Below are 72,089 nucleotides of genomic sequence, written 5' to 3' on the forward strand. Positions count from 1 at the left end.
CTACATGGGACCTTACAGTCATTCTTACTCTAAAATAATCTTTAAGATGGAGACCTACTTTTCCAGTAATCTTCGAATAGGGTGAGATTGATGTCTCTCCAACACTGATGCATTCTCTTTCATTTATCGAAGTCCATCCGTTTATCTGCGGTCTGTGCAGAGTTTTTGAAAGTGCCAGGCTATTATGCAAATCTATGCAAAAAGGACTAGCATACTCATTGTTGGCACTTAAGGGGTTAAGCTATTGGCTCTGATGAGCTCCTGTCCACCTTAGTTTTGAACCACTCCATGACTTTGCGGCGGGGTGTGGGGTTGGAGGGGCTGGTGATTAGGATGAAATAATATTGATGGCATTTAACATGTTCAGAATCCACTGGCAAGCGTAAACGTTTGTTTGAGTGAGAACAAACCTAGGGCCAGATTTACAAAAATAATTTCAATGGGACTTTCCCATGTTAAAACATTTAGGTAAATCTCCTCAATCTCCTCATCCATGATGTACAAAACCACAGTGCTATTGGACGATTGTGTTCAAAGGGACTTTATGGCTCTGAAGTGTTTTGCTTCACTTGGGATTTCATGTTGTTCTGAGTATATAAAATAAATAAAGTTTTTTATTGCATGCTGCTTTGAGTGAGTCGCTGCATAATGTATCGGCCAGATGTTGAATATATATATACATTACATGGCACTCAGTAGCAGCCGTGTTGCTATGGTTAAGTTGCACACCTCACAGAAAGACCAGTTTTTGGGCGGCGTATAAACTTGGCGCCATTTGACGAATCCCCACCAAACTTTGCAAAAAAGGTATACAGCCACGTCAGAAAGATTGGTTTGGAAGAAGTTAGGTGCAGTTTCGTCAAGGGAGGCAAAGTTATAGGGTGGTCCCAAAACGTTTGAAATCCTCACATACATAATGGAAAAAATGTTTTGCCTATAGCTCAACCCGCTGGACGGATTTGCACCCAACTTGCGCGAGGTGAGATGGTTTGGTCCCAAAAGCATGTTTTTGAAAATTTGGTGTAAATCCATTCCAGTAGTTCTTTTAAAAATGCCCAAAAGGTAGGTCCCAAGAAATGTGTGATATCTGCGCCCAGTCCGCTGACTCATTTCCTGGTTCAGTTTCCGGGGATGCCTCTGGACCAATCAAGCCATGTGACGTCTGCAGACTTCGTACTCATTTGTTGATTGGTCAATTAAAAATGTGAGGTGCGTCAAAAATATATATATATATATATATATATATATATATATATATATATATATATATATATATATATATATGGACTGTATTCTGAATAACCTAAAGGATCACATTCCAAGCAGACAATTCAGGAATATATTCTGAATAACCTAGAGCAACCCATATTGCCTAATGAGGACTTTATCCTGATTTACCCATGGGATTAAATCCTGAGTAACCCAAACAGTTGAAGACAAACAATTGTAAATCAGTAAACTCTGAAATGCTATTGAATGACAAGCAATTATCTATTTGCAATACTTCATTCCTACTACAAATGTGATATTCAACACTTGGTTGAATCAAGTTGAATATATTAGAGACCCTTGTGATGTTAATGAATGGCAACAGGAAGACTCGAACCTTCATAATCAATAATAAATACTGGATATTATAACATGAGTTTAACCATCAGTGCAATGAGACTTTTTTATTTTTTTGAATATTTTAGTTGTATACTGACCTGCAAAACATTCTCCGAGCGCAGAAGTATCACTCCTCTCATTCATTATCATTTATATTTCCAATATTGGACAGACACAATTTTTGGCGTCACAATTTAGCGACGGACAGCATAGAAATGAGGATTTTCTTTCGCCTCAGTATCTGACATATATCTGCAAACCATTATCTCATTATCTGTTCAGCTAACAGGGACGAAAGACACAAACCATGGGAAAGGAAGAACACTAATAAAAAGCAACAATTGACAAAGCTAATCGCTACAGCTTTTGTATTAGGTCATTTTTTGTTGTGACGCATAGGTATTCATTTTTGTTTGGAGTTGCAGTCTGACAGACTACATGGCATAGAAAGTCTAACATTTCACTTCAATGGCAGACACTGCCAGTCGTGCCACATCTACATTTGTATTTGTATTTGTATTCTATTGAATATATATAGCGGTTTAACCCAACACGCTTTACAAGAGGAACAAGCAAGATACAACAAGCATTACATAACAATTGAATCAAACCAGAAAACAGTGCAAGAAACAATTTACATTATTGATGAGGATTAGTGAGAGTAAAGAGGGAACAGGGTGTGAGAGGTAATAGGAGGTATGAGTGGTGGAAAAAGCAGAAGTAAGAGAGGAAGCAAAAGGTGTAAGGGAGAAGAATGGAAGAGATAAGAATTAGAGAAGTGCAGGAAGTAGGGTACGAGGGAGTAGAGTGGAAGGAGAGGGTGAGGTGGTACAGAAGTAGGAAAGAAACATGGTATGTTGATGGCATCCAATGCTGGCAAATATATAATGTAGTCACCAGTGTTGCTGGCAAAGATGCTTTCAAATAAATGAAATGGCAATCATGTTCTAAAAATGACTGTGATTTACTGCAACCCCTTGGAAAATTGTTTAGTTTTTTTCAATCCAATTGTGTTTTGTCTGATCTTGATGGCCCAAAATGCATCCGGCAAAACAGAAAGGTGATGACTGGAAGGTTTTGAATTTATCATAACCACGGGCAAAGCTCTGGACAACCCTCCAGACCATCGTTTTTCGGCCTGCCACGCCATTACAGAAGGGGAAAAACCATATGCAAATCAGGCTTGGTCCTACCCCAATAGGGGCTGTCCAGCCCGAACTGCTAGGTCACATCCCTTCTGCACGAGACCACAAGCATCCCCAGACATGTTTCAGCCTTGTTGGGCGTCATCAGTGAGGAGTAGCTTGGGTCTCTAGGCCCGGCAGACTCGGGACCCACGTCTGGGCATACCCGTCCCACTCGGGGTGACTTTAGCAAAACAGAAAGGTGATGACTGGAAGGTTTTGAATTAATCATAACCACGGGCAAAGCTCTGGGCAACCCTCCAGACCATTGTTTTTCAGCCTGCCAAGCCATTGCAGAAGGGGAAAGTAGAGTACGAGGGAGTAGAGTGGAAGGAGGGGGTGGGGTGGTACAGAAGTAGGAAAGAAACATGGTAAACATGGTAAACATGGCATCCAATGCTGGTAAATATATACAGGGTAATTCATAGAATTTCGCAGAAAAGTGTCGCAAGCGGCTGGCGCAGAGTGTCCGCGTGCGATTGTCTGCGCCAGGCACGTGCGCTAAAACCGATTTCCGCGCACAGCGTATTCATGGATTTTAGGCTCCCAAACCAGCCGCGGCGCAGAGTATCGCAGCGACCCTGCAGCAGCGCCAGTAACGCCCCCAAGAACGCCCTCGCGCAAGGAAAAGCCATCAAAATCGCTAAATCATCGCAAAGGGCTGCGCTAACCCTGGACCAGTTTACAGGGCTGCCAAACAAGGAACGCAAAGCGGGTAACGTGCATATCAGGGGTACGCGTGAAGTTATACACGCGATTAGCCAGGCTGCCAGGGTACGTGTATTTCAGGGGTGCGAGGGAAGTTCAACACGCGATAGTCCAGGGAACGTGTATTACAGGGGTACGCGGGAAGTTCAACACGCGATTGTCCAGGGAACGTGTATTACAGGGGTACGCGGTAAGTTCAACACGCGATTGTCCAGGGAACGTCTATTACAGGGGTACGCGGGAAGTCTTACATGCGATTAGCCAGGGCACGTGTAATACAGGGGTACGCGTGAAGTTATACACGCGATTAGCCAGGGTACGTGTATTACAGGGGTACGTGGGAATTATCACACGCGAATTGGCTGGGTACGTGTATTACAGGGGTACGCGGTAAGTTCAACACGCGATTGTCCAGGGAACGTCTATTACAGGGGTACGCGGGAAGTCTTACATGCGATTAGCCAGGGCACGTGTAATACAGGGGTACACGTGAAGTTATACACGCGATTAGCCAGGGTACGTGTATTACAGGGGTACGTGGGAATTATCACACGCGATTTGGCTGGGTACGTGTATTACAGGGGTACACGGGAAGTTCTACACGCGATTCGGCTGGGTACGTGTATTACAGGGGTGCGCGGGAATTCTCACATGCGATTTGGCCAGGTACGTGTATAACAGGGGTGTGCGGGAATTATCACACGCAATTAGGCTGGGTGGGTCCTCACAGGTGTTCCCTGTACACCCTCCACGGCCCCAGCAGGCAGCCCACAAAACAGGGGACTACCCTGCACACCTGCTCATGTCCCCCTGCACCCCCACCCCCCAGCACTGCAGGGTCACCCTCCACCAGGCCCCCACTCATGTCTCCCACCACCCCCACCCCCCAGCAGTGCAGGGGCACCCTCCACCAGGCCCCCACTCATGTCTCCCACCACCCCCACCCCCCTGCCACCATGGGCAGCCCCCACCAGGCCCCCACTCATGTCTCCCACCACCCCCACCCCCCAGCAGTGCAGGGGCACCCTCCACCAGGCCCCCACTCATGTCTCCCACCACCCCCACCCCCCAGCAGTGCAGGGTCACCCTCCACCAGGCCCCCACTCATGTCTCCCACCACCCCCACCCCCCAGCAGTGCAGGGTCACCCTCCACCAGGCCCCCACTCATGTCCCCCTGCACCCCCACCCCCCAGCAGTGCAGGGTCACCCTCCACCAGGCCCCCACTCATGTCTCCCACCACCCCCACCCCCCAGCAGTGCAGGGTCACCCTCCACCAGGCCCCCACTCATGTCTCCCACCACCCCCACCCCCCTGCCACCATGGGCAGCCCCCACCAGGCCCCCACTCATGTCTCCCACCACCCCCACTCCCCAGCAGTGCAGGGTCAACCACCACCAGGCCCCCACTCATGTCCCCCTGCACCCCCACCCCCCAGCAGTGCAGGGGCACCCTCCACCAGGCCCCCACTCATGTCTCCCACCACCCCCACCCCCCTGCCACCATGGGCAGCCCCCACCAGGCCCCCACTCATGTCTCCCACCACCCCCACCCCCCAGCAGTGCAGGGTCAACCACCACCAGGCCCCCACTCATGTCCCCCTGCACCCCCATCCCCCAGCAGTGCAGGGGCACCCTCCACCAGGCCCCCACTCATGTCTCCCACCACCCCCACCCCCCAGCAGTGCAGGGTCACCCTCCACAAGGCCCCCACTCATGTCTCCCACCACCCCCACCCCCCTGCCACCATGGGCAGCCCCCACCAGGCCCCCACTCATGTCTCCCACCACCCCCACCCCCCAGCAGTGCAGGGTCAACCACCACCAGGCCCCCACTCATGTCCCCCTGCACCCCCACCCCCCAGCAGTGCAGGGGCACCCTCCACCAGGCCCCCACTCATGTCTCCCACCACCCCCACCCCCCAGCAGTGCAGGGTCACCCTCCACCAGGCCCCCACTCATGCTCCCACCACCCCCACCCCCCTGCCACCATGGGCAGCCCCCACCAGGCCCCCACTCATGTCTCCCACCACCCCCACCCCCCAGCAGTGCAGGGGCACCCTCCACCAGGCCCCCGCTCATGTCTCCCACCACCCCCACCCCCCAGCAGTGCAGGGTCACCCTCCACCAGGCCCCCACTCATGTCTCCCACCACCCCCACCCCCCAGCAGTGCAGGGTCACCCTCCACCAGGCCCCCACTCATGTCCCCCTGCACCCCCACCCCCCAGCAGTGCAGGGTCACCCTCCACCAGGCCCCCACTCATGTCTCCCACCACCCCCACCCCCCAGCAGTGCAGGGTCACCCTCCACCAGGCCCCCACTCATGTCTCCCACCACCCCCACCCCCCTGCCACCATGGGCAGCCCCCACTCATGTTTCCCACCACCCCCACCCCCCAGCAGTGCAGGGTCACCCTCCACCAGGCCCCCACTCATGTCTCCCACCACCCCCACCCCCCTGCCACCATGTGCAGCCCCCACCAGGTCCTCACAATCCCCAATCATGTGCGTAATGGTCAGCCTCCACAGCCAAAAAGCCCTAACAAGTAACCCATTCACCCACATGGAAATGAAAACACATGTTACACCCCCAATGTTCATGAAGCAAATGAACCCATGTGCGTCACACACAGATTTCCAAATTGAATGGGAAAACACACAACATGACATGCATGAAACCAATGAGATGAAACCACACAGTGAACAATGGAAAAAAAAATGTATTGGACAAAAATACAAATGGTAAAGAAAGAAAAATAACTACAATGTAAATGTGAAAAAATAAGCTGCATGTCCGCATAAAAACACAAAAGCAGAAAATCAAATCCATAAAATTTTGTCCAAAGTAAAATGTAAAAACTCTCCATGCAACAAAGAACTATGTACAAAAATAACAAGGGTCCATCATCACAACTGAACTAAGGAAACCTCCTAAAAAACCTACCTAAATATCAACTATATACAAAAAGTGGAGCAGTGTCCGTCGACTCCAAATCATAAGAAAAAACAAAGGAAACCTAAAACTAAAGAACTATATACAAAGGCGGCGGGCAAGTCCAGCGGCTCACTCCGTGGTGTTCCGGGCCAGGGCATCATCGAACTCCTGTTCGATGTCCCGGAGGCGGTCCAGTTCCATGGCCCCGAGGGTCCGCAGGGATGACGCCGTGTCCTCTTCCAACCCCCTGCGGATTGCCTCGAGGCACTCGGCCCGCCTCAGGGCCCTCCGCATGGAGTTCTCCGCCCTGACCATTGTGAGCCGCGCCTCTTCCGCCCGCCGCCGCTCCGCACCTATGGCGTGGCCCAACCGCTGCCACACGGAAGACACTCTCTGTCCTGGGTCCTCCTGCCCTCCGGCCGATGCCTGCCCCTCCGATGTCGAAGGCCCCGAGCCTTCATGGCTCCCACCATGTTGCTGCTGCTGCTGCTCTGCCTCTGCCCGTGCACTGCCTCCTGCTGCCTGCACATCCTCCGCCGGCTGGGGTGCAGTTGTTGATGTGGCCACCCCTGCTGGACGTCCGACTCCCGACTGTGGCAGGGATGCCTCCTCCACCAGCCTGGCCGCACTGTCAGAGGCAGCTCCACAGGGCACCCAGGTGACTGATGGGTGGGAAGATGGCACAGAGGACGACTGGCGCGTAGGGGGTCCAGTTGAGGAGGGGGTCGGAACAAGCCCCATCAGACGGAGGAATCCGGTCTGGGTGACCTGTCCCAGCAGGCTGACGTGGTCAACGAGCCATTCGAGATGACGTGCAGTCTCTCCATGAAAAGACTGCAGGTCACCTCGCATGGCCCGTTGACGCAACGCCACACCAGCCAGGACAGGCTCAACCCGGACCTGGATAGCCACGTCCGCAGGCAGAGGAAGGCCAGTTGACGTCATCTCATCCCCTGCCTGGAAATGGGTCTGGACGTAGGCATCCCTGCTGGTGCAAGATGATGCAGGGACAGGATCGGGGACAGGATTGCACACAGGCACCTCCGCGGCTGCCTGTGCTGCCTCCTGTCCCTGGTCCTGGACTGCACCACTAGCACCAGTGGGATCCCCACCTCCAGACCCCGTCTCTGGTGCTTGCACGGCCTCCTCCTCCACCAGACCCCCCACCAACCTGGATGACTCCGTGCCATCTTCCCCTGTTGGGCCCTGTGGGGTCCCAGCTGCCCCTTCTGCTGCCGAGGAGTCCAACTCCAACCTCTGCCTCTTGGACCTCCCCCCGGCAGCTGCGGCCTGGGACGCGGCACCGGACTCCTCACTCCCCGACGAGATGACAACACGGGAGGGGAGCCGGGCCTTGCGTCTCCGGCTGGCGGTCGGATCCCCGCCGCTGTGCTCCACAGCACCTTCTCCGCCCTCTTCATCAGTTGACGCTGCAGACAGGGAGAAACAAAACACAGGCATCAGGGCACTGTACAATGGACACATACACACATGACAGTTGCACATGAGTGGCATTGGCAAACCTCAGACATGTCATCACAATCCCCAACACACATGTCATTGCAACTCGCACACATGAGCCATACCACAGCCATATCGCAACTGCCACCACCATCCATAAACATACAACAGCATGAGCAGCCAAAGGTGACCCAGACATCACATGCAACACAGGAAGTGCACCACACATGTACACACACCAACACACTTGCATGCATGTGTACACCTCTGCCAAGTGTCGCACTGTTCAGACGGGCATCCATGTCACATCTGCCAATCAGGCTTACACATACCGCAGTCACATGCATCCATGTTGCATCACTGTTGCACCCTTGTCAAATACACACACATGCACATGTACACAGTGCTCATACATGCAGCCCAATACAAAATACATGCGTGACATCACGGACATGTCTACTTACATACACATACATACAAACATGTGTGCACGCACAACTGCATTTGCCATGCAAGCCTACACACACAAGCACCATCCATGTCTCACACATTACAGCCCTCGCATGTGTCAGCCCCACGGCCATGTACACCCCCACCCATACTCGACCCCATACAAACAGATGTGCAACCGGCACAATACCGAATAATCACCACACGCACTGCTCACAATCAGGATGCATGTACACTCACCGCTCGACTCCAGACGGGTCTGCTTCTCCAGGACCTGGACGTGGAGCGCTGGGGATATGCGTTCCAGGACCCCCATCTGTTCTTCCGACAAGTGGCCCCGGCGCCCCTTGGCATCCGGTGCCTTGAAGAGGCGCCGGGCCTTGTTCAGGGTCCTGGACCTGAAGTCCTCCCAGCGCTTCCTGACATGTTGTAAGTCCCGGACTGCCACCCCCTCCGCGTTGATGGCAGTCACGATGTCAGTCCAGATCCGAGTCCGTCCTTCCTTGTCGGCGCGGGAACTTCCGAAGAGGGCATCATACTGCCCCAGGACTTGCTTCACCAGGACACCAACTTCGGTGGCACTGAAGCTGGTGCCCCTCTGCCTCTCTGGCCGGGGGTTGTCAGTGGTCACAGATGGTGTTTGCCCCGACATGACAACCCTAGAGGCAGGAGTGGGTGGGCAACTGGGTCCTGGGGCTGGGCTGTGGAGCGATGGAATTCCAGTCGGGAGTCTTCGGTACCAGCAGGGGTGGTCACAGCAACAGCACCCCTGGCTGATGTGCAGGCAGCAAATGGCAGTGCACGTGGGCAGCATGCAGTCAGGCAGCAGCAGATGGTAGGTGGGAGCGTGCTCGGGGCTCTGGGGGGCAGTAGTTCGGCCTTCTGGGCAGGAGCGTGGTCTTCCGTGTGCTTACGCGTGGCCAGCTTGGTACGGAGTGATTTGGCACGTGAAAATCTTGCACGTCAGCGTGAAAATCGAGGAAAGGCCCTTAGCGCGTAAGCGCGTCAGCACGCATACGCGATTCTATTGGACCAAAGGCCCTCAGCGCTTAAGCGCGTCTGTGACGTGACCCGCACGGGTGTTTCCCACACAGCACGTGATGACAGAGCACACGTGGAAAGACTGCACGTCAGAGTCTCATCGCGTGTGATTGGTGGAAATGGCCCTACACGCAGAAGTGACAAAGCGTGTAATTTGTGGAAATGGCCCTAGCGCGTACACGCCGCGTAAGTGACGCTGGACGTGTGTGCCTGTATAAAAGGTACGCGTAGAACACCACTTCCTTGTACGTGCTTTTCGTGGAGAGCGAGTGGGTGAATTCTGTACTTCTTGTCGTTTCACACGCGATTTACTTCACGGCGTTTCAAGTTCGTATTCCCTGTTACCTCTGACAGCTTTTTCTCTTCTTTCGCTTTTACTGGTTTACCTGGGCCTGTTCCCTCAAACAGTGTTCCCTTCTACTGTTGTCCTGTCTCCTCAGACAGCGTACAAATCTTCTTTTGGCGGGGGTGTTGCCAACCAAACGTGCTCCTTTTACACGCTCGTTTACCAGGCAGACGGTGAGTCACGCACGTATCTAACATCTGTGCTTGCCCCGTGTGTAGCCTACCCCTTCAGAGGTCATTCTAGGCTGCGTGTGACACGCATACGTTCATTCTTGTGTTTCTGGGTGCCACAGCGTAGTGCAGGTTTTTCTTTCTGCACACGTGGTCTAGGAGGGGTTGCGTGCACGTCATCTCCCTTTTTTGGGCCTCCTGTGCGTTGCGTGACCCGTCATCTTTCCCCAGGGGTTACATTCAGCCTTGCTAGAGCACTAGGGTACAATTACCATCTGGTACCCAACCCCTTTGACCCCCAATTGCCCAGGACAATAGTCTACATCCACTCCCATACGCACATTAACATCAGTGCCATGGCTGGGAGGCGAGGATTCCGTAAGGGTGGCAAAGGTGGAAGAGCCACAAGTGGTGGCCGTGGTGGATCCGGTAGGGGACGTGGTCGTAACTTGCAGGGTGAGCCTGTCCCCCCATGTGTGGAGGACCAGTCACGGGCACCCATAATCCCCCCCTCCCCCCTCCCATTGAGGCTGATGTGGCTGACACCATCCATGCTCAGCCCTTGTTGGACCAGCCCATTGTGGCACCAGACCTGGCTGACTCCATGGCTGACTTCCAGGTCAGCAGGGCTACGACACGTGCGCTGGTGCACGTTGATGCCATCATGCCACGTGGATCTGGGGCAGCAAGGTCATCTGCTGCACCAAGGAGGCAGGGCGGAGAGGCTGCAGGGGCAGCTGCGGCTCCATCCACCCCAGCCCTCACACACCCAGCCAGGACAGTGTCGGTCCTAGTCCATGCTGCTGACATTCCCCCTGACACCATCACACTAGAGCCAATGCCTGCACCAACTCCCATGCTGAGTATGCAATCCCACACTCCTGATACAGAGTCCACCAGGGCTCCTGCCCCTAGTGTCCAGAGCGGCGCAGGACACTCAGGATCACCACCACCTTCCAAGCGGAAGAGGAAGAGTGCTCGTCCGGCACAGGCTGATGCCCCAGACACGGCTACACAGTCCGGCCCGTCCAGGAAGCCCAGCTTCACAGATGACGAACTGAATGCACTTGTCGAGTATGTGTCCGGACATGACAACGAGATGGTCATTGTTGCAGGATCCAAGACCACACCTGCACAACGCCAGGCACACTGGCAGACCGTTGCGGACATCGTAAGTGCCCTTGGAATCGTGAGGCGCACAGCCAATGATTGCTATAAGCGCTGGAATGACCTAAAGCGCAGGGCAAAGAGTAAGCTGGCCTCAAGTCATGCCGCAACTCTAGTGACTGGAGGTGGGTCTCCAGTAGTAGACATGGAACTCACTCCACATGAGTCAGTCGCTGGGACCTACGTCACGGAGGAACAGATCCAAGGCGTGGGAGATCTGGCTGATTACGAGGCATTGTCCGGGAGTGCACATGCATGTGTGTGTCATACATGTGCATGGTGTGTGTGTGAGGGCTTCTGTTTGTGTGCCAGGTGAGAGTGTGTGCGCCTGAGTCGTATGGGTCAGCCATGTGCTTCATGCAATACTTCCTGCGCAGCTGCATTTGGCCATAGCAGTATCCCTTCTGCCAACAGTAGACATCTAGCCCAACTGCACGCCAGTTGCCCTTGAAGTGTCACCTTGCCACAACATTGTTGCTTATTTTTCACTGTTCATTCAGTCAGTTTGTTTGCATTCCACCACTTTCACTAGGCATGTCGCTGTCCACTAGTCACATGTCTGACATGGGTATGGTAAAGTGGAGTGACTTTGTTACCTGGATATCATTTGTACACACATGTCCCTGTGCAATTGGACCATTTCAGACTGGCAGCTCCAGGTGTAAAATCTGACCTGTTAGGATTAGAAAAGCAATTACATGCGGGAACTGGACTGAATGAATAGGTGCTGCCCTCCTCTCCATCTTCACTCAATAGCAATGGTACATGCCATCTGTGTGATGGCATGTGTGTTTCACCTGGCAATCACAGGCCAATGTGTGATGCCACTGCCAGGCAGCATGCAGAAAATGTGTTCATCTTCCATCTTGGTGTCATCAGTGTGTGCCATTTGCCTGCACTTCATACGCAGTGAGGGTGCATGCATGGGAGGGTTTTAGTCATGTGGGACATGTGTCAATCAAGTACTGGTTCTCTTGCTTCTCAGCCCTCATTGTGTGCCATGGTGCTAATGCCTGTTTCCATTTCTTTGTTTTCATGTCTTTGCAGGGGAAGACGCACCTGATACTGCTGGGGTTGTGGAGATGGTGCAGACCCAGGAGGGGTCCGAGGGCGGACCAACCACCAGTGAGGGACGTGGTGTGGTGGTGGGGGAGAACCCACAAGTGCTGTAGGTCGTGCTCTCAAGGGGTGTCTCTGGCTGCACCTCCCCCGAGCTGTACTCAGGTGTTGATTCGGATGAGACCTACGTGCCGTCACAGGTGAGTGTTCCAGGGAGGGATTCTGTTCTGTCTCACCCACCTGCACCAGGGTCAGAACCCTCCATGGGGATGTCAGTGTTGGCAGCTACGCCTTTGGTGGTTACGGATGCAGGGTCACACTCCGCGACATCTGATCCTGTTCCTGGGCCAGCAGATCAGAGGGGGAATGCAGTCCTGCAGCCTCAGGCAGTGCCGGCACAGCAAGGCGCAGTTCGCCTTGCCCCAGACAGGTGTGGTGCCCGCCAACGTGGTGGCCGTACGCCACCCGGCAATACCACATGGGAGCAATCCATTTACGGTATGGCAACCCAACAGGCTGCATCATCCGAGATGATGGCTCAGGCCATGGATAGGGTGGCCACTTCTATTGTCCCCCCAGAAAGGCTGATGGAGCGACTAGAGCAGGCAACCGACTCCATCTGCCAGTCACACAGGGAGGACATGTTGGGGTCCAACAGGGACAGGCGGGCGGCACTGGCGACTCTGCAGGAGGCCATCTCCATTGAGTCCCAGGGCCACAGGGAAGCCCTGAGGCAGGAGCTCCTTCACCTCAGGACGACTCTTGTTGAGCTTGAGGCTTCAACACACCAAAGGACAGAACAGCAGCTGGAGCGTCTCACCCGTACGCTCTCAGCTGAGATGCAGGCAACGAGGGCGGAGGTCCGGGCATCCCGTGAGTTGTTGCATGGGGACCTCCGCACACTCATCCTCCAGAACCAGACCTACCACACCCGCATGCTTGCAGCCATGGAGGAGCAGACTAGGGCCTTGCGTGGGCTGCCTCCCATAGTGCAACCACCTCCGGATGCAGCTGCACAGGGTGATAATAGCGACAGCAGTGATACTCCCACAATAGGGTAGCCGTGTGGGCCATGAGCCCATGGAGGTGTTTTATCTTCCCAGGATCCACGCAGGTGGGTTCTGGTGTGCATCCTGTCCTCGGACCTCCTGGGTGGCCTCCCCAACCCCCCCGGGCCCATCAATGGCCATTTTTGATTGTTTCTTATTTTTATTTTTATTTTGATTTCTTTTATTCCCAATTTTTTTGGGACGATCTGTTGGCTTCCGTGGTTCCTGTGGGCATACGCTGCATTGTGGCTGGGCACATGCAGGCTTGTAATGTATTTGGTTCAGATGCTTGGGTTTGAGTCACACACACCCCTCCTGCTTCCCGTTTCCATGGGCTTGCAAAGGGTGTGCCCAAGTGACAGTGAATTACACAGTGACGTTGGACTCCCATGAGCTGTGTGGGCAGTCTGTAGTCAATACTGTGTATACATTCCTAGTGCATATTGCTGTTGTGTTGTACACTGCATGTTGCATTGATGTGTAACTCTTCTTCTGTGTCTACCTCCCAATTTGCAGGTCCCTTCCTCATGTCCACACAAGGACCTCTAGTCTGGAGATGGGGTCCATGTTGGCAGCAGTGCACCTACAACTCTACATGGCGACAACACTGCACAGTTGGTAGTGGTGGGAGTGCAGGCATTTCCAGGTGGTGAGACTACTAATATGTAACATTTGTGATGTCATGTTAATGGTAGTACGTGCTCAAGTATGTTGTTGGTCCGGCATTGCTGTGAGCATTTCAGGTGTTGCAGGTTTCTAATAGTGCCACTGTACATAGTGAGACTGATGTCATGTTGTGGGGATTACTTTGTTTACCTGCAATTAGCATGACATGGCACGGTGTGTCGTGTGGCGGTGCTGGGGTTGGGTTGGCTGACATGGCACTGTCCTCTTGTTGCATTTTGCAAGTGGGTATTCATTTTAGCTGCTTCAATGTGTAACTTCACAAAACTGCATTGGTGGTGTCTGTGTGGGTAGGGATGCACACATTGTGACACTTCCAGGTGAAAAATCTCAGGCTGACATGGTATTCCCGGTTCATTCTCCAGACATTCAGGATCAGTGTCAGGTTGAGTCATCATTGATTGTCAGATGGAATGTGCCAGGGCAGTGTGCACTCCACAGGGGTGTGATTTCTATGTGAAGTAATTAGCCACTAGCTGTGTACGGGCTGCCTCCCCCCGTGCCCTTTCCCCTCCCATGCGCAGCGGCTGTGCATGTGGTTGGGGATGTGGGGCCACCACCATGTCCACGGCCAGGCCCCGGCGTGTTGCAACGTTGTGCAGGACACATGCTGCCACTATGATCCTGCACACTACTGGGGGAGCGTATAACAGCTGCCCGCCAGAACGGTCAAGGGAGCAAAAGCGTGACTTTAGCACTCCGAATGTGCGCTCCACTATGCCCCTGGTTGTAATGTGGGCTGTGTTATATCTTACCTGGGGTGGCGTGGTGGGGTTCCAAATTGGCGTCATCATGTGTGGGCTGAGAGGGTAGGCACTGTCCCCTGTGGAGGTGGTGATTGGTATCATTGGTGGGGTTGTGACCTTGCTCAGTATCCAACATGCATGCATGTGCAGTGGCATACATACTCACCAAGCAGCCATGTATCGCCATGCCGCCCAGCTTCTAGGTCCCGGCTTAGGGTGGACATTCGGTAAATGAAGCTGTCGTGGGTGGAGCCGGGATAGTTGGCATATACTGAGGTGATGATTCCCTTGGCATTACATGCTACCTGCACGTTGATGGAATGCCAGTGCTTGCGGTTCCTATAGATGTGCTCAGATGCCCTGGGGGGACGTAGAGCCACATGGGTGCAGTCGATGGCACCTAGCACTTTGGGGAATCGTGCCACAGCGTAAAAATCCAGGGCGGCAGCATGCCTTTCTGCAGGTGTTCTGGGCAGGTATATGTGCCTGCGGACTGATGGGCGTGCAGTGATGATGTTCAAGACCTGGTGTAGGCAGCGTGACTGGGTGGCCTGGGACACCCCACCCACTATGGCACTTGTCCGCTGAAATGATCCAGTGGCTAAGAAGTGCAGTACATTGAGGACCTTCTCCAGGGGGCTGAGTGCTTGGGAGCACAGGGTGGGTGATGTGAGGTCATCCTCCCATTCACTCACCAGGTCCAGTATAATGTGTGGTGGAAACCTGTACCTCCCATACACCTGGTCATCAGGCATCCCGAAAAGGCTGGTTCTGGGTGTGAATATTCTGGCCCTGACTATCCTCCTCCTCCTCCTTTGGTAGCCCACTGCCACTGCTGCTAGGAACGGTATGTTCATCCTGGCGTCTGAGCTTGTTATTGTTAAAGTCTGGAAATGTATGCTTTGCGCGTGTTCTAGGCGAGCGTGTGACCCGCGCACCCCTGGAATCCAGTTCCCAGTCCAATAGCGTGTGGAAATTCACACGCACCACGGGATACAGCGTGTGACCCGCGCACCCCTGGAATCCAGTTCCCAGTCCAATAGCGTGTGGAAATTCACACGCACCACGGGATACAGCGTGTGACCCGCGCACCCCTGGAATCCAGTTCCCAGTCCAATAGCATGTGTAAATTCACACGCACCACGGGATACAGGTTCGCTGACGTACTTGCGTGTGTAAGTGCCCGCGCACCCATTAAATACACGTACATAGGCCAATCGCGTGTACGCGCACTTTTGTCCAATTACACGCGATGACACTCTGACGTGCAGTATTTCCACGTGTGCCCCGTCATCACGTGCTGAGTGGGGAACACCCGTGCGGGTCACGTCACAGACGCGCTTACGCGCTGAGGGACTCTGGTCCAATAGAAACGCGTATGCGTGCTGACCGCTTACGCGCTAAGGGCCTTTCCTCGGATTTCACGCTGACGTGCAGGATTTTCACGTGCCAAATCACTCCGTATCAAGCTGGCCACGCGAAAACACACGGAAGACCACGCTCCTGCCCAGAAGGCCGAGTTACTGCCCCCCAGTGCCCCGAGCAGCCTCCCACGTGCCATCTGCTGCTGCCTGCCTGCCTGCCTGCCTGCTGCCACCGTGCCCTGCCATTTGGTGCCTGCACATCAGCCATCTGCAGGGGTCCAGTTGCTGTGTCCACCCCTGCTGGAACTGAAGACTCCCGACTGGGATTACATCGCTCCACAGCCCAGCCCCAGGACCCAGTTGCCCACCCACACCTGCCTCTGGGGTTGCCATGTCGGGCACTTCCACATCTGGCACCAGTGGCAACCCCAGGCCAGAGGGGCAGAGGGGCACCAGCTTCACTGTCACCGAAGTTGGTGTCCTGGTGGAGCATGTCCTGGGGCAGTATGATGCCCTCTTTGGATCGTCCCGCGCCAGCAAGGAAGGACGGCAGAGGATCTGGGCCGACTGTGTGGTTGCCATCAACGCGGAGGGGGTGGCAACCCGCGATGTCCTGAAGATCAAGAAGCGCTGGGAGGACTTGAGGTCCAGGACCCTTGTGAAGGCCCGGCGCCTCGTGGAGGGGGGCCGGGGCCGCATGAGTTCCATCCAGATGAGGGTCCTGGAACGCGTACGCCCAGCGCTCCACGCCCAGATCCTTGAGAGGGAGGCCCGTCTGGAGTTGAGCGGTAAGTGTCCAAGCATTACTGTGTGAGACAGGGCATGTTGCGGTGTGCTGGTTCTATGATACTTGCCTGTATGTGTGCCATAGGCCATGTATGCATGTATGTGTGCAGGGACATCATGGTAATGCATGTGCGACCAGTGATGTGTGATCCACATGGTTGTTGCATGTGTTGAAATGCCGCATGGGGAGCCCTATGCAGATTTTGAACATGAGAGCATGCCAGTCTCTGTACCTGGACATGGGTGGGGGTGAGGGATGGGTGCTGATGCCAGGTACATATATGGTAGCCATGTCTGTGTGCCTGACCTGCGTGTCTGTGACTTGTGCATGCCATGGATGCATGACACATGTGTGTGACAATGCACAGATTCAGTGAAGCAGCCAAATTACCCTTGTATCCGCTGTGTTTGGTGTGTTAGGGGCCAGATGGATGTGACTGAGGTGAAGTGTGTGCATGTGATAGGCATGAGCCATGATGCATGTGAGTTACATATCATTGAATGTTTCAAGAGTCCATTGGACATGCATGGAAATGTCCATGGCATGCACCATGCCTGTTACTGTGTGTGTTTTGCCTGGACTGACCCATGTGTTGTGGAGGGACATGATGGAAGTGTACTTTGACAGTGGTGCTCATCTGCTATTGCTTCCTGTCTAGGGGACCATTGTACAGTGCCCTGATGCTTGTGTTCTTTGTCTCCCTCTACGCAGCGGCTAGTGAAGAAGAGGGCGGAGACGGCGCTGTGGAGCAAGGCGGCGGGGATGCCCCCACGGCTGCAGCGGAAGGGGTGGGTGAGCCCCCACAGGGGCCTGCTACGGTGGGAGACGGTGAGGAGCCAGCCAGGTTGGTGGTTTGCACAGAGGAGGAGGCCGCCACTGAGGCACACATGGGGCCTGGTGGGGGCATCCCTGCTGGTGCAAGTGGTGCAGTCCAGGGCCAGGGGCAGGAGGCAGCACAGGTCACCGTGGAGGGGCCTGTGCATGTCGCTGTCCCTGACCCTGTGAGTGCACCACCATGCACCAGCAGGGATGCCCCGTCCCAGGCCTGTCTGCAGGTAGAGGGGATGTCCATGTCACCTGACTCCCCTCCACCTGCGGACGTGGGAACCCCTGGCCGTGCGGAGAAGGTCCTGATTGGGGTCGCGATGCGCACGGCTGTGATTCGTGATGCCGTGCGTGCTTCCCGGGAGGAGCACGCACGTCATCACGAAGTGCACCGTGCTGACGTGGCCCAATTGGGATCGGCCATGTTCGGGGGTTTCCTGCATGTGTTGGCCAATGTGGCGGCCCTCTCCTCCTCTGTGCATGCTATCCACCAGTCGTTCCCCTTGCCGTCTTCCAGCCCAGATGCCACCAGGGCCCCCTGTGGACCTGCCCCGACCAATGCAGCCAGCTCGGTGGGGATCCCATCCCTGCCACAGTTGGGAGTCGGAGGTCCAGCAGGGGTGGACAACACAGCAACTGGACCCCAGCAGATGGAAGATGTGACAGCATCATCGGGCAAGGCACGTGCACGACGGCGTCGGTGGTTTCCATCAGCCTGGATGCCGTCGTGCTGGCAGAGGCAGTGGCGTCGGAGGCAGCAGCGGGCTCGACGTGGGAGGCATCATGGCTCGGGGCCATCAAGATCAGAGGGGCAGGCATCGGCCGGAGGGCAGGGCAACCCTGGGATGGTGGTGTCTTCCGTGTGGGAGCAGTTGGTCCAGCGGATAGGTGCGGAGCGGCAGCGGGCGGAAGAGGAGCGGCTCGCCATGGTCAGGGCGGAGTTCTCCATGCGTCGGGCGTTGAGGCGGGCTGAGTGCCTCGAGGAAGCTCGCAGGGAGTTTGAGCTGAACATTGGGTTATCCCTGCGAGACCTCGGGGCCAGGACAGAGTCCCGCCTCCAGGACATCGACATGGAGTTCGATGATGCCCTAGCCAGCAACATCAACAAGTGAGCCGCAGGACTTGCCCGCTGCCTTTGTTTATAGTTATATAGTTAGTTAGTGTTAGGTTTCCTTTATTTGTTTTTATTATTTTGGACCGCTCGGACAATGGCCACTTTTTTGTATATATTTTTTTCATTAGGTAGTAGTAGGTTTCCTTTATGGTGTTGGGCTCATGGACCCTGGTAAATTCCTGTATTTAGTTTGTTTTTTGAAGGAACATTTTCTTTTTTTCATTATTGTGTTCACCATGTGCAAATGGTTTTTCATTCTTTTGCTTCTACTTGATATTGCTTTGGTCAACATTTGTTTTTGTATTCCTTTTTTGATTTTTACTTTTGTTCTCCAACATGGACCATTTATTTTATTATCCACATAGTTGTATGTTTGATTTGTTTACTTATTTTTAATCTTTAATACATTTTTTATTTTTACTTCCACTTGTCTTATTTTGTCTTTGGTTTCATACATGTCATGATATGGGTTTTGACATTCACTTGCAGCCATTGTGTATGTGTGTGTGACGGACATGTGTTAATTTACATACTTGCCATTGGGGTTGTGTCATGTAATTGCATTCACTATGTGGGTGGATGCAATCCTTGCCTGGGTGTTTGTGCTGGGTATGCTGCCCATCACTGCCATGATTGTGTATCGCCAGGACCTGGGGGCAGGGGGACATGGGTGGGGGCCTGGTGGAGGGTGACCCTGCACTGCTGCGGTGTGGGGGTGGTGGGAGACATGAGTTGGACATGGGTGGGGGCCTGCTGGCAGGTGCCCCACAGTGCTGGGGGGTGGGGGTGGTGGGTGACATGAGTGGGGGCCTGGTGGAGGCTGCCCCTGCACTGCTGGGGTGTGGGGGTGGTGGGAGACATGAGTGGGGGCCTGGTGGACGGTGCCCCTGCACTGCTGGGGTGTGGGGGTGGTGGGAGACATGAGTGGGGGCCTGGTGGAGGGTGCCCCTGGTGGCTGGGGGGTGGGGGTGGTGGGTGACATGAGTGGGGGCCTGGTGGAGGCTGCCCCTGCACAGCTGGGGTGTGGGGGTGGTGGGAGACATGAGTTGGACATGGGTGGGGGCCTGCTGGCAGGTGCCCCACAGAGCTGGGGGGTGGGGGTGGTGGGTGACATGAGTGGGGGCCTGGTGGAGGCTGCCCCTGCACTGCTGGGGTGTGGGGGTGGTGGGAGACATGAGTGGGGGCCTGGTGGAGGCTGCCCCTGCACTGCTGGGGTGTGGGGGTGGTGGGAGACATGAGTGGGGGCCTGGTGGAGGCTGCCCCTACACTGCTGGGGTGTGGGGGTGGTGGGAGACATGAGTGGGGGCCTGGTGGAGGGTGCCCCTGGTGGCTGGGGGGTGGGGGTGGTGGGTGACATGAGTGGGGGCCTGGTGGAGGCTGCCCCTGCACTGCTGGGGTGTGGGGGTGGTGGGAGACATGAGTAGGGGCCTGGTGGAGGGTGCCCCTGGTGGCTGGGGTGTGGGGGTGGTCGGAGACATGAGTGGGGGCCTGGTGGAGGGTGCCCCTGGTGGCTGGGGGGTGGGGGTGGTGGGTGACATGAGTGGGGGCCTGGTGGAGGCTGCCCCTGCACTGCTGGGGTGTGGGGGTGGTGGGATACATGAGTAGGGGCCTGGTGGAGGGTGCCCCTGGTGGCTGGGGTGTGGGGGTGGTGGGAGACATGAGTGGGGGCCTGGTGGAGGGTGCCCCTGGTGGCTGGGGGGTGGGGTGGTGGGAGACATGAGTGGGGGCCTGGTGGAGGGTGCCCCTGGTGGCTGGGGGGTGGGGGTGGTGGGAGACATGAGTGGGGGCCTGGTGGAGGGTGCCCCTGGTGGCTGGGGTGTGGGGGTGGTGGGAGACATGAGTGGGGGCCTGGTGGAGGGTGCCCCTGGTGGCTGGGGGGTGGGGGTGGTGGGTGACATGAGTGGGGGCCTGGTGGAGGCTGCCCCTGCACTGCTGGGGTGTGGGGGAGGTGGGAGACATGAGTAGGGGCCTGGTGGAGGGTGCCCCTGGTGGCTGGGGTGTGAGGGTGGTGGGAGACATGAGTGGGGGCCTGGTGGAGGGTGCCCCTGGTGGCTGGGGGGTGGGGGTGGTGGGTGACATGAGTGGGGGCCTGGTGGAGGCTGCCCCTACACTGCTGGGGTGTGGGGGTGGTGGGAGACATGAGTGGGGGCCTGGTGGAGGGTGCCCCTGGTGGCTGGGGGGTGGGGGTGGTGGGTGACATGAGTGGGGGCCTGGTGGAGGCTGCCCCTGCACTGCTGGGGTGTGGGGGTGGTGGGAGACATGAGTAGGGGCCTGGTGGAGGGTGCCCCTGGTGGCTGGGGGGTGGGGGTGGTGGGTGACATGAGTGGGGGCCTGGTGGAGGGTGCCCCTGCACTGCTGGGGTGTGGGGGTGGTGGGAGACATGAGTGGGGGCCTGGTGGAGGGTGCCCCTGGTGGCTGGGGTGTGGGGGTGGTGGGAGACATGAGTTGGACAAGGGTGGGGGCCTGCTGGCAGGTGCCCCACAGTGCTGGGGGGTGGGGGTGGTGGGTGACATGAGTGGGGGCCTGGTGGAGGCTGCCCCTGCACTGCTGGGGTGTGGGGGTGGTGGGAGACATGAGTTGGACAAGGGTGGGGGCCTGCTGGCAGGTGCCCCACAGTGCTGGGGGGTGGGGGTGGTGGGTGACATGAGTGGGGGCCTGGTGGAGGGTGCCCCTGGTGGCTGGGGTGTGGGGGTGGTGGGAGACATGAGTGGGGGCCTGGTGGAGGGTGCCCCTGGTGGCTGGGGTGTGGGGGTGGTGGGAGACATGAGTGGGGGCCTGGTGGAGGGTGCCCCTGGTGGCTGGGGGGTGGGGGTGGTGGGTGACATGAGTGGGGGCCTGGTGGAGGCTGCCCCTGCACTGCTGGGGTGTGGGGGTGGTGGGAGACATGAGTAGGGGCCTGGTGGAGGGTGCCCCCGGTTGCTGGGGTGTGGGGGTGGTGGGAGACATGAGTGGGGGCCTGGTGGAGGGTGCCCCTGGTGGCTGGGGTGTGGGGGTGGTGGGAGACATGAGTGGGGGCCTGGTGGAGGGTGCCCCTGGTGGCTGGGGTGTGGGGGTGGTGGGAGACATGAGTGGGGGCCTGGTGGAGGGTGCCCCTGGTGGCTGGGGGTGGGGGTGGTGGGTGACATGCGTGGGGGCCTGGTGGAGGCTGCCCCTACACTGCTGGGGTGTGGGGGTGGTGGGAGACATGAGTGGGGGCCTGGTGGAGGGTGCCCCTGGTGGCTGGGGGGTGGGGGTGGTGGGTGACATGAGTGGGGGCCTGGTGGAGGCTGCCCCTGCACTGCTGGGGTGTGGGGGTGGTGGGAGACATGAGTAGGGGCCTGGTGGAGGGTGCCCCTGGTGGCTGGGGTGTGGGGGTGGTGGGAGACATGAGTGGGGGCCTGGTGGAGGGTGCCCCTGGTGGCTGGGGGGTGGGGGTGGTGGGTGACATGAGTGGGGGCCTGGTGGAGGCTGCCCCTGCACTGCTGGGGTGTGGGGGTGGTGGGAGACATGAGTGGGGGCCTGGTGGAGGGTGCCCCTGGTGGCTGGGGTGTGGGGGTGGTGGGAGACATGAGTTGGACATGGGTGGGGGCCTGCTGGCAGGTGCCCCACAGTGCTGGGGGGTGGGGGTGCAAGGGGACATGAGTTGGTGTTCATTAGTTCAAGGAGACATGTGCCTTTGCTGGGGGGCATGCCCATGTTGGGTGGGCTGCCTGTGGGACATGACCAGGGATGCAGGGTAGTCCCCTGTGGTGTGGGCTGCCTGCAGGGGCCGTGGAGGGTGTACAGGGTACACCTGGGAGAACCCACACTGTAAAATCACATGTGGAACTTCCCGCGCACCCCTGAAATACACGCGCCCAGGCTATTCACGTGTGGAACTTCCCACGCACCCCTGAAATACACGCGCCCAGGCTATTCGCGTGTGGAACTCCCCGCGCACCCCTGAAATACACGCGCACCCAGGCTATTTGCGTGTGGAACTTCCCGCGCACCCCTGAAATACACGCGCCCAGGCTATTCGCGTGTGGAACTTCCCGCGCACCCCTGAAATACACGCGCCCAGGCTATTCGCGTGTGGAACTTCCCGCGCACCCCTGAAATACACGCACCCAGGCTATTCGCGTGTGGAACTCCCCACGCACCCCTGAAATACACGCGCCCCCAGGCTATTCGCGTGTGGAACTTCCCGCGCACCCCTGGAATACACGTAGCCCGCTCCCCCAGGCCCGATCGCGTGAGTGACTTCACTCGAACCCCTGTAAGACACGTAGCCCGCTCCCCCAGACCCGATCGCGTGTGAAACTTCACGCGAACCCCTGAAATACACGTAGCACGCTCCCCCAGGCCCGATCGCGTGAGAAACTTCACGCGAACCCCTGAAATACACGTAGCCCGCTCCCCCAGGCCCGATCGCGTGAGTAACTTCACGCGAACCCCTGTGATGCACGTACCCTGCTGAAATCGAGTGTTAGACTTCCCGCGCACCCCGGTATACACGCACACGTATTTTTTGTCAGCTGGTGTCCGTGTTTGTGGGTACCCCTTTGCACGTCATTTTTCCTGGAGGGCCACAGTATGGGACATTCATCATGGCAGTATATAGGTGCTATTTGTTGGCGCACCTTTTGGCGCACATTTCTTACAGTCGCAGAGACGCTACTGCCTGCTTTCTTGTGGCGGTCGTGTTTGTGCCTGTGCGCTGGTTTGAGCGTGCGCTTTTTTCCCCTATTCTATTTCATGAATACGTGTTGTAGGCGAGCGTGTGGGCGTTCCGCGCACTTGTGCCCTGTACTTCCCCCGTGACGCCCACGTTTTGGCAAGTTGTTCCCCATTCCGAGTGTTACGCCCGTGTTCCGCCTACTTTTGTTGCGTGCGCCGCGCTATGTGCGAATTTCGCTGTGGCCTGTGCGATTTTCGCTGTGACCTGGCGCACGCTGTTAGATGGCCTGTGCGCCAACGTGCGCCGCGCACTTTTTTATCGCACATCCGCTGGTTTTCTCGCGCACGGCCTTCCATGAATCGACGTGCGCTGCTTTTCGTGCGATTTTTGCAATTGCACTGCGATTTTCGCTATTCCACTGCGATTCGCACGTTTTTGCCCACTTGCGCCGCGCTAATTATTCCATGAATCGGCCTGATAATGTAGTCACCAGTGTTGCTGGCATAGATGCTTTCAAATAAATGAAATGGCAATCATGTTCTAAAAATGACTGTGATTTACTGCAACCCCTTGGAAAATTGTTTAGTTTTTTTCAATCCAATTTTGTTTTGTCTGATCTTAATGGCCCAAAATGCATCCGCTCACAGTTTTTGTTTTTCACAAATGTACCTTGAGGAGAAGCCAATGACCTCTCTAGAAATGGCTTTTTGGCTCCTTTAGTACAATGATCCAATGCACCATTTGGCACTTGCTTCAACAAAATCTTTTGGATTTGGGGACAACTGTCAAACGGCTACTGAGGTGGTCTTTAAATCCTTTCATGTTCTGTCAATATTGCTTGCAGAATGTGCTTTTCAGAACAAATTATTTTTCGTTACTTGGAAAACCCGCCGTCATTAAATAGAGGCGGAGAGCTATACAGGTTTAGCCCCGGACAGTGATCAATGCAGCTTCTGGAAAAAGACCTAATCAAGCTTTTTGTCCATCTAGAAAATGTTTCTGAGTACCTCAGGTGTGAGGGGAGAATAGATAAATAGTGAGAATACAAAAACGAGGTAGGGAGGTAGTGAGCTGCTCATACATACACAAATAGGTATATGTTAGGTGTAAAGGATAGGTGTAAGGCTAGATTTGGGATATGCCTAGCGCTCCAATTCAACACAGCCGCACCATTGGTTTGTGTGCAAACAGTGGCCTTTTTCCAGCGCTAGTACGGAAAATGTTCTCTTAGCATTGTGGAAGGAGTTAGGGTTGTAGGGCTGCAAAGCCAATTCCATGTACATACAATACTTCATTAAAACCTGATCAATTATAGATTACTGTGCATTTTCGAAACAGGTTTTTTCCATTTGGTGTAAGTACAATGCTAGAGTAAAAGTGGAAAACTACTGAGTCAGTGCGCATAGCAAGCTGTGCTGTCCGGAACATGGCAGATGTCGCGTTGAAAGACAAAATGAGCATGGTGGTTCCCATCGGCACATTTATATCCCCCCAGTGGATATGCTACTGCTCAGTTTTAACAAGTCATAGTATTTGCAGAATGGAACAGCATACCTGAATATAGTAAAAACATACACTAGGATTAAGAAGGGACTTTCCAGTCACTACATTAATCAGGAATCTCACCACCCCCAGCCCCTCCTGGTCAATGGTGAGGAATCGTGAAAGTTTGAGTTCAAAACAATGGATAATCACAGCTTAAAGAACCCAACTCTTAAGACGACAGTGTTTGGTTACTCTATAGTCCATTCACCAAGTACAGTGTACAGTGTACACGACTTGCATCCCTAGTCTTGGTCATCAGGCATCCATTTTAGGATACTCGGGCTTAGATGCCCAAAATACAAAGGTATGTACACAGGGTTTCTACACTCCAAAATAGTGCTGTGTAGACTCTAAAAAAATACATTCTTGTTTCTATATATGATCAAGTGTGCTGAAAGTCATGTGTCCATGTCAAATACAAACTCATAAGAGTGCAGCTTCTGTACATTAGACATAACCGTCTCTGTCATTAGTTACCTGGAAGGTGCACCTTTCCTTCATCAGGTGGGGAGGCCACATTGCAATGCAATCCACCCTCCCTGATATTAGACAGGAACAGAACAGAAGAGATAATAATAAACCGCTACTGATTTCCATTGCCATGGCACAGACCCATGTATTCCCCACCAAACAAAAGATAATGAAGGGGTCCAACAATCTCTTAATATGAGGAAAGTATGCATTTATGGACCTATTGTTTCATACAGTTAAATTGATTCAGGAAACAGATTAGCAGAATTAAAATGACATCACAGGAATTCCTCACTTTGGGCCAACACTTATACTTATATCCCCCATATACTAGCACCACACTTTTGGCTTTGCCTGTGGGGGATGCAATAATTAACATACACATGTCTCTGTACCATGGACAATAGCCGATGTGTGCTTAAAATCCCCGGGATTATTCTGACGTGCCACGTGATATATTGTCCAACCAGTAAACTCTCTCCCTTCTATCCATAACTTAGTGTAATTTGTCCTGCATTCATTTTTCTATGTTATGTCTATCACTTTGGTGGAGTCTTTGTCATCTCTCTCTCTGCTGTATATCTCTATGCCCTCTGTACTATTTGTCTCTATGTCTCAATCTCTCGGGTTTCTCTGTATCCCTCCCCTGTGAAAGAACAGAGCCCTGAGTCAATGAAATAAAATAAATAATAAATCACATGTCAATCAGATGGGAAGGAAAAAACACAAATCAAGGCGAGGGACTGAAGGTATTTTCTTTGCAGTAAATAAGAGAAGCAATATTTTTGACCCCATCATGATTCCATCTCGTGTTCCCAGTGAAAGTGTTTATTACTGTCCTTTGAACTTCTAGCAGACTTTGGTTAGGGTGTCCATTTACTTAAACACAATGCTTGGCTGTCATAAATTGGACAGCACATGGGCACCTACTCTGCAGTGTATAAACGTTATGGTTTGTCCAGGTTATTGGGATTAGGCCATTGAACTGGGGCCAATGGATCACAATGTTTACGCTTGCAAAAACAGTCAACCTCTCATTAATGATGGAAGCTGTCACAGGGGTGCAGGCCTATGCCCCTCGACTAGGGAGGACGGGACCGGGAGAGTGATTGAGCAGCCATCTTATACCCAGAATTACTACATCATGTGGTATCTATTGCCATGAACAAAAATGATGCACCATTGTTTCTTAGCAATGAGGGACCTTGTTTTAGGCAGGAGGCAGGAATATTGTGCCGGAAGGCCCAGCAAGTGTTCCTAGAAAGTTCGATGGTCATGTGCCCAGAACAGGATAAAAGTAGTCGATCTTAGTTGGTTGGGAATGGGTTGATGCTAGGATGCTGTCCATTTGCCTTGCAAGCAAGCCAATAAACAGTGTTGCTTAATTATCTGAAATTTAAAACAATTCTTTCTGACGTTCACACCCTTTCTCCTGCGACTTACTATAATGTGTACTGCTCTGGTGTGAGGTACTGAAAGAATTATAGCATCATTATATAATATAATGTTTCTTAACAGGAGCATGCTGATCATCCCACTGCAGAAGCAAGACATCATCTGCACCATTCTGCTTGGTGGTATTGCACATGGAACATTCTGTGTGCAATATATTATGTCATGTTATTGGGATTTAATCCATGCATCTCTCTCTCTCTCTCCCTCTACTCACTCTCAGTATGGTGTAGTGTATCATCTCTCTCTAATGCATGTCTCTGTGTCTCTCTCCCTCTATTGTGCCTCTCCCGCCCTTTCTTCTGTAACGTACTACAATGTTTTCTGCTGTGTGGCCATGTGATAAAATATTATAATATACTATTATAACATATATTTTCTTCACAGATCCCCTCAAGAAGACCTGCAGTTTTGTTGGGAGGAAATTGACAGCACCATTGAGTTGGAGTCCTCCCCACCCTAGTAGCGCGGCATCCCCTGCACCATTGCACCCACAGGCATTGAAAACAGTAAATTCATCATTTTGTATGTTATGTTATGATATCTCTTCCTCTGTGTCAGTGTGGTCTTGGTCATCTCACTCTCTCTTGCTTTCTCTCTCGCTCTCTCTGTCACTCCCTCACTCTCTTTCTCTAGTCTCTCTTTCTATAAGGCACTGATATCTACACACTTGCATGTTGAGCCCCCGACCCCCAGATGCCAGAACTGCTTATATTTTCTAATAAAAGCAGTCAATGGACTCCCATTTAAAAGAGCTTCAAACCTTCATGGCCAACAGTTGGGCCTCCATTGAGGGGTCCAGACCTTCAGTTTGAAGACCACTGGACCACTATTTTCCTCTATGTCTCTCTCTCTCTACTATATCTCCATATGTCTGTCACTCAATCTATGTATGCTGTCTGTCTCTATGTCTCTATGTCTCTCTTACTATCTCTCTTACTATCTCTCTACTCTGTGTCGCTATTGTTCGATTTGTCACTTTTTTTCTATCTGCCACTTGCCCTTTCTTCTATAACTCTCGACAATGTGTCCTGCCGTGGGGTAATGTGCTAAAATATTATAATATACTATTATAATATAATTTTCCTTAACAGAAGCCACCCACACAATTCCTGCAGTTTGGGAACAATGGGCTGGGATGTACCATAGAGTGGGAGGGCACCCCTTACTGATGGACTAAAGCTGTACCTTTGCCACCAATTGCCTGAAACCCAGCACCTGGTATGCAGCTGATGTTCTTCAAACTGGCAATTTACAAGAGGCTTTTGTAAAAGCTCATCTGTTGAGTACAGCAACTCAGTGACACTTGGCCATGCTAGTGGAGAGCAAGGTCATGACTGCCCCACCTTTTAACCCGAATTTGTAGAGGACACCTTCTTCTCACCCACCCCCATGATTTTTCTCCACCTTCTCCTCATGTACCCTCACCCATTTACCCCCACCTTTTCCCCACTTGCATCAACCATTGTACCCACACTTCTCTCTAACTGCTCCCACCCTTTCACCCCCAACTTCCCCTGAAACTCACCCTGGCACTCCTGCCTTCCCGTCACTGACACCCATGCAGGTTCCACTGTCTTCTTTGGCCCCATGGACCACACACACCTTCCCTCACCCGTGGCTCCATGGAAGAAGAGTATAGTCATCTCGAACATGTATATGGGTTCATGACCTGCCATAATAACCCTGAGATGCCCTCCAAGCCTAGTCGATGGGCTTTTGCACACTCTTGAGGAACCCCTTTTTTTGTACCAAGATCAACACAATTGGTGTTCATCTGGGTACAGGATAGTCTGGGCAATTGGAAACCCCCTACATGCTGCTTCAGTGGAGTGCGTGTGGTCATTGTCCTGTACAATGTGTGATTGTGGATGTCCTCTGGGTAATGTTGCCTCACATACGGCAACAGCCCCTGCTTAATTTTTTTTTTTTTAATAAGGCTATTTCCATTATGTCCTCAAATGTTTTGGGGGATTCTGCCCTTGACATACATATTTATTGGATGCTTGTGGTGGATTTGCTAAAACATGTATCCTTTCCTCCCGAGTGCTACCCTGTTGAACCTTTGGAAGCTGATGGTAGTGCTAACTGTGAACAGAGAAGACATTCATACAGTCTTCCATCATCTTCATTCAGATCTTCATGTGGGCCACCCTCTTTCCACATAGATGTATGTCGTGTAGGAGATAGTACAAAGAGCATGAACACGACATGGTTATAATACAAGAAATTAACTCTCCTTGGCACATACATCTAAAGTGAAGGACAACCAATGTGAGTGTTACAAAATCCTGCCTAAGGCATACATACAGAGATGGTTGGCATGTATGTGCAGCCCCTCCTCCTGCTCTCCACATTTACAAAGACAGAAATATATATGACTGTGTTTGTCAATACCTGGCTGTATAGATTTATAACTATTCAAGTTGTACAGTGTGTCTAAAGGAAGCAGCATTTGCCAAGGCAACGGGAGTACTAAGAACCAGCATCATTATACTTAATTACTAGGTGGGCAGTTGACTCTTGTTAAATCTGAACAACACAACAACACGTTTCTGAATAAGGCATAATACAAAATAAAACAATTATCACTGTCTTGCACAGACATCTAAAGTGAAGCACCAAACCCAAAAGAGAGTGGTACTGTAACCTGAGTCAGCTAAACATACATATAATGATTAATATTCTGAAAATAGCAAACGGAGAAGAGAGTGGGCACCACAAAATATTAAAAATATTCCAAATATTCAAGTCAGTATAAAATAAGTATTGAATGTTCAAAAAATACACACAATTTAGAAGGAGCTTGCTGTGACAAGTCTGGAGACACCCGGACTCAAAATTGCAACAAAAGCTAGAGACCAAGTAACAGTACTGGGTCACACAGCCGCTCACATTTGGGCCCAACCTGGGCACGTAATTATTTAAAGTTCAAAGCAGTCTACTCAGGTATCCAAAATGTATAATACTTGTTCAAAAATAGAGAGATGAGTCTGTTTGGTAGTTTATATCAAAATAATGATTTATCCAAAGAAATATAAAAATAAAGCTATCACTAATGAATCCTTAGTGAGGGAGCAATTGAGACAATCCATACGTAATTCAGACTAAATATGCCAATGCATTTCGGAAATAATTTCCTTCTTCAGGGCAAGTCTAGTAATTTAAGCAATTATGCAGATATGTAACGTAATACATTCACATCATGAAAATAAATCAAACAAAGCACACATTGATGAAAAAATAAGGGTAGAACATACCAATCAGTAGTGGTTTCAAAGTTGATAAATGTAAAAGACAAAAACAAGAAGGCACAATAAGTGGTTTGCAATATAAGTCAATGGGACAAAAAGGATATGAAACTAGGTTTTACCTTATAGATGTGGCCAATGGTGCAAAACAGAACGTTCAGCATTCATGCCCACTTTAAAATGGGTCAGCAAAAATGTCATAGATAACGTGGATAGAATGTAAAAAACACTCGTGTTCATAGAAGAACGAATCTGGTGATCATAAAGGATCTAGTTAGATGCCGTGTCATTGGAGGCATAACCGTGTATAGAGAAAGGTAAGAGGGGTGTATTGTGAGCGAATTCCTTACCTTGCAGCACACGGGGCGAACAAATCCTCCTGTGTGCAGCTGCAGGGCAGTGTCTCAAACTGCCGTGTTGAGACGTTGCCAAGACAACGGCTCTTTTGTTAGACACGTGACCGCCTCGCATCTGTGAGATGCAGGTGGTCACGAAATAAAGATGTATAGCCATCAATAGCCTGCATAAATAAACACAATACATATTTATGGGGCATAACCTGTTAATGCCTGCAATTGTGATACCATAATTTCAATAAATTAAGAAAAATGAAAATAATGGAAACAGAAGAAATACTGCTGCGGGCCAAATGGCAAACGAGGCAGGTAAAGGTAATGTTACTAAATTACGTGTTGATGATGTTGGTAAAAAACATGAATGTATGAACCGCTGTGTTAACAACATAAAATACATCATGTGAACAAATATAAACCAATCAGTTGTAAATTGTAAAAAAAGGAAAATGCACAAGAATAAACCAGTTTAGATGGGGCTATTCAAAGGTCACAGAAGAATCGAGGTTCAGCCTTAGTGCGGGAGGTGTCACCCTAGGGCGGCACCTTGGGTCCCAGACATCATCAGGGACTTGCGGCAAGGCTGATATTCGGTGGTACAAAACATCCTTTCAAACTGAAACTGAAAATGGTGCGGATTAGCAGATACAATATCGAATGCGTAATAGAGGCACATGAAGTGCGTCAGGGCATAGAGTATCATATGTTAGAAAACATGTTCTTGAATAAAACTGTATCTCAGACATAACAGTGGTAATTAATTTCAGACATAACAGTGGTAATTAATTTCTTCATTCAGACCACTCGGAACCAGACTGCAGAGTTTGTCAATCCAAAATGTCTCCCTGCGATTAAGGCACAGGCCTAAATCTTCATGGGGGTTATTCCTGGTAAAAACCTCCAGGATCAGAAACTTGATTTGTGAAAGGTTATGGTTATTCAAGGCCCAATGGCGAGCCACAGCTGAATTTAGGTTGGAATTGCGGATGCAGGACCGGTGTTCATTCCACCTTATTTTGGCTGCTCTGGTTGACTGGCCCATGTAGTATTTCCCACAATGATTAATATTCATAAAATATCAGTCAATTAGAGCTATCCAGTCGGCCGGTCTGTCTTGTGTTATGTGATTGGTTAACAGTTGTCTGCATAGGTTATACCAGTATTGTGACTGTCCAATATCTTTAATGATCTTTATTTGCAATTGGTATATGCCCGATTGCGCCAACTGTGTTAATGATTTTCTTATCAGATCAAGCCTTGTGAGACTAAAATACACACATTATTACATCAAGGTGAACTCATTTATTTCAACAGCATCACAGTATTATAAGTTCCTTTTATAAAGTCTCTTTCATTTCTCCTGGGTTATACAAAATCTTTTTCTTTTTCCTTTTAATTTTTTCAAAGTATAACACCGTTTTCTCATCGTTTTTTCTCTTCTCTCTTTATAAATGTTCTGTCATATATATTCTCTCAACACGTGTTTCTCTACTAGTCTATAGTGAGTCATCAGGAGAGAATCTAAAATTGTTAAACAAACACACTGATTCACAATATTAACGAACATAAAACCAACCATACAAACCCTCCTTTCCCTCCTCACCCCCACCCATGCCCCAACCAGAGATCCTACAATACCCTCGGAGAGTCAAAACCATAAATTCTCCATCCTGATCCAGTGGGTCCGCCCTTGGCCTGTGCAGACTGCCCTTTCAATTGCACCCCCCTACCCTCGGGCCACATGTCACCCTAGTCAATTCCCATTGTCTGCTCCTCCCATCGGAGAATGCCTAGGCTGTATTGCTGGCCCATCAGCTTCAACCTCCAGGTGCAGTAAGGCCTGCCCCTCAGCACAGGTAGTGATGCAGTGTTGTGTCCCATCGAGCGTGAAGAGTAGTCCAAATGTGAAAGCCCATTTATACCTGTAGCATTAAGGATGAGGCATAAATCATATATATATATATATTGGGGTTTATTCATATATTAAAGTATTGTAACTATATATATTTAAAGGGATATAGCAGGAGTCTCTGAAGGAGGATGCTTCAGTCTCTCTAACTGCTCCTTCAGTGACCCTCAGCTTCCTCCACATTCTCCTTCTAGAATCCCTTCAGGTTCCACACCAATGCAGCAGCAGGTGTTACCATGCTACATGCTACACATCCCTCAAGTCTTTACTCTCCATAGTCTTTTAAGTACATCGGTCTCTGGTACTTCCTCCCAAACCTTGATGCTGACATTTTCATCACAGTTGGTACATATATGGAATTTACTGGTAAGGAACATTTCTGGTTCTCTCTATTTACACCAACATCACTTTTTCCCATACTCTCACTAGTAGCTTTACTAATCATTCTCATAACTCTTCCATTATTCCATACTCTTCCATCACTTGTTCGTACAGCATGTTTAAACACTTCTATGACTTGGATAGGATCAGACCACTTAATGCCTTTCACTCTCAGTGCCTTCGGCAGCTTTACTCTCACAAAACACCCTACCTCCATTGTTTCATCACACTTAAATCTTTTCTTGTCATGCCCTGCTTTATTCCTATTTTGCCTCTGCCTAATCATATCTACAGCATTACTAGTTACTACTCCCATATTTATCACTTCACCCAACCGACCAGGACATAACTTGGTAGTTGCTTTTCTGCCTCTGCTCAATTCAAATGGTGATACAGCTGTAGAACTGTGTGGAGTAAACCTGTGTGCCATAATGAAATTTCTGACTGCTTCCTTCCAGCTCATTCCATTTGCCCATGCCCATCTAATGGCATCTTTAAGAATCCTGTTGTACCTTTCCACCACACCATTAGTCTGTGGGTGATACACTGCACTCGTCACTTGCTTAATCAATTTCTTTTCTAAATAATCTTCCATTTCTTTCGAGACAAATTGAGGAGCATTATCAGATAGGATAACTCCAGGATATCCTTCCCTACCACATACCTCCTCCATGAAATTGATAATATATTTGGTTGCGACACTAGACATCATTTTCACTTCTGCCCATCTTGTTAAAATATCAATCATTACCACACAAAATGTTTGGATACCTTCACTCCATATCGGACCCATTATATCAATCCCAACTTTCATCCATGGTCTACTTGGCACATCCGTCATAACCATCGGATACTCACTACTCACGCAACTCTTATCAGACTTATTACAAAGGATACCGTTTCTTATGATCCTCTCGATTTCTGCATCACATCCTGGCCACCAATATGTATTCCTTATTCTGCACTTGGTTTTGGATATGCCTTGGTGGCCTTCATGTCCCAGATCAATTATTTTCTCCCTGACATCTTCAGGTGGAATTAATCTGTCTCCTCTAAACAAATATCCATCTTGTACACTCAATTCATCTCTGACGCTCCAAAGACCTTGCACATCTGCCTCCTTGATCTTATTGAGAGGAACATGTCTTTTATTTATATTTTCCATCATAAACTGTATTTTTACATCTTTACTCATGGTTTCCAACCATTCTTCCTTGGCAATGGCTGTGTCCTGTAACATACATATCATCTCTTGTTGATTTTCTTCATCTTCGCTACCACTTTCCTCTTGGGAATTCGTAAGTCTAGATAAATAGTCTGCAGCATAATCCCTCACTCCTAGAATATACTTAACCACTACATTGAACTCCTGCATTCTATGAACCCACCTTCGTATCCTTGCCGACACTTTGTCCAATCCCTTTGTCGGGGGGAAATTCTGCCGGGGTCGGCCGGGCCGTCCGCAGACCTCCGGGCAGGGAGGCCCCAACTCCTCCCGTATATCCCAGACGAGATTGAGTATGAGACACACACAAGGAGCAAGGTGACTCTGCTGTTTATTTAGACAAAACGGCAGGGATGGGTCAAGGAGCGTACGCGTTCGTCCTGACACACACACAATCGTGGGGCTCGCAGGCCCTTTTTACTGCATTATGACGCGCTACTTGCGTCACTTCAGAAAGTTAACAAAAAACCTATCGCCACTCTTAATTGGTTGCTCGAGTGGTAGGGTTAGTATAGTACACATATAGAGAATGATATTAGTGGACAAGGTGTAGTCAGGTGGTATATCTGGGTTGTCCCTACAATTAGATACATAAGAATTGTTACATGAAGACTCCTGAGGATTGGCTAGTATTACTGACGTCTGAGATAAGAGCCCCATGTTCTGATTGGTGCATCCGTGAGCTTCCCAGCCTGGGACCACCGTTGTTCCCAGCTCTCGGTGTACCTGTGTTTGCAACAATGTTTCAATATGGGTACGTGCAGACAATATGAGGATTTATTCATAGGTGGAAGGCTGACCGCTCCCACTGTAGCAGATGTCCATTGAGCCTTTCAAGTGTATCGGCCTGTGTCTCGTAGTGAGGGATCCAGACGCCTTTTCTCTCCTGGGTTTTGGCATCTCGTCAGGTTCGGCTTGGTCACGTGGGGAGGGACCGTGAAAGAGGCAGAATTCTGCACAATTAATATTGTTTTTTCTACTGCGCGTCTGGTTTAATTTGTCGGCGTGCCTTTATCGTTGAGGCGCGGAGTGCGAGGTTGCAACATCGTGCCTTTGATGATTTGTTCTTGGATGTGGGTTTGCAACATTGCGACCTTGGCTGGTTGCTCCACCGGGTTCTTTCTGCAGGATCAGCAACCTGACTCTTGCTTTGTTAATGTCCACGGGAGCTCTTGTTTGAGGCCTACTCGGGCCTGGTGCTTAAGTAGTCTGTTTGGTGCATAGGTGCTTTTAGGTTATAATAGCATATATTTCCATGACCAGTATCGTGTTTCCATTATACCTCTCATGGTGGTAACGGGTTTCAAGAGAAGCGTGAGCAAGCGTTATAGATGAGTTCATGATGCGTCTTGCGTTTCTGCGTTCTGAAAGCCTATGTAAAAATAATAAAGATGCACGTCCGTGAATATGCCTGTCGCCTACGTCAGAGCACTGAGTATGTTCTTCGTGTAGATTGGTGTGGAAATGTTAAGTGTGTGTATTTGTACAGATGTGCTTCCCGTTGTCTAGGTCGTCATGGCATCTCTAACGGCGTGTGGTTTTTAGTCTAGCTGATCCGAGCCACAGGTGTCGGCATGTCCAGTGCGGGCTGCTGGGCAGGCAGGTGGACACATCCGTATGTTCCTGTACCAGGGTACCTGGTCGTCTGGTAAATGGACAAACTCTTCTCGCGGCGGGTGTCTGGGCCGTGACCCTCTAGGCCAAGCGCGAGAGGTGAAGGACGGGAGCCTGGTCTTCCATTCTCCCACTTCAGTCCCCCCTCTGGTCGACTTGTCGACCACAAACATATCCTTCTTGTTATCTCCTCTTACCCTCCATATCTTAGTTATCCCTCCGAGATGTCCATAATGGTTTACATGATCTTCAAATGACCAATACATGTATTCACATGTTCCTCCAGGAGTACAGTATACCCATCTTCCTATGTAGCTCCTGGGGTTCCTTGGGTTCTCGATCTTCACTGATGGTGGGTCTAGATGATTGGTGATGATTTGGGTGCGCAACTTCTCCCTTTCTTGTATTATCACACCTGTATGCTGGCCGTCATCTGCTAGCATTAAGGGGTGCATTCCCACCATTTCCAGCAACTCGTCAGTCGTGCGTGCCTTCCGGGCCTTCCAAAATCTAATTATGATCAGGGTAGATCCAGCCAAAATAGTACACCCCACTATTATTTTCAGTCCATCTGACAGCCAAGATGGCATCCATGACCATAATAGTGAAAACCAGCTCTTATCCTTGTCTACACCGTTACTTTCATCCATCATTTTGGAGTGCATCTGGGCCAATTGTGAAACTGCTTCTGTCAGTGTACCATTGTCAGCATCGTTGGCAGGTATGAACGTGCAGCAAGATTGTCCTATCTTTGCACAAACTCCTCCTTCCATTGCTGTGAGAAGGTCCAATACATATCTGTTCTGGAGTGCTACCATCCTTACAGCTCGCAGCTCCTCTTTAATTGCGTTGAACCCATTTACTGTTGAATTGATGGTCATCATTAGTTCCCATCTGGTTATTTGGAGCCATTTTGCGTTTGCGTATGCCTGCAGTCCCGGATGTATTATTGAGGAGAAGAACATTGCTGCTCTGCTGAATAGTCTGTGTTCTGGCGGTATTGATGTTAGTTCCGTTTCCGACCTTCCCCACAGGTAATTTACTGTCAGTGGCTCTCCTTGTCTTTTTCTCCTATTTAGGACAGTATCATTGCTGTTGGTCCTGTTCTCTTGCTCCTTCTGAAGTGGTGCAGATCTCTTTCTTCTCCTATCCCCTTCATCCATTTTAGGAAATTTCGCCACATCGACATGCTTCTTAGGTACCACTAGTGATGGTACATTGACGTGTACCATTGTGCACACACCATTCCACAGGGGAGGCAGTGTATGATATGCCTTTTCTCCGCAGGCCCAATAATGGTCCATTATTACTGCTGTTCCCGCTCCCCCCTCAGGTAACTCCATCACGCTTGCACAATTGGTGTTATATCCTACGTCCACCTCTCCTTTATGCTGGTAGCATACTTTGGGCGCAGTCAATGGTAGTATAGTTATTGGGTCTTCATCTTCTTCTACCCACGTGAGCATTGGTACATACTTGATCCACGTCGTCCAACATCGATGATTGTGTGTCTCGATAGTTGAGATAGTTTCTTTTGTTACCATGTTGCTGCCAATCACTCCTATCTCCCAGCTGTTGCCCAGATACACCTTTCCTGTTATCGTCAGTAGTGGCCTCTCCCAGCATCCTTGTTTACCCGGAACTTCAGTGGCGTACCAATCACATGGTAGATACTGCAGTGTTACCTTCTTTGTTTCTCCTTTTGCAGGGCCACTTGTTATGTACCTGAATGCTTCAGCATGTAAACTGGTCTTGTGATAACTCAGATAGGTCTTGAGGAAGTTGTTTTCATATGGGTATGAGTCTCGTGTTTTCCATGTCATGTGCACTACTGTTCCTTGAAATCTTCCTTTTGTTTGGAACAGGGCCAAATAGATTATGCACTGTGCTGTTTTTTCATCTATTTCTGTGGCAACAAATGTTCGTGAAGCGCTCATGGCGTATGGTATTAATGAGCAAACGTAACAGCTGTCCTCGGTTGTCTGCTTACCAATGCGGGTCATGTGCTGGTACCATATGTTGTTTGCGACGTGTGCTGAATCTTGTACATAATTATCAATACCTTTATTGTCTGAGTATGTGCTGCGTTTAACTCTATTTTGCTTGGGTGCAAAATTACTATTACCACCTGACGTAACACCTGTTGCAGCAGGGAACGGGGGTATATTAGGTTTGGGTGCAGCAATAAAATCGATAGCATAGCTGTACTGCCAGACAGAGGCAGCCAAGAACCCGGTGATCATAAAAATCCCTATTATTTTTATTACATATGCTAATCTCACCGGCATTTTGCTCTTACCTTGCTGCAGTCCTGGCAGCGTATTCTTGCGACGTTAAAGTTGCCCGCCTAAAAATTCTCAAAAGTGCTCGTTATTAAATGTTAGTTTTGTTTCCTTTAAGCTCTCCCTATCAAGTAGTCATTCAGTGCCCAGGCGAAGAGCTGCTCCCACGCTACTCTAAGTGATCGGTCTCTTAGGACCGGCAAGTATGGGCGGAGGTGGGGCATGTAATATTCTATGGCCAGGAGGAAGGCTGTGTAGTAGACACGTACCCTTCTCCTTTTTAGGTATGTTGGCCTTTTTATTTCGTATACAAATTGGTGTGACAATTCTTCTGGGTAGTTATCGTCTGGCAGCACCATCTACGCCTGTACACTGAACTTGTTAATTAGCTTTTTCTTAACAATACAATATTACGCAGTTCCTGTATGTGCGAGAGAAAAAAGAGAACATTCACGTGTTTACATGTGTATTGGTGCAAGCAATGTCCTTCAGTTTTAGTTACAACTGTACTTAGCAGTCAATGGGGGGGGGTTTGCGCTCAGATGGCTGAAGTATTTTTACTCTTTGAGCGTGTGACCATGGGGTGGGCAGTATGGGGATCACCCCCTTCTTCGTCAGTTATTGTCTCCGAGGGAACAATTGGGTCGTTGTCTGTGGTGGAACTTTCTTCCGCTGTCGGGGATGTTGTTGCTGTTCTTCCAATGGACCTGTCGTTGGCGCTGGGGCGGGTCTGCAGTTTGTAGATCTTTACGTCATGTAGGTGGTTCCAGGCACGCCTATCCTTTAGTTTTACTGCTCTTGTTGATACGTCCTCTACCAGATGGGGGCCAGTGAACCTCTTCTCGTTCCACTTTCTATTGAAATTGCGAAGTAGCACGTGGTCACCTTTGGCAAGTTTGCACAAGTTCTCCTTTCCCAATTCTGTACTTGCGCCTTTTTCTTGATTGCTGGTAGACCCGCCCCCTGTGCGCTCGAGCTGTTGAGACACAAACACGACACTAGTAATCAAAGAAGACACATATTGATACATTTCATCACCTAACACACTCGCTGAACTTTCGTGGTCGGTGAATGCCCTTGACGTTGGGGTTAGGGGAAGGCGCATTTGACGTCCAGTAACCACTTCGTGAGGGGTGAGGTGGTGGTCGGACCCTGGCCTATTTCTAAGTTCAAATAAAGCTAACGGAAGGCAATACAACCAACTTTTCTTTGTTGTTTGTTGTATTTTTGCAATTGCCTCCTTCAATAAGCCATTCAGGCGTTCACATACGCCATTAGCCTGTGGGTGGTATGCACATGCAAATTTGTGTTTAATGTTCAGCAGGGATGTGATATGTTGGAACATTTCGTTTGCGAAATGTGGGCCGTTGTCTGATCTTAATACCTCGCACACTCCCCACCTGGGGAAGACCTCCCTTACTATGAATTTGGCTGCTCTAAACGCATCAGGGTGTGAACAGGGCCCTGCTTCAATCCACCTAGAAAATGGGCATACTACTACAATCATATACCTATTACCTTGACATATGTTGATCATATCAACATAGTCAATGTGAAGGTGCCGAAAAGGTCCTTCTGGCCGGGGTATGGTACCTCTTATCACTTTTAGAGTATGACAGGCCGTAAACTGTTGACATGTGAGGCAATTGCTGATAAAATTTGACACATGAGAGTTTAACTCAGGACAAAACCAATCTTCTCTAATTCGTGCTGCGATTATTTCCTTGCCTGTATGGGCAGGGTGATGTAATTGTCTCAGGGCGGTATTTAACAGTGCCAACGGTATTACAACTTTCCCCGTGCCACCCTGGCGCCATAGTGCGTCGGTTGGGGACATTGTACATCCTCTTTTTACCCATACTTCTTTTTCGGCCATTGGTGCAGCCGCTTGTAGTTCCATAATCTGTGTGGCTGGGAGATGGGTGTACCCTTCTTTTATTAACATCTCCCTAGCTATTCCCCTCCCTCTCCCTCTCTGTGAGTCTGTGGGGTTCCATATCTCACCAAAGTATGCAGCATATTTCGCATGTGCGTCTGCTGCTGCATTCCCTTTTGACACGTAGTCTTCACCATTGGTGTGTGCGGTGCATTTGACTAGGGCTAGTTCTTGGGGGTCGTTTATTACTTCAATTAGTTCAGCCAACAAGAGGGCATGTTGTACTGGAGTGCCATCAGCTCTCCTAAACCCTCTTCTTCTCCATTTTGATAACCCTGAGTGGACAGTGGATGTAACATATGCACTGTCGGAATATATGGTTACTCTTTTATTAAAACTTTCCTTTAATGCCAATATTAGTGCAACCAGTTCAGCGGCTTGAGCAGAGTAGTGCTGTGGTAATTGTACACACTTCATAGCCACACACACCGGCGCCTCCATCATTTTTACCACTGCTGCCCCAGTCCTTCGTATCCCATCTCCTTGATCAATAGTTGATGACCCATCAATAAACAAAAGCTCACCTCCCTCTAGTGCGTTTTCTTCAACTTTTCTAGTACATGAGTACATTTTAGTTATTTGGGTGCAGTCGTGGGCGTAATCTCCCTCTTCAATTACTTCTGCTAGGAACCTTGCAGGGTTAACCGTGCTACATCTAACAATTGCTAGTTCAGCTTTAGACAAAATAATCTCATAACCTGATGCCCTCTGTGTCGTTAGTGTGGACTTAGGTTTGTTCAATATCGCAAATAATGCATGTTCCACAAACAGTGTAGTTGGACACCCCATAGTTATTGCTGATGCTTTTTCTACTGCAAAGGCAGCTGCAGCGAGACCTTGTTCACAAGGGAAGTGGCCTAACATCACAGGGTCTAAGTGTCCGCTGTAAAATGCTACTGGTTTATATCCCATGCTCGTTTTTTGTGCCAATACTGCTTTCATCACTGCTGAGTCGCAATGTGAAAATATAAAAAAGCGTCGCTCATAGTCTGGGGATGCCAGTACTGGAGCAGTTGATATCGCGTCTTTCAATTCGTCAAATGCCTCCCTCATTTCCATAGTCCATCCCAACTTTTTCTCCCCTTTATTTGCTTCCTTCAAACCCTCAAGCAGGGGTCCTATGTATGAGCTGTAATCAAATACCCATGCTCTACAGTAGTTGCACAGCCCCAGAAATTGCTGCAGTTCTCTCACAGTCTGTGGCACGGGAGTGCTTGAGATGGCCTGTGCTCTTTGTGGTGCAATCCTTCTTCCATGTTGGGATATCAGTTGGCCAATGTAAAGTACCTGTTCCTGACAGTATTGTATCTTTTCCATGTCTACCTTGTACCCCTTTTCAGCCAATATTGTCAACATCTTTAAGGAGTCCTCTCTACATTTACTTTCGTTTGTACTGCAAATTATTATGTCATCCACATACTGTAACACTGTGCTTTCCATCTCAACGTTACCCAAATCCATCTGTATTACTCTATTGAAAATTGAGGGTGATTCACAATACCCCTGTGGTAATCTGGTATGTTTCCACTTTGTATTTCGGTAAGTGAAGCTTGTCAGATCTTGTGAGTCTGGGTGTAATGGTATTGAGAAAAAAGCATTTTTAAGGTCAATCACTGTAAATCGTGATGCTTCTGCTGGAATGCCACACAATATTGTGGCCGGGTTTGCTGTTACTGGATACTCTGCTTCTACTATGTTGTTCAAGGGTCTGAGGTCCTGTATGAAGCGCCAAGACCCCCCTTTAGCCTTGCGCACCGGGTACACAGCTGTGTTACATGGTGATTCTGAGGGGACCAATATGCCATTGTTTATAAGGGCCGTTATGGTTTCATATATGCCTTCATCTGCGTCTTTTGACAATGGGTACTGTTTCACTCTTGGTAGTATGGCACCTTTTTTCAATTTTATCCTTACACCCCCTATGCTTTTTATGCATCCTACGTCATAAGGGCTAATAGTCCATAATGATTTGGGCACTTTTGACATATCCTCCTTAAAAAATGGGACTGGGGTGCCTGCGGGTGCCTCAAGTGCCATTGCAATTTTCTGTGCTACTTGTTTGTGAGCCACTCTTAGCCATATTTCTACACTCATCATGAACACCATTTCATCTTCTTCCTTTTCTTCTGAGAACAGCTCTTCATCTGACACCTGGGTCAGCCTACATCCTTCTGCTAGTGCTATCACCGCCCTCCATGCTCTCCCTTCTTTATCTTGGGCGTGCACAGCAACATAATCAGCTGTTGCAATAATGCTCTCAATGTCCATTACAAACACCTTCCCTTCCAGTTCATTAACTGGTGTTTCTGGTCGGAACAGATAGGCTGCTGGCCTCCTCCATATTTTCCCTTCTATCCCTGGCATCCATGCAAATGCCATGTCTGTGCCATACTGGAATAGCTCGCCATCTACTGGCTCCGCCCTAATCGCTGTCTGTCCACAGTATGCTTGCAAAATCTGTCGTGCTGCGAGCATGTTAATCCCTGGAGTAGAGCAAATTATGCCATCCTCTGTAAAGGAGATCGTCATATTCAACCTGTTCATTATGTCTCTCCCCAGTATATTTACTGGTGAGGCACTATAATACAAAAGTGGGACTGACAGATCATAATCTCCAATAGATAATGGAACGTTATCAGTAAATGGAACCAACCCCTTAGCCCCAGAAAATCCTTGGGTGTTCATGGCTTCACCTGACATTTTAAATTTACCTTCCCTTATGCAAGACCGGGTTGCCCCGGTGTCAACAAGAAATGATAATTTTTTGTCACCTATCGTTACCTCTATGCGTGGTTCCTCCGCACTATTAGGTGTTACTGACAGGATGGGACACACCAAGGCCGTCTGTGGGCTGGCCTATTGGGGGTACAATGATTGGCCATTCCCTGTGTAAGGGTTGTGTCCCAACACCGTCACCCTACCCAATTGCGTTTGTTGAGTTTGGGGTGGTGGTTGTATTAACGCTACTTGTTGTTGTGGCGGTGGCAGTTGCTGTGTTATTTGTTGTTGTGGCAGTGAATAGGTTTGTGGCTGTTGTGTTGTTTGTTGTTGTGGGTCACTCCCTTTTTGTGACATCTGCTGTTGTTGTATGCCCTGCTGTTCTTGTGAGGTCCTAGGTTGTACTTGTTCATTCCATGCTGGTGTTCCTGGCCTGACCCTACATGTACGTGACATGTGTCCTAATAGTCCGCAGCTCCAACACACGGGTGGTTCCCTGCTTTGCCATGGGAAGCTCCCTGTGTTGTCCTGGTATACGGGTTGCCCTGTGGGGTAGTAATTTCTATGTCCCCCAGCCTGTTGTTGGGTATTATATCCGTATCCTCTCCCCCTCATAAACCCTCCTCTCCCTCTGTTATAACTATAATACCCAGTTCCTTGCATGGGGTACCCTCCTCCCATGTTTGGTGCGTGTAATTGCAGAGGCGGCACTTGCTGTATTACAGCTTGTGGAGGCGCTATTTGGGCGGGATCTTGTGCAGCCACTACTTGCGTTGGGCTTTGGGCCATTGGTGTGGGCGTAGTTATTAGTGCCCCTTCCATTGTGTATTTAGTAAGTTTTTTCTGTACTAGTTTGGCCTCTTCTGTTTTCCTATCCTCTTCCTTTTGTTTCATTTTTCCTTGCCATGTCCTGCAGTGATGTACTATAGTCAGTTGTATTTCTGGCCATGGTTTTGCTTCCATCCCCACTACTTTCTTTAGTTGTTTCTGAACCCCTTCTGGGAGCCCTTGTACTAGTATATGATAAAATATGGCTGGTGTTTTGTCCCATTGTTCTCTAGTTTCCATGCGCCACTTCTCTTGAATATCCTGGATATAATCAACAGGGTCCTCATTTTCACCCATCTTACGGGAAGTAATGGCTCCTATGTCTGATGTGTCTGGGTACTGCACTCTCAGTGCCTGCCATAGCGCATGTCTACAGTTTGCAAATGGTGCCCCATCATGCGATGTGTTCGTTATCGTTACCCCATGGAATCCCGCTCTTTTCCAAATATCATCCGCTCTATCCCCTAATATTGATATTAACAGGCCCTTCACATCTCCTACTGCTAGTTTCTGTCCTGCGGTGTGTTTTTCCATTTCATATATCCACTTACCCGCACCTCCACTTAGTGATGGGAGCCTACATTTTATATTTTCTTTATCCGTATGTTTCCAAGGTACATACTGTGGTCTAACCCCTCCTCTCTCCAACAGTGGCATTAAATTCTGTCTTGTGTCACCCTTTACGCTCCATAATATTGAGTCTTCACACCCCTCCTCTTCCCCCGTTTCCTTTACTACTTCAAATTCTTCCTTACTACCTCTGCTCCTACCTCCCTCTTCTTCCTTTCCCCTTTTTTCATCATTTCCTGTGTTCAATATGGGTATGTCTATTTGTCTGTCTTGCCTGCGACTAGGGAGGTCCCTAAGCCGACATGCATAAGGTGTAATTTCGTTCATGAAGGGCGCGAGCTTTATTCTGTGCAGTGAGCGTGCGATGGTTGAACATGTATGGTGTGACGTGGGAGGGCGTGATGGAGATGTGGGTGGCGTGGTTTCATGGGTTTGTGTTTCCCCTATTCTTTTCACTCCCTCCTTACTTCTCTCCAGCTCCTCCCATCTTCTACTCATCCAGGGCGAATCTATGTTTGTTCTAGTGAGGTATAGCTTATCTAAGCTTTCCCTTTCACTCTTTCTTCCATCCTTCTCCACTCCTTCTTCCTCCTCACTGCAAAAGTCATTCATAAATGGCACCCCCCACACTGCCTTTTTTCCTTTTATTGTTACTGTTTTTAAGTCTATTAAGTCTCTTTCTCCCCTTTCGTTGTTACCAACTGTTCCCCCTAGTACTGATGTTGTTGCTATCTCTCTACTTTTATATACATCTCCCCATCTTTCACTCTCCCTACTCCTCCCTTCTCTTCCCCCTTCACTTCTCTCCTCCATTTCCCTACTATTTTCCTCCCTTTTTCTTTTCAATTCCTCCATTACTTCGTTGCTCATCTGTTCCAATATTCTTTCATCCTCTTTCTTCCTTTCCCATTTCACCCTTTCTCTTTCTACTATACTCTCTATTACCTTCCCCTCTTCATATTTCTTAGCTGTCTCTGATAGTACCCTCCTCCTCCATATTTCCATTTCCTTTTCCTTTTCTTCTTCTTCCTTCTTCTTCTCCCTCAGCACTACTCTTGATACCCTATCTGCTGCTGCTTTTACCCTTTCAGCTTCTCTCTTTTGCTCCTCATTTCGTTCCCTTAATTTTTCCAATTCGTTCTTACCTTCTTTCCTTTTCCTCACTCTCTCTCTTTCCTCCCTCTCGAGTTGTTTGATCAATTCATTCTGCTCGTCCCTTAGTTTTGCTAATTTTTCCTCCAAAATCTCTTCCTTCTGCCATAGTAGCTCCTCTCCCCTCATTTCACTCTCTCTGGCACTATCCTCGTCTGTTCTCCTTACCGCCTCCCTTTCTTCTCCAGTTAGTGAGCCTCGTAATTTCAATAATATCTGTGCAGCTACCCACTCATCGTTTCCTATCTCTACAGTCTGCTCTTCTCCAATCCTTTCTTCCCCCATTGGTATCTTCCTATGAGCCACATATGGTGGAGGGCTGTCTGCCGGGTTCGAGTATCCTTCAGCCGCCCTGAACTGTCCTTCTATTTCTCCTAATTCTCTTAAAGGGTACAACCCTCCTCCCTCTGTTTTCACTCCCGGTGTTATGGGTGTCTCATTGTTCCGTTCCTTTTTTATGTCGTTTGATTTATCAATCTTTTCTCCTCCCTGTCCTCCGTTCCCCGTATTCTTTGTGCTTTCGCACCCCTTTTCCTCATCCGTTCCTTCTTTCTTAATCTCCTTTTCTTCCGGTGTTTCCCCCATAGTGAACATTCCATTTGGTCCTGGTCGGGACCCCTGGAACATCCTCCATAAGTTAAACACCTCCACATGGTTTGCCAACTTCTTCCCCTTGTATGTATTGTGCAGATGGTTTAGTAGTGAATGTTGGGCATATGGATCGAAACTACCATTAGGCGGCCATGGTGTTAACATTTTGTTGTCCGTCCCCTGGGTCCACTCTATGCTGTACTTAATTAATTTCTCCCTATGTGGTGGCAGTGTGGTGCATATGTGTTGTAATGGGGTAGTGAGGGTGTTCCCCCACCCTCCCGACTCTCTCCCGTATGACATAGTGCCCCTCCCCTTGTTACCCTTCTCTTTACCAGCAGTTTACAATATACAACCTCGTATTGCTTACCTTGCCCCGCAAGTGTGGGGACTTACGACAATCCCTTGACAGATTATGCAATAATAATAAATATGATGTTATATTATATTCCTTCCCCTACGGCCCCCTGCGGCCGAAGCGCACGCAGCCCCCTGCGGCTGCGTACCCCTTACGACAATCTTATACAGTCGTCCTGTTTCTCCGTTCTCCTCCCCCTTTTACACTTGCCGTGGCCGGCGTTCTCCGTGCGCAGCCACGCCCCTTTCCCCTTCTCCTTTTCCGATCCTCTAGTCTATCCGTTATCTCCGTGTCTGCTCCCTTATCATCTTTCTCTTCCTCCCCACTCTCAACCCAAAGTTCCTTATGCACGCGATATCCTATTAAAACCCTATTGGTGACGTCACCGATTTCTTCGAGCTACTGGTATATTCTTGTTATATTCTTTAAGTTCAAAATACACTTGCAATCTACCCCGCTAACCCTACAGCTGTCTTCCTGTCTCTCCTGGAACAAGGTAATCTCATCAATAATATAACCGGACTGCGCACGCTGCGTCGCCTCGCGTGTGATACGCCCCTCAACAGGAGGGCTTAACCAGCCAATTATCTTCCGTTTTGGGCAACTATGTAACTAGCTACCGCCCACAGGGAAACGTCATCTACCTATCGAGTTTCTTGCTCGAACAATAGGAAACCTCATCTACTCATTGATCAATAAATGTCAAGTCGTAGGAAACCACACACACCCACCCTCACACGTAGTCGCAATTTAGGCCATCAGTGTCTTACGAGCGGCTGCACGTGATGTTTTCGTGCCCCGCCCCCCTCTTTCGCGTAACGTTAGCCGACTGTTCTCGCACTCGTTTCGCTACCATTCATTCCATTGGCAACACTCAGTTAAACCTTTGCCGCACATCTGTACAATACCTCCCTCCTCCCTTATTTACTTCCTCCCCCTCCCTCACAATTTCGCATTGCTTGTTGTGCGTGTCATGCTCACCAAGTTCTCTCGATGCAGGGCCGCTCGACTGCGTGCACCCCTCCAAGCGGCTCGCCACCTCCCCTCGTCTGGACCACGTCTGGACACTCGCCGACCGCGGGCGGGATACTTCTCAACCGGCTCCCGAGGGCCAATATCCGGATTGCGCTGTCCGGTCTTCTCGCAGCTCCGCGATGGTCCTGTAGTCCTCAGAAGGGGGCAACGGCAGAGGGGGCCGCGCCGCCGGGCCTCCTCGCAACGGGAGTGCCTGGAAAAACTAAAAATAAAAGTTGATCTTAAACAGATCTCAGCAGTGCCTCCAACTTGTCGGGGGGAAATTCTGCCGGGGTCGGCCGGGCCGTCCGCAGACCTCTGGGCAGGGAGGCCCCAACTCCTCCCGTATATCCCAGACGAGATTGAGTATGAGACACACACAAGGAGCAAGGTGACTCTGCTGTTTATTTAGACAAAACGGCAGGGATGGGTCAAGGAGCGTACGCGTTCGTCCTGACACACACACAATCGTGGGGCTCGCAGGCCCTTTTTACTGCATTATGACGCGCTACTTGCGTCACTTCAGAAAGTTAACAAAAAACCTATCGCCACTCTTAATTGGTTGCTCGAGTGGTAGGGTTAGTATAGTACACATATAGAGAATGATATTAGTGGACAAGGTGTAGTCAGGTGGTATATCTGGGTTGTCCCTACAATTAGATACATAAGAATTGTTACATGAAGACTCCTGAGGATTGGCTAGTATTACTGACGTCTGAGATAAGAGCCCCATGTTCTGATTGGTGCATCCGTGAGCTTCCCAGCCTGGGACCACCGTTGTTCCCAGCTCTCGGTGTACCTGTGTTTGCAACAATGTTTCAATATGGGTACGTGCAGACAATATGAGGATTTATTCATAGGTGAAGGGCTGACCGCTCCCACTGTAGCAGATGTCCATTGAGCCTTTCAAGTGTATCGGCCTGTGTCTCGTAGTGAGGGATCCAGACGCCTTTTCTCTCCTGGGTTTTGGCATCTCGTCAGGTTCGGCTTGGTCACGTGGGGAGGGACCGTGAAAGAGGCAGAATTCTGCACAATTAATATTGTTTTTTCTACTGCGCGTCTGGTTTAATTTGTCGGCGTGCCTTTATCGTTGAGGCGCGGAGTGCGAGGTTGCAACATCGTGCCTTTGATGATTTGTTCTTGGATGTGGGTTTGCAACATTGCGACCTTGGCTGGTTGCTCCACCGGGTTCTTTCTGCAGGATCAGCAACCTGACTCTTGCTTTGTTAATGTCCACGGGAGCTCTTGTTTGAGGCCTACTCGGGCCTGGTGCTTAAGTAGTCTGTTTGGTGCATAGGTGCTTTTAGGTTATAATAGCATATATTTCCATGACCAGTATCGTGTTTCCATTATACCTCTCATGGTGGTAACGGGTTTCAAGAGAAGCGTGAGCAAGCGTTATAGATGAGTTCATGATGCGTCTTGCGTTTCTGCGTTCTGAAAGCCTATGTAAAAATAATAAAGATGCACGTCCGTGAATATGCCTGTCGCCTACGTCAGAGCACTGAGTATGTTCTTCGTGTAGATTGGTGTGGAAATGTTAAGTGTGTGTATTTGTACAGATGTGCTTCCCGTTGTCTAGGTCGTCATGGCATCTCTAACGACGTGTGGTTTTTAGTCTAGCTGATCCGAGCCGCAGGTGTCGGCATGGCCAGTGCGGGCTGCTGGGCAGGCAGGTGGACACATCCGTATGTTCCTGTACCAGGGTACCTGGTCGTCTGGTAAATGGACAAACTCTTCTCGCGGCGGGTGTCTGGGCCGTGACCCTCTAGGCCAAGCGCGAGAGGTGAAGGACGGGAGCCTGGTCTTCCATTCTCCCACTTCACCTTGATCATGAATAGTTCCACTAGTGGTTTGTGAACTGTGTTTATCTCAAATTGTGTTCCCCAGACAAAACTCCTGTATTTGTCTACTGCCCATATAATGGCTAAAGCCTCCTTTTCGATAGTTGCATACGACTTTTCTGCTCCTTTTAACAGCCGTGAAGCAAACGCAATTACCTTTTCTTCCCCATCATGTAGTTGCGCCAACACTGCACCTAGGCCCACATTACTGGCATCCGTTGTGATCACTGTACGTTGTCCTCTCACAAAGTTCTTCAATGCCAGCGCAGTTGTCAGAGCATCTTTTATATAATTAAATTCCTTCTCACAATTTTCATTCCATTCATATTTGACATTCATCCTGGTGAGATCCCTCAATACAGCTGTGTGATCAGCAAACCTTCTAACATATTTTGAATAATACTCAGCCATTCCCAGGAATGTCCTCAATTGTTCTTTGTTACCAGCTGTAGCCATATTATTGAGAGCAGACATCAAGTCCGGCTTGGGTGTAATCCCCTGCACTGATATAACATGTCCTAGATATTCTATTTGCTTCCTATGAATCTTAGACTTCTCTTTGCTCAATGTCATACCCATTTTATGCAATTTTCTCAATGCTCCATCCAGAATTCTATCATGTTCCTCTTGATCTTTAGCAAATACAAGAATATTGTCTTGAAAAAAAATAATGCCCTCATCACCATCAAAAATGTGTTGCATGGTCTTCTGGAACACCAAAGCTGCTGATATAAGACCAAATGGCATTCTCCTATATTGATACAAACGACGGGGTTATAAATGCTGTCAGATGCCTTGAGTCCTTGTGCATCCGAATTTGATGATATGCCAAAGTAAGATCTAAAGTTGAAAACACTTTTGCTGACCCCATCGTTGATAACAACTCTTGAATGTTGGGAAGTGGATGCCTCTCAGGAATGATGCACTTGTTCAGTTCTCTGAGGTCAATACACACTCTCACCTTCCCAGAGCTCTTTCTCACCACTGCCAAGGGTGATACCCATTCTGAAGCATCAATTCTTTCAATTATGCCCTGTTCTTCCAGTTTCTTCAATTCAGTTTTGACCTCATCTCTCATGGCTAAGGGCACATTCCTCAACTTCTGTGCAACTGGTTTACAATTCTCTCTGAGCTGTATTCTGTGCATAATCCCTTTCGCACAGCCTATTTCATCCTTGAACACTTCCTTCTTCACTGCCTCTGTAGATATCTCATTGTGTTCAATCATATAGATAGACTCCTCAGCACTGGCATCCAATCTAACCTTCAGCCATGCTTGATGCGTCCAGCTCAGTAAAGGTGTTGCTCCTTTTCTTGATACATAGACTTTTCCTTTGGCAGTTCTGTCCTTGAAGCCCACACATACCTGATCCTTTTCACATTCAGTGCTCTCGTCACTGGCCCCATGGCTCTATGTTTCTGCAACAATTGCAACAATTGGACCGTTGACCCATTCACTGTGATGTTCACCTGACCACGGGCCGCTCTCAGGATGCTCTTGTTCTGCACAATGAAGACAATGCGACCTGGACATCCTGTGGCTTCGCTCCTAGATCAGTCTGCCTGGGAACTACTCTGTGGATTCCGTCTACTCCTATTGCCACTGGCATAGTAGCTGTTAGCCGGTCCCCAAAGCAGAATGTTAGCCCTCAGGTCTGCATCTTGAAATGTCTCACTAAGATCCTTTAATCAGATGTTGGACCGGCACGATCGGTTTTCCAGTCCTCCACCTGAATTTCCAAGTTCTTGGTCACATGTGCCATCTGCTACAACAGTTCACTGTTTTGCCTTACTTCCATCAGAGCCTATTCCTTGCAGTCAACCCTATCTCCTAGGCTCCCAACCTCCTCTCTAATTTCTTTCAGTGGGTTTCTGAGTTCCTCTTTCAGGCAGGTGAGCTGCTCCTGGAAGGTGGACGCCATTCGTCCTTCCATGTCTCTCAGACAGTCCTTCAAATTTTCTTTGCTGAGGGCCATGGCGTTCTTCTTGGCATCCTGGTTGTCACTCTCTTGCCGTTGCCCCTCGTGAGAGCTCACTGCCCCATCTGCCCACTGCTTCTAGCAACTCCGCTGCTGTCCTTCCTGAGAATGGTGTTGTTCCCTTCATCATGCCAATGTACCCTTCGACTTTACTCTGAGCATCTGTGGATTGTGGTGCCACCATGCTTCCCCCACCACTGATGCAGGGCCGCTGTCACTAGCTTCTGCATATGCAAGGCAGTCCACACCCTATCTGCTACCTCCTGCTTCTCAATTTAGGCCGCTGCTGCCCAGTGTGCTGCCAGAGCCTCCACCAGGGGCTGCTTCACACAGTCACCAGTCCGTTCAAAGTAGTGCTCTCTCTTTGGGCCCATCAGTGTACTTGGGGCCCTCCAATAGTTTGTGGCTCCTGCTCCTTAGGGTTAAATACCCCCTCTGTGGCTCACAGTATCCTCCAGGATCTCCCGGAGCAATGGGTTCCTTTACCCCCTCTCCACGCCAATGTTAATACTATGGGGCAGCCTTCCCAGGCGCTCTTCCCGTCCCAAATTGGCCTCTGCTGGAGTCCCCCCCAGCCACCTTCCAGTGTGACTCACTGGCTGGCGGCTTCTCTCTGCAGGTACACGCTCTGTCTTTATTGCCACAGGCCTCAGGAACACTCCTCCCAGCACTCCACCCGAGGTCCCGTGGCACACGCCCCTCTTGATTTTTGTATTTTGTATTGATTTGGTATTATATATGATAGGATATGGCATTTATAACATGCCTATACACAAGTATTTCAAGGCGCGACGAGGCAAGGGAGGGGGAACAGAGGGAAGACAGAGACAGCGATCTTACTAGGCTGAGTGACATTGAGATCGTGCAAGTGCACGGGAAGGGGGAACCGGGAAGGGGAAAAGTGCAGGGGGAAGGGGAGGGGGCTGTGCAGTACATGGGATCGACAATAAAAATAAATAGAATAATAAAAGCAAGCCCAAGGGTAAGTGCAGACATCACATGTCAAGTGCTTGGAGGGGAATGTAGGGATATAGAAACAGTCCCCAAGTGTGGGGGATGCCAGGGAGGCAGTGCAGGTGTGCAACTGGCGGGCATGAGGACATGGGCCTAAGATCAGAGGGTAGCCAGGTGACCAGTGCAGTTTCAGTTTTCAGCCAGGAATTCACAAAGGGAGAAGAGGAGGGAAAGCAGAAGCGAAGAGGAAGGTTTTGAGGTGCTTCCGGAACTGGAGATGGTTCTCCTCAAGTTTCAGGGAGGAAGGGAGGCTATTCCAGAGGAAGGCCCCAGCCGAAGAAAGAGATCTACCATCAACTCGTTGCTTGGAGAAGCGACTGACCCTGAGGGAGTTGGAGCTGTTTACATAGCAAATTTATAAAAACAGTACAAAAATTAACAAATGGAAATTGACATTAGATGCACGAAATCAGTCCTGATGGGTCAGATGTAATTTCAATGCTTTGCGGAATAAAGAGTAAGAGGCAATAGAACGTAAAGAAAGAGTACAACAGTTCCAGTGCAAAGGAGCAAGGTGCACAAGTGTACGAAAACGTGATTGTGCACAGGGAGGAGCTCGAACTGCCATTGGAAACTGGGTATTAGACCGAGGAGAGCGAGAAGGACTGTAGAATGAGACCAGTGAAGGGAGATAGTCGGGAGTAAGACCATAAAGAGATTTGAATATCAAAGAAAGGAAATTAAATTTAAACTGTGCGTGAAAGGAAGCTAGCCCAAAGGATGCAGAGCAGATGTTATTGATTCACGCGGCGTCAGACAAAAGAGTACCCGAATAGCAGTGTTGAAAACAGATTTTAGAGGAACAAGTCGAGATGCACGGAGACCAAAGAGTGCAGTAGAGCAAAAGAACGATGCGAAAAGATTAGAGAAGATATGAGTAATTTAGTTGCGTCAAAAGTTAGGAAAGAACAGACTTTTTTAATGTTAAATAGGTGATAGCAACATGCTCCAGTGGAAATGGAGATATGATATTTAAATGATAAAGCGGAATTGAAATTGAGTCTGAGATTACGAGCAGTAGATACAAAGAAAAGTTGCAATAGAAGAAATGAGACAAAAGGAGGAGGAATGGGAGAGGGGATAGTAGTAGGGGGAAAAACGAGTAATTCTGTTTTTTACGATTTTAGGTGTAAGATAATGAGTGGACATCCAAGATTTGATCGGCGTTAAACATGAGGAGAGCTGAGTGTGAATATCAAAAGAGAAGGAAGAAAAAGATAGAAAAAGCTGGGCATTGTCAGCATAGAAATGGTAAGATAGACCGAAAGTAGAATACATTTTAGGAAGAGGAGAGGTGTAAAGGGAAAAAAGGAAGGGTCCTAACACCGACCCTTGTGGAACACCATGAGCAAGAGTCAGAAGTTGTTCCACCCCAAGAGAAAGAGAAAGTCTGATGGGATAGATACAATTTAAACTGGCAAAGAACAGAACCAGAGAAACCAAAAGAGGATAGAGAGGCTAACAAGAGTTGGTGATCGACGGTATCAAAAGCAGCAGAAAGATTTAGAAAAATAAGAATAGAAGAATGTTTAAAGTACCGGTTTGTGAGTAACAAGTTTAGAACTGAGAGAAGAAAGTTTCAGTTGAGTGTTTAGGGCGGAAACCAGATTGAAAACGAGGAAGAATGGAGTTCTTGGAGACAAATGAGGGGACTTGAAGATACAAGGCGTTCAAGTATTATAGATAGATAAGGAAGGAGAGAAATAGGACGAAAGTTAGAGACCTCGCCACACCGCTCTTACCAACTCCTCTGCTCGCAGAGGGTAGGAGGCTACCTCTCTTCCACCAGTTGCACACTGGATCTCGCCACTGGTGCTCACACGGGCCTCAGCCCGATCCTGCTTGCGGCACAGAGCGATGTGCTCTGCATGAACTGAGGCGGTTCCTCTCACTCCACTGCCACCTCTCATTTCTCAACAGGGGCACTGCTGCGTCACCCACAGCTTCTGGGGGAGGAGGTACTCCTCAGTCACCGTCTCCCCATCCGTGGGGTACCCGGGAAGACGTTAGTTGTAGCGCTATATCAGTGCTGCTCCAGGACCAGGATGGAGTGCAGTGTGGTGCTGCCTCCTCATCAAGCCGCCATCTTGAAACACTCTTGCGATCATTTTAAGGTCAAAGTACTTGTTGCACAAAAAATGACTTAGAATTCTTTGGAGGCAGGATGGATGTGGTGAAAAAAGTGATAAGGCCATATTCCCCCAAAAAAGTGCTTCTCTATGAGACACACACATGAGTAAATGATGTGCTTGGGCCAGTACTCATCCCATTGCGATGTGCGACTTCACAAAGAAGAATGATACAAATGTGCCCTGCACAAGACAGTGCAACGATAATCACAAAACAAATGCAAATACCTATGCATTTAATTGGGCATCTGATGGGCTAATGTTCGGCCCAATTTTAATATCAGGCATGACGTTGCATCAAACATGTGGGCATTGTGTAAGATGCACCAAGCCACCAAACATTTGCTCAAACATACATAAAAACAGAAGCAAAGTAGGAAGTTACCCTGTACTCCTTTAGCGAGCAAGGGAACCTTTGAAACACAATCCACCAGCATTCACCACATTACCATGGTATCCAAGGACAACCGGATTGGCCATGATTCTGAAAAAGGGCACAGAGCTGGTGGAAGCCATAATCCATTACATGGCTGACCATGAGGACACCCAGCAAAAGCTGCACAGCCAGTGAGTAAGTCCAGAAGGGAATAACACAATGTGAGCATAATTGACCACTAATGTCAATACCCCTGTTGTAGCAAATTGCACCACCAATGACATAGAGAAGGGTAGGGTTACATCAAGAGACAGGCAAAGGACACAGCCCATGGATGTACCACATGTGGATGGACGTCCATGGATGACCACCTGACCCCGAGGGAGGAGTCAGTTGCTGGCTTGCTGCACCTGGCAGCCATAGAGGGCATAATCAAAGTTGGATTACTGCAATGCCTTACTACTAGGAACGCCCAATACCAACCTTACCAAACTACAACTAATGCAGAGCAAAGCATTAAGAGCAGCCCTAGGAATAAATTAATCTGACCACATCTCCAATATTAGGAGGGAGAACCACTGGCTTCCTATCAAGGCTAGAATCTTATTTAAAACACTATGGGCCTCATTACGACCCAGGCGGTAACCATGGCGCTAGTAGCGCCATGGTTGCCGTCGGTATTGTACCAATTCCGCCATGGTGAATGGCAGAATTACTGCCCCATTCCAAGGTTGGCGGGGCAGTAATTCCCCATTCACCATTGGCCCTTCCCCATTCCCATTTTTGCCCCCATAGGGCTCAATGGACATGGGGAAGGCGGTAGTTACGGCACTGCAAATTGCGGTACCGTAATTACCTCCAAGGTCTCTTTGTGGGTCCAATCCTTAACGGCTGGTAAAACCAGCCGTTAAGGTAGGGACCTGCAAAGGGACCTCGTAATTACGCGGTAAGGGTTTAACGGCGCTGTAAAAGGTGGTTAACCCCTTACCGCCTGGGTCGTAATGAGGCCCTATGTGTTACACAAAAATGCCTGGCCAACAAAGCCCCTATTTACTTGAATAACACTATCATGAAAAAACCCTCCAACAGGACACTCAGATCCACCAACAATTAGCTCCTTATGGTCCCTTGGTACAAAAGCTCATGAGCAGGAGGTAGTAGCTTCCAGGTTTTGGCTCTTAAACATTGGAACACCCTCCCACTAAATATAAAAAATACGAATACTTCCTGAGCTTTAAAAAATCTTTAAAAAACTGGTTATTTAACCAATACTAGCGAACAAAAGCCAGACACCACAGGTCTCAATGGTCTATCTAGGACTATAATGTCACAAACATACTGGCCGGATTAGTTTAACTGAGCAAATAACTATGAATCCTGCATTGCGTTTCTTCCCATATATAACAAATGCCTTTGTCTTAATGTATATCTTGTATTTATGTCTTTGTTCACTCCTGCAAATGATTGTCTATGTCCAATTTCGCAAATGTGTATCTTCATTTTTAATGCCAAAGATTTCTGTAACTACGCCGTGATACCCCAGGGTCTGGGTGTGTAATAAATGTAATAAATAAATATATAAAATAAAATGTGAAGATCTGACACAGCTGCACTAGTATCAGATAAAACACCACACCACCGTATGGACCTATACATGTGCAAATTAATCTGCACGTGAAAGTGAAGGAGCAGAGGCCCAGCAAGCACTTACACCAACCAGATAGCATGCATCCCAACACAAATTGTGCAGGAGACCACAACACTGACTACATTTACCCCACCAAATCCCAGACAGCACTCTCAAGGGATACACCAGACACTAATAACAGCATGCACCCATGCGGACCATTAATGGACAAGCACATAGGCCACCCAACGAGCCTGCCATTATTGTGGGTAAATGATTATGCACAGCAGGACGACATGCAGGTGACTGTCACACAGCTTGCAGGTAAACCTGCAGGTGACCCCATAGGGCAGCTACTGTCCTGTGGTGAGCCTAACAAGGATGCAACATGACTAAGCATCTATGCACAGAAAGGTGACACCACCCAGCATGCAGTATGGTCTGCATGTGCCAGCAGGCTCAGGCAAGCCCATAGCCATAGGGGGCTGTCAGGAATAGGTTGTCCGAGATGTGCAATGTCACGCAGCATACAGTCTGCAGGAAGATGAGACTCCAGATGCAGCAACATTCTAAAAGCCTTACAGCTGCAAACTGGATTGCAGCTGCCCTGGAGTGGGACGTGGCAACGATGGTAGCAGGATCAACCAGCGGCGTGGCACCCAGTGTATGAAGCAAGGAAATGCATTCCCCATCCAGAGCCACGCCGTTCAGCACAGCATCAGTTCAGAAACAAAAACGGACATGGGTCAGCCAGAGAAGTGCCGAGGCTGCAAAGCAGCAAGTGCCATACACATAGACAGTTCTGTTATGGTTGCCATGTAGTGACGTTATTTATTTATTTATTTATTTATTTAATTCATTAATTAATTTTATTGTTTTTTTTTACAAACCTTTAACAAACCATTCACAGAGTTTAACCAGAATCAATCCAATTTAAGCATATCCTTTAAAAGAGGGCAACAACAACAACAATCCATATTAATTTAAAACTAAATGTTCAAATAGAAAAGGGGGGAAGATAACACAGGCTACAACTATCAGCAAATCCAACCATCCCAGATAATCCATACCCTAATACTCACACAGGTTCCACACACTCCCTATCGTTCTATACATCACTCACACCACTCCCCTAATCCCCCATCTACAACCAACCTAAAAAACAAGGGCAGGCCTGAAATCCCGGGCTCTCCCTTTACATTAAACAGAGCAACAGAATAACAATCCCTCGATCATCTCTTAGTCAGCATGCTTACCCTCTATCAAGCCCTCAAGTAAAATGATGTTGAGAATAATTATTTGTTTACCAGTGACTGTTTGCATTAATGTCTGGAGTGAAAACGAATACGTGCAGTGTGTTCCTTTCATCTAATGGATCACTTGGCCTGAGGGGTGTGTTATTCTTCAGTTGATGGATCACTTGGCGTGCAGGTTGCGTTATTCTCCTTAAGGCCTTAGGGAGTATAGTGGCAATTCCAGCAGTAGATGATGATAAGTCATGTGTGTGCTTGCATGCAGGTACAAGCAAGTTTCTGCGCTCAATGGTCTCACATTTCCTATGCCTCCCTATTCCCGGGTGTCCAGGTGAGTGGGTGCAATTTCATTGGACATCATGCACAGGTGGCAAAGCCATGTGGGCTGCAGCATGTCAGATGCGGTCAATGGCAATGTTCCCTCTGATTTATTTTTCTGTGTGCACACATTTCTTAGGTATGTGCACAACTGAGTGGTGCTTTCAGACGTTAAGCAAGCACGAGGATAGTGGATGTGTGGCTACTGACCCATCGCACTGTGCTTCCATTACACCTGTGGCTGCCTCAGGGCTATGTTTCACTATGGGGGCTCATACGTGCCACCCGCATGTGTCAGAACCTGCAGCAGCAACACATTCACCTACTGAGATAAATGAAACGAAAACATGTATGTAGACACAAAAAAAACATCTGATAATTGTATGCCAGCAATATGTATTTGTCTATGGGAATTCAAAAGGGTAGCAGAGTTTTTCTTCTTCAATTGTATCACAATTGTGAGAGTATTACATTTTGTCAAGCGGATTTGCTAGATATATGGTCTCATTACAAATTTGGTGGTATATCGGTGTTAAATCTACAGAAATACCACTAAATGGATCTACTGTTACCCCCTCTTGGTCCGGTGGAATTACCTCCCAATTACAAGTGGTGGTATTGTGGTGATAGCCCCCATTTATGGACACTATAGGGATTTCAGCAGAATTACTGCTGGCGGTAATTCCGCCAAAATGGATGCATTTTGGCATTAAGGTGGCGTAATAACCTCCAGCATTTTGCTGAAAGTTGTTCCTCCACCCCATCCCCAAAACCATAGTTGGACAGTACGTCAATGCATTGGTAATACCCAGAGGTGTAGCCAGGTTTGTCTAACAAGTGGACCCTGAAGCTGAGGTAGTTGGACCCACCGCAGCGACATTAAAATCTGTAAATGCAGGCACAGTGCTGCTGCTTTGGCATTTACAGATTTTACCATGTCTACGTCTCTGGTAATACCGCCGAAGGAAGCCCATTGTCTTTATTTAGTCAGATTTGTCTGGTAAGGGACATCTAGATCATTTTTACGGTCATCTGTACTGAAAGGGTCGGCTCAAGATCACACGATTTCTCCATGCAGAAATATCAGGCCAGAAACCGTGGTTTAGGATTCCGGTCTGTTGGCAATATTTACACATTAATATTTGAAAACTGGCAGCTGTTTTTCTCATACTCTTAAACGTCCTGCTTTCTGACTGTGTCTGCTTGTAGCATACTTTCCTATTGGATGTGTCTGGTTGTCCTCCAATTTCTCTGCAGAAAAAAATCTAAGCAAAGATCTGAGCTCCCGTTGCTTTGAGCAACCGTAGACAAATTTGAAAAACCTGCCCGTCTGACAGAATCAATGGCAAATAACCAACAACATTCAAAATCGATTTGCCAATAGTGATTTAAGCTGGGCTTCTTTGTGTTCTATTAAGCTGATCTCTTCAGATGTACTTTTTTGTTTGCATTTTGATAACTTTATGCCTTTATCATAGGAAAGGCTGAATTATAAGTGCCGTAATGCAGATTAGGAGCCAGGGACTCCCCCACGGCCAATTTCCAGTCCACATGAGCCTGTCTGTCTTGGAAATCCCCAAAAAGGCGCAGACATTTTCCAATGATTCCCCCAGTCACTGCAGCCGGCAGGGCTCTCAGTGCAGTGCTCCGTCTCATATTGGGATCACTGCGCTGAATGTCAGGCTGCCTGCACTGTTGCACTTCTCACCCAGGCCGCACCTGCGAGACACGACCCGGGCACCAGAAACATCTCACCTCCACTCCCACTTTAATGGGGTTGGTGCGGATTGTTCCACCTGCTGCCAGCTGAATATTCACCTGGCTGTACCTGGTGACATAGCACGGCTGTTTACTAAGCCCTGACCCTCACCTCGCTCCACTTCATGTTTATAGGTATTTGCTGGGAACTAGCCAATTCCCTGCAACCACTCCAGGCAGAATGCCTTGTTTTACCCCCCTCTTGCCCCACATTTGAGCAGGTCATAATAACTTTATAGACCCTGCCCGCAAGCCATACCTGAATTTATAGGCCTGTAAACCTCATTAAGTGCCCTAACTACACTCAGGCCTTTAACTCGGTTTTATGGTCTTGTACCTCCTGGTAGGGCCCTCTAGCTTGGGCTATACAGCTTTAGTATAACACCAGGTCTAGAGGAACTACTCACACCTGGCAAAGTACACTTATTGATATTATTATTATTATTATTATTATTATTATTATTATTATTATTATTATTATTATTATTATTATTATTATTAGGGTATTTATTAAGGAAGAAACAGAGAGCTTTACAATCATAGGATGAAGAAAATGATGAGGTAAGCAGAGAAACAAGGGAGTAAACAGCTTACAACAGGGGTGGGGGAGAGCGGGCAATTTGTCAGCAAGTTATCTAGAAGCAAACAGGGTAAGAAACGGTGGGGATCTTGCGGGATATATCGACCCACTCAACAGCATTTCCCCACATCACCAAGCTGCATTTGTGCAAGAAAACATCAAATGGCTGCGCTGGCTCCTCTGCGCACCACGGCCTCAAAACTGCGTTTTTGCAGCAACAAAAAGATGGCTGTACCGTCCTGCCAAGCACTCTTCATGCAGGATGGAACAAGGGAACACACTGAAAAAGCATGCCACTGTGTTCTGAAACATATAAAGGGAATAAAGTGGAAAGGCAGCACTGCTTTGCTGAAAACCCAAAATTCCCCTTCAAAATGAAACATTTTCACCCTTTAAAAATGCTGCTTTGACGCTAATTCCATCTGTTCTGTCTTAAACTACAGTGATTAAAAAGGCCCTGCCATGCCCAGGATATTTTATTGTGCCTCACCAAAACCAGGCATAATCCCTGAATGACATGCCCTGTCAAACCAACTCTGAGAGAAATCAACAAGAAACTTCAATTTCTGCTGTGCACAGGAAACACTTTATTTTGTACTATCAAGTGTCAAAGGAATGAACCCTGCAAAAGAAATCATAGCTCTGTGTACGTGTCCATTCTAGGAGACCTTTGCCTTGTACAGACTGTTGTGTACAAGAAACTAACTATGGCTGCAAGGCAATATTGGGAAGGCAGATGGCAAAATCGAATTTGAAAGGAAATTCTAGCAGTTTTCAACACATGTGTAAAGATGGGCTTTTGCAAAACTAAAGGAGAAAAATGCCCATTTAAAAAACTGTTGAAGGAAATCCTGCCATTACCTAGCAATGTGAAGGGGTTTGTGGCTGGTGAATATGCATACATGGGCTATTTTTATCCCAGAGGTTTGTTTTAATTCCGGACCCAAAATAAGAAAATAAAGATTTAAAACACATGAGCTGAATTTGCAAGTTCCAAAAAAAAGTTATTCCAGGTGCCTGCCCTGAAACGGGAGACACACCATAAACTTCCATGACGCAAAAGTGATAATTGCCAGCTTGAAAAACTTTGAATGGGCAAGGACAAAGAAAGTTCACACGCTCATCATAAATTTGTCTGTGCTCCAGGCAGGGACAATAGAAGTCCTGGGACACTAACCTCTGAAGTGTGAAGGAGCAATAACACCTTCAATTAGGCTGGCAACGCCCCAACTTGCTTTGAAGGAAATTACAGTTATAACAGTTGAAGGAAGAAATAAAAATGATCCAGTGACATGGACTACCATTTGCTTCCAAAGACTATTTTATAATTACACTGCAAAGACTTTTATCTCTGCACAAGAATTAGTAAAAATGCAAAAGGTTCACAGTTTTAAATATAATTTGATGGGCTTTCTTTTAAGACTTGGTAGATTTCATTGACACCTTAGGGACAGAAATGTCAAAATATGGTAGATTACCAGAAAAGCATTCATGCTGCAAATGCACATTTTTGTACATACATCCCTTATGATAATCCACACCCATGTAGAAAGTTCTAGAATTTTGAGTAATATAAATCTCATTGAAAAGTGCGAAAATCTGGTAGAAGGACGAAAAAAAAGGTCTCACGGACTGGAGGATTGGACTGCCATGTGCTGCACAAAATATGTAACATGTGTATATAAATTGCTAAGAGATTGCAATTGTGAAAATGTATGTTTGTGGCAAAATCGGATTTCAGTTTAAGTAACTATGGGAGGTTTTTGGACATTGTAAAACTCACACAGCTTGTCACCCTTGTCCAATTCCGTTGTTAGAAGCGTGTTTAGTTAAGCCTTGGCCAGTCATATGCTTTGATGATGTCACTAGGCATTATAAATAATAAGAGTCCCTGACAAGACACACAGGCACACACTCTTCCTGATTTTCCTGCGCCAGCATTTTGTTCCTGTTCCATCCATCCAGATTCCCAATTGCAAGGCCAAAACATTGCTGACCCTACTTCAGGGCCCACTGCAAAACCCAAGCATTGCTGATTCTGCTCCATTAAGGCCTCAATTCTGAAATCCCACTAAAACTCCCAAAACACCAAAGGGGAAAGCTGTGGTGTTTCTGGGAAGCATCCTTATACCACTAACAGCATGCATCCTGCCATCCTGCCATCCAACTTGATCTTCATTAACCAGTGACCAGAATTGGCAGTCCAGAAGTGCAGTCCGGTGACCAGAACTGCCCAGATGTTCACCAGGCACCCTGTCATGTAGTGACCAGAATTGTTGACGGTCCAAAATCCCAAACTAAAGTGGACTGCAAGTATCATCCTTACCCCATAGCAATACATAGTCTACTTGTCCTGCATTTGTCCTTATCTCACTCTCTAAGTCATCCTATCCTTATCCCAATAACGTGTTTAAACTGTCAGAATTATTCTTGTAACTTGCCCTTGATTTCTAGTGTTAGCGCCACGTTTCTCTTCCTTTCTGTCATTTCTGTCTTGCATAGATCCTAAGTCATCAGCGATATTGTGTTTAAATAAATTAATTTTCCTTTAAGAAAAGGGGTACACTGCGTGAAGGGTTACAACTGCAGTGTAACTTTTGATATTCACGGTCAGCGTTCCTCTTTTCTTAGCCATTAAATCTAGTTTAAGTGAGATTTGCCTTTCAATTTTAAAGCCGATTCCTCTTTTCACTGCTCTATTTTCCTAAAAACGAACCTCACTCTACCTTCCATATCTCTCTCAATTTACCATCTAGAGACTTACTTTCCCCTCCATATTGTACCTGTGATATATAGCTACCCCCCCAAACCATTTCCAATGGGAATTGAAAAGAATGAAAGTTTCCAACTTGTCATCTTGCTACAATCTGTTTTAAACTTGCCACTCATTTCCAAACTGTATGCTTTTGGTAAACCATTCTTTGTGATTATTAGTGTCTTTGCATTGTTGATTTAGTGAGGAAATATATTTGCTTTAAGGTTTTGAACACACATTCATTATTTATTTGTCCATTTCAGAGTGTCATTTTATAACATTGCAAGACGTTTAAAATCTGTTTTTCTCTCTTATTTGGGGAGGGAAGGTTACATTTGGATTCTGTTTCCTGTTTCTCATTCCTCATTCGTGATTACCTGCTGCTTCTGTTTATCCACTCAGCTTTGATTATTTGTGGGCTGAGGGAACATTGCAGGGGGAAATTCTAACTTGGGTGCTATCTTTCCTAAATCAAAAAGTGCTCCTATTCTGCTGTGCTGTGTATATGATCCCCATGAAAGTTAAACCCAGCGCATTGCTCACATTCACATTATCACCCCAATGGTGATTGCTGCCCTATATTAAAAAGTGTATGATTTCTTTGAATTTTAAAATAAAAAAATAAATAAATATTGTATTTTACCAACCAGCCTGGTTCATGGTCCATTGTGACCCATGGTATTTGAAAAGGGTGTGTGATATGAGTGGTGTACCATCTCAATATTGAATCAATATAAAAAGATAAGCATTTCTGTCATGCGCTGCATACTAGGCCGAGACCAAGGTGTGTGTCGCCTGATTGAAATCCTTAACAACCTGATCACCCAATCTCATGTAGGGCGGGGAGTGGAGGGTGTGTGGACCTAGGTATTAGAGAGCAGCCATTCCTTGAAGAGGGTGGTCTTGAACTCCTTCTCGAACTGTAGATGTGAGGGGCCGAATCTAATGTTGATGGGGATGATGTTCCAGGTGGCCAGCTGTGATGTGAAGCCATGGGGTGCATAGCAGAGAGCAAGACCTGGATGCCAGAGTGGTCACTCTTGTTAGTCATGGGAATTCAGTCTTAGAGGGGTTGATCTTCAGGTAGGCACTAGACATCCACAACTGTATCAAAAAGAGACCACAAGTGTGTGGATTTCTTTGATGGAGGATATTTTGAGGTGGAGCTGCATGCCATCTACGAATTGGTGTATGCAGATATTGTGTGAATCAAGGAGGGTTCAAAGCGGCTCCATGTAATGTTTGAAGATTATGCAGCAGAGGATGGATTCTTGGGGGATTCAACAGGTGATTGGTAGAGTTGGTGATCTGGAGGAATTCATTTATACAAACTGGTGGGGATTAGCAAGGTAGGATTTGAAACAGCTGAGGATGGTTTTGCTGATCCCCATGCAGTGATGTAAATTGTCGGTGAGTGTCTGGTGGTCTACTGTGTTGAATGCTGCTGAGATGTGAAAAGGAAAGCAACCCAAAAACGGTCTGTAAAAATAATCCCAAAAGGCCAAATAATCACTGCAACTCTTTGCAAGGGAAAGGGAAAACAAGGTTTATTACATGCAACAAAGGTCTCAGACGGTCCTGTAGAACAGAAGTGACACAGAGCTAATCTTATATCACGACATTACATTTTTTATAGCGGAGAAGCAGCAAATTAACAATACTATGCATAATAATGGGTACAACATAATCCCTCCACCCTCATTTGCTACTGCCTATAGAACATGCTAATCCCACCCCATATACTTTGTAGACCAAGTAGTCACATCTATTCTAAACCCATTCCTCTAAACACGTGGTCCCCTACATTGTCACAGTCAAATCCAGGTACCTGATTGGTGGTTTCCCATTATTGATATATTCATACATTAAAACCATCACCTGATGCAATCAAAGTAACTTGCTGAGGCATACTCTGCACTAATAGACAATAGGCATTCTCATCAAACCAGATGCCGTGGCACACACAAGCTCCCTACACGACCTTGCACTTAATTTATTGGCATCACATCTGCTTCTCTTATCACAGATTATGGAATGTTCCAGACACGGCTCCCCCCTTATCTTCTTCAAACCCCAGGCGTCCAGTAATGGCGTGACAGTGGCACCACTCTTGAGTCTGAATTTCAGGGATTTATTTGCTTTTGCTTGTGTGTCTACTTGTAATTCATATGGAATGACTGCTCACTGGGAAGGGCAGTAGTGCTCTAAATCCTCATCTTGTCCCAATGGCATCTCAAAACCTTATATCAAGTTTTCATAAATTTGTCCTTCAAAGGGTGAATCCCTACCATCACACATTCCGGTCCAACTCAATTCAAGATATGCAGCTGGACAAAATTAGCACCTATCTGTGTACCATGGGTGCTTCTGATCTTGGCTTCTCTCCTGCGGAACGAGAAAGAGGATTTGTTTTTGTAGCTGAACTCACAGAGCCGCAGGTCCACGTCACAGCCTGCGTTCTACTCCATTCATCGTGTGCTAAGCTTTAACATTCAAAATGGCTACACTCCTGCAATGTTAACACATTGACCTCACCTTTACCACAATACCTTGCTGACTCCACCTTCCACCTAATTTGGTCCTTCCCACACAACACACTATACTACGTTACTACGAATACAAGACCTAAACACTGGGCCTATATGCTGCCCTATCTATAACCTCTGCAACCACAACAATGATGCATTTTGTTGCTGTTTGAGTGTTGCTATATGTGAGGATCTAATATGTGGAAACCTAACTAAAACAAAATGGGCCTCATTCCGAGTAGGGTGGTAAGGGATACCGGGCACCGTTAAGGAGACCGGTGTCGGTAATCCCTTACCGCCCTACTACGAGGTCCCTTAGCGGGTCCCTCCTTCAAAGCCTGGTTTTACCAGGCGTTATGGACGGGACCCGCTAAGGGACTTCAGAGCTAATAACGGTACCACAAGTTGCGGTACCGTTATTAGCGATTTCCCCATTCCCATTGAGCCCTATGGGGGCTCAAATGGGAATGGGGAATGGATTTTTCAATGGGGACTTACCGAACCCGCAAAGGTCGGGCTACACCGATAAGTCCCCATTGAACCAGGTCGGAGTCGGTACTGGTATGGGAGGTAGTCATGGCGCAAATAGCGCCATGACTACCACCATACTCGGAATGAGGCCCTATGTGTGCTTCTTTAGCACTGTCTTCCGTCTGTTCCCAGAATGATTCATTCTAACAGGTTTTTCTCAACTGGAATCATTTGGCCTGACCGGGACAATGTACGTGCATCCAAACAAATGTCAAGGAGAACCAGGAGGCAAGGATTGCCATTGTGGATTATTTTAAGGGCATCAGCGATCACCTTGCTGATAGATGTTTCATCTGGAACTAAAGCCAGATTAGTAGGATGGAAGTAGGTTGTTGGTGTTGGAGGAGTTGCGTAGCTACTGCTTTCTAAAGGATCTTAAGTAGGAAGGGAAGATGGACGATGTGGGAGTAGATACTGTTGTCATCAGGGTTCAGTGTTGGTTTCTTGCAAAGCAGGAGAATTTGTCCTGTCTTGAGCATCGAGTGAAAGGTGCCTTGAGTTGTAGATGATTGTCCGGTAAGGGAGGAGTGCTTTAGTTGGAAGGGTGTTGAGTATGGAGACAGGAAGGATGTTGTCCTTGTTTGATATGGACTAGAGGAGTGCTAGGGTGGCAGTGAGGTATTAGATAGTGAGTGTTTTGAGGGTTGTCCAGGTAGGTGTGGTTTTGTGAGGTGGGATGTGTTATGTGCTTTCAGTTTTAGCATTGGTGTCCATGTGTTGGCGGATCATGCTGATCTTGTTGATGAAGAAAGAGTTGATGGCAGTGGATTTTTTTATGGCATGCGGTCCTGATGGATCAGAAGCAGACTGATGCAATGCTTGATGGCTTTGAAGAGGGCTCTGCTTTTATTTTTGGCCTTGGCTATGGTGTTTTGGTAGTAGTTGGACGTGGCAGTGGCGATCGGCTGCCTGCATGTAGCATGGAGTTCTTGAGCAGGCCAAGCTCAGAGGCACTGCAATATTTTAGCAAAGTTTTTTCTTGTTTTCTGATAGTTTGTTTGTTGAGGTTGAGTTCTTGAGTGCACAGAGTGAGGAGGGTTTACGCTTAAGGGTCAGTTGTTTCACTGGGTACAATGAAAGAGCTCTGGATATTTACTATTCACCATTAGCTCAGAGCTCTTAAGTTTCTGGTGACCGTATGTCAGATGGCCATGTAGGCCTGCTTCTGCTTTGAATTCTGTCAGTTTAGGTTTTCCTAAATTTCTAATGGGAAAGAAAAAACTGCAAGTCCCAGACTCCAAAGGGAAGAAACAGGACTGGATGGACTCTATTTGCATGGCACAAATCAAAACAGTTCCATGGATCTTCATGATAGGAAATATTTTACCTTGGCTCTGCAGGAAGTGAAAGCTGCATGCAAGACCAACAGTCACACATGGTGCACAGCAGATGCATCAGAAACAAATCAGTGGACCATTAAGAACCAGCACCATTAATGAAGGGCTGACTCTCGCTAGAACACTGAAACTGGGATGAACACATTTAAATCGCTGTCTCCTTCTGCCGAATCTGAAAAGTTAGTTGGACTCAAAGGTCATAGCACATCAGCACGGATATGTAAAACACCGGCTCAAGCTCCCCCCACCACCCACCCATGAGGCAAATTAGTCTGAACACCATTAGAAATCTTAAAACCCAGAGGCGTTGCGGGGGGGCATGGCTGAGGGGGCTATAGTCCCAGATCTTTTGGTTGTAGACCCGGATAGAAGCTCAGGAACTACAACCGACAGTCCCGATATAAGTGTAGCCCTGGATCTTTTCCAGACCTAGCAACACCCCTGGTAACAACCCAGTGCTGATCAACTGATTCAAGCGGATCACACATAGGGCTTCAGCAAATGCATTTATTTTAGTCAGCTATCCAGTGTTGGGTGCCAGAAGGGTAGACATACACTGGCGTGTTCATGCTCTCCTCGTCAAGAAACTTGCTCTGACCCTGCAGCTCACAGTCGTGCTGTGACTATCAGACATCTGACGTCAATCATATATCACAAGAAAATCCCAAAGGGGAAAAAAGAGTTCACATGGAAGAGTACTATATTAGTTTGAGTACTCAATTGTGGAGAATAGAGGCGAAAAAGAGAAGGAAGCCCAGTCATAAATATTCACATTTTCATTTTTAATTTATTACCATTATAAAATAGCATAATATACAAACATCACAACAAAAAATAAAATGGGTGAATTAATTTATAGTATAAAATACTTATCAAATCTAATGCTTTACACCATTCAATCGCAATTTGATTGCCACAGTTCATAACCTCGTATTACTCAAGGTAAAATACCACTGTCTCATTTTTAAATTTCATTCAAATAGTGGAAATGCTGTGGAAAAAGCGAATAGTTAACAATTGGATAAAGTGCTGAATGTAACCAAGTGCTAAGTACCAAATTGTTAATAAGGAATAAAGTACTGAATGCAAAAAAGTGCAAGGTGCCGAATGCAAAAAAGTGCTGGGTGCCTACTGTGCATACATGATCTTCAAATATCATAACAGTTTCGGCGAAATCAACCTATCTGGCTCAATAAAACGAGCCAGTAGTCGCCTTCTTCAGGGCGCACTGAATATTGCAAATGTAAACCTGGAACATACTAATGCTTGAATTTTTGTCTATCATTCAGTAGTTCTCACAGGTAAAACTTTGTACAATTCATGAAAGCTTGATTGTAGATCTGGAAGTCTGTTTAGAGACGTTAACCTAAGTTGGTCCAAAAGTGGTGCCGAAAAATGTATTAGTTTCGATCCGCCACTCAAACAGGACTGATGATGCAAGTAAATTTACATCTTAAAATGTTGAATATTTCCAACACTGATCATAACGGCAATGGACTCTATTATGGATACCGATAAAGAATAATCCAAATCCATGAATCTTGGACGGTGTAAGGTCCAGTTGGAAGAAGCCAACAACTACAGGGCCATAGATCCCAACGTTCTCACCCGGAACGAGCCTTCTCTCTCGTCTATAAAAGCAACCGCCTGAGATGTACGCCGTCCGATGTAACGTCCGCGGCTGTGTGTTGTATATATATGTTATATGTCATGGATTTGGATTATTCTTTATCGGTATCCATAATAGAGTCCATTGCCGTTATGATCAGTGTTGGAAATATTCAACATTTTAAGATGTAAATTTACTTGCATCATCAGTCCTGTTTGAGTGGCGGATCGAAACTAATACATTTTTCTGCACCACTTTTGGACCAACTTAGGTTAACGTCTCTAAACAGACTTCCAGATCTACAATCAAGCTTTCATGAATTGTACAAAGTTTTACCTGTGAGAACTACTGAATGATAGACAAAAATTCAAGCATTAGTATGTTCCAGGTTTACATTTGCAATATTCAGTGCGCCCTGAAGAAGGCGACTACTGGCTCGTTTTATTGAGCCAGATAGGTTGATTTCGCCGAAACTGTTATGATATTTGAAGATCATGTATGCACAGTAGGCACCCAGCACTTTTTTGCATTCGGCACCTTGCACTTTTTTGCATTCAGTACTTTATTCCTTATTAACAATTTGGTACTTAGCACTTGGTTACATTCAGCACTTTATCCAAATGTTAACTATTCGCTTTTTCCACAGCATTTCCACTATTTGAATGAAATTTAAAAATGAGACAGTGGTATTTTACCTTGAGTAATACGAGGTTATGAACTGTGGCAATCAAATTGCGATTGAATGGTGTAAAGCATTAGATTTGATAAGTATTTTATACTATAAATTAATTCACCCATTTTATTTTTTGTTGTGATGTTTGTATATTATGCTATTTTATAATGGTAATAAATTAAAAATGAAAATGTGAATATTTATGACTGGGCTTCCTTCTCTTTTTCGCCTCTATTCTCCACAATTGAGTACTCAAACTAATATAGTACTCTTCCATGTGAACTCTTTTTTCCCCTTTGGGATTTTCTTGTGATATATTGTTGTTCCCCAGTTCCATGGTTTAGGGGTTACCCATCCGCTGTGACGTATCTGACGTCAATCAGCCTCCTGGCTCCCCCACATCACTACTATTGTAGCTGGCAATCACACATATTGCAAACAATCATGTTTCCAGTTATTCCTCCTACGCACGGCCAGGGAAAGACAACCTACTAAAAGGCATGCTTTGGACAGGACACAGTGGGCCTCATTCCGAGTATGGCGGTAAGGGATACCGGCCACCGTTAACGAGACCGGTGCCGGTAATCCCTTACCGCCACATTCCGAGTTCCCTTTGCGCCCTCGTCCTTAACGCCTTGGCAGGCGTTAGGGACGAGGGCGCAAAGGGGCTTTTTAGCCAATTACGGTGACCGTAAAGTACGGTCACCGTTATTTGCAATTTCCCCATTCCCATTGAGTCCTATGGGGGCTCATTTGGGAATGGGGAAGAGCCCTGGGGAATGGGAAATTACCGCCTTGGTCAACTCGGAATAGGGCGGTAATTTCCCATTCCACCAGGGCGGTGCCGGTACGGGTCCGGTGCCGACCAAGGCGCTACTACCGCCATTGGTTAGCGCCGGAATCGGAATGAGGCCCAGTGCCCTTTACAAGTCCTCGAAGAAGATCACTGAATTCCTGTAAAATGCAGTGGACCTCCATTGTACTGGACCCTGCACTGCCAGCAAACCCTCTTCCGCAATGCACAGTATTACTGACTTTACCCATCAATGAACATTCAGAAACTGATCCATGCCTTTTCTCATGGGGCCAGGGACTGCATTTTATGGAGGCCTGCTATTAGCACATACTGTTGAAACAAGTCCACAGCGTTCCACGCAGCGCGCAATGAACAACTGGCCACTTCGCTATGATTGGTTGGAAGGCAACCAATCCGAGAAAAGGAGACGTGTTAATGCAGACTGCTGATTCTCCAAGCAGGTGCCTGGTGACAGATAAATCATGTGCGGCCAGAAAAACAAAACTGTTTGGAAGCCCAGCCACGCACCTTAGAGGGAATATTGGCTCACTGGCAAAGTGTCTGAGTATGTTCCCATCATACAGGCTCACATTCCACATACAGTGGGTGTGCCCAACATGCATGCTGCCTCAGGTGAAATATTTTGCTGCCAGGTCATCCCATAAGGCATCAGCTGCATCCCTCTTTCCATCAACATGTGGGACCGGTGTCATGTGCGCACATCAGCCTGAGTGCTATGTTATGTAGCATGGCACAGCAAATTACTGGGTCGAAGTCCATCTGAATTATGAAGGCAACTGAACTGTGACTTCAGGACCTTAAATGTACGCTCTATGGAGTTTCCGGTGTATACGTTCGCTGCAATGTACCTCTGATGGCCTCTGGTCACTGAATTTCTAAAAGAGGTGAGACGGTGAATACTCAGAAAGTACCCACTGTCACCTGTGGATGAGAGAGGCATCATGTGACATGTGTTCTCTGCTGTCCATATGAAGGAGTTCAGGCGTTTGTGTATCAAGACTTTCCGAGCAACCAGGTCTCCCCATACTGTCCAGCTTCAAATGGACATGCTATTGCAGAGTTCCTGTATATGTAGCTCCCGTATGTTGATCCTGGAAAATGTGCATTGGCATTCACGATGTTAGCAGCATGCATTTATTTATTTAATGTGCCTTTTCCTGACCTGGACCAGCTCTCTCTCTTTCCTCAGTTTTGATACTTGTACTGGTCCTTCCTCACAATTCTTCTCTGTTGCCCTAGGGGTGGCTTGGTTTTGGCAAGCTTGTATCTGCTGTAACATCCACCTCACGGCCCAGTGGTTTGTGTTATATCCTGCATATGTATGAATGAGGTCTGAGTCAGTGTAAGAGCTGTGATGGAATGCTAGTGGAGCTTGGAGTGTTGGGGACCTGGGGATTCCAAGTGAGACGGTTAGGGACTGGGAGCTGGGCAGGGAACCAGGGAAGAAGCTACTAATGATCTCTCTCTCCTAACTTCTATACTGAACCTGTAACTAAGACAATAAAGCGTGTTTCTACTTTCTACATACCTGAGTCAGCCTGGTTCCTGCTCCTTGTTATTACTGGCTCAGGGTAGATCCTGCAGGAGGCAGGATACATCATTTGGCGACGAGGATGCTTGAGCCCAGAAGAAGTTGATGTATGAGAGAGGGAGAAGAGAGGCCTCAAGAATATTGGAGCAGAGGCCGCAGCATGAAAAAAGTGCAGAAACAGAGAAATCGATGCTGCTTGGGGTTTGGATGCCCCTGGAGTGGTGTAAGCCCTACAGTGCAGGAAGTTGGTGTGCAGGCAACCTGAAGAATAGAGTACACAATATTGGCATTGGTGTACTCATGAAGATGTGGATACCAGGTGAAGTCATAAGCGCGTAGTGCGCTAAGAAGAAATGAAAATGGAGCTGTGGCGGATTTTGCAGCCTCGTTCACTTAAGGTACTGTGGGGAATACTAAGTAATAAAGCATATGGCCGTGAGAAGTTT

The sequence above is a fragment of the Ambystoma mexicanum genome, chromosome 1q (assembly GCF_040938575.1).
Source record: "Ambystoma mexicanum isolate Mex_15411 chromosome 1q, UKY_AmexF1_1, whole genome shotgun sequence".
Classification (NCBI taxonomy): domain Eukaryota; kingdom Metazoa; phylum Chordata; class Amphibia; order Caudata; family Ambystomatidae; genus Ambystoma; species Ambystoma mexicanum.